Source organism: Chiloscyllium punctatum, chromosome 29 (assembly GCF_047496795.1).
Source record: "Chiloscyllium punctatum isolate Juve2018m chromosome 29, sChiPun1.3, whole genome shotgun sequence".
Lineage (NCBI taxonomy): Eukaryota > Metazoa > Chordata > Chondrichthyes > Orectolobiformes > Hemiscylliidae > Chiloscyllium > Chiloscyllium punctatum.
The window spans coordinates 48,381,880-48,449,418 of NC_092767.1; the positions used below are offsets into that span (position 1 = coordinate 48,381,880).

The 67,539-nt window shown below is 44.2% G+C and overlaps 3 non-coding genes across 3 annotated transcripts; all 3 read left to right on the forward strand.

Annotated features, from left to right (window-relative positions):
• The first annotated feature begins 29,876 nt into the window (after positions 1–29,876).
• Positions 29,877–29,958, forward strand: trnas-uga (transfer RNA serine (anticodon UGA)). The gene has a single exon. It is a non-coding gene; the product is annotated as a tRNA-Ser (tRNA).
• Positions 29,959–41,247: 11,289 nt separating this feature from the next.
• trnaf-aaa (transfer RNA phenylalanine (anticodon AAA)) lies at positions 41,248–41,329 on the forward strand. The gene has a single exon. It is a non-coding gene; the product is annotated as a tRNA-Phe (tRNA).
• Positions 41,330–43,449: 2,120 nt separating this feature from the next.
• On the forward strand, positions 43,450–43,522 carry trnar-ucg (transfer RNA arginine (anticodon UCG)). The gene has a single exon. It is a non-coding gene; the product is annotated as a tRNA-Arg (tRNA).
• Positions 43,523–67,539: the final 24,017 nt, after the last annotated feature.

Sequence of the window (67,539 nt, forward strand, 5' to 3'; positions counted from 1 at the left end):
ATTAAACTGCTCCAAGATCTCAAAAGGATAAAACTGGACAGAACACCCGGTCCCAGCCTCAGTATCAGAACGGAAAATACAGTCCTGTTGATCCTGCAGAGGCCTCCTTCCTAACATCTGAGAGCTGGTGGCAACATTTACAGAGCTTTTGCACAGACTGCACAGAAACATCAGGAGAGGAATAGGCCATTCAACACACTGGGCCTCCTTCATTGCGCAGCTTTCTTCATCAAGCGAGCTCCCGCTCACTGTGATGTGATTCCATCTCAGGCACCCGCTGAACAGCAAATTCCTGTTGCAGGATCCTCTATCTGCAAAATGCACCCTCGGTGAGTTCAGCTAAAACAGGAATGTAATCCACTCTGAAAGCCTTGAACGTGAGCCTGAACGTGGGATTTGTAGTCTACATTTAGAAGGAACTTTATTTCAAACTGGGGGAGAATCTTGGAGAGAACTGGAATTCGTGTTCAGTCAGCTCGCGCACTGTCTGGTGAAGAGCTTGATGAAAGGTACATTGCTGTAGTCAGTTACTGTAGTGTTAATTTGTTACATTTACAGTACTAATTCATTGCAATATATGTTTTAAAGATTTGTGTAGACTGTGCTATCGTTTGTGTTAGGCTGACAATTATTTTTGTTTTGATTTTTACTGATATTATTGGAGGTTTGCCGCTTTAACTCGTTTTCGAATTGGCCCCCTTATTTATCTTGCACTGTTTTCTATAATATGGTGTTCCACAGGAATGCAGTTGCCGCATAATCAGAGAACTGCCTGTAATGATCGCTGATCCTCTATCTCCACACCATACTCCTGCTCTCTTCCCATTCCTTTAGTGTCTAGAAATCCTTATTTACATTCAGCGCCTCTGCTTCCACAGCCTAATGTGGTCGAGAATTCCCCAAGTTCACCGGTCTCTGAGTTCAGACATTTATACCCATCTCAATGCACTTTGGCCTGTCTGTACCGAATAATGTGGGCCCTTGTTTTAGCCATCCCAACCAGGGGATTTATCATCCTTGCTTCCATACTGCCTCGCCCTGTCGGTGATGCACATAGTTCACCCATTTTCCTAAATCCTGTGGAACACAGGCCAAGTCAACTCAACTCTGTTCCCACAACAAGCCTGTCATCCCAGAGATCGGTCTGGTCACTCTTCGTTGCACTCCCTCAATGTCAATTTTGCCCTTTATGAGGTAAGGAGACCAATACTGCACACAATATTGCATAATGTTCGAGATTGTGACTCACTAAGTCCATGTATGGCTGTAGTAAGACGCACTTACTCCTGGACTCAAATCCCTTTGAAATGAAGGTCAACATAACATATATTTTCAAAAATGCTGTGTGTTCCCTCAGATAGCTGAGCCTGTTCTAACCTTAGCGGTCACATTGAAGCAGGTTGGTAATGTGTTGCTTCCTCTGTACAGGATGTTAGTGAGATCACATCTGGAGTAATGTGCTTAGCTTTCATCTCCTCATTGAGGAAATGACATTGGAATTAACTCAGAGATTATTACCTCAAATGATTTCTGCAACAAAGGTGTTATTCATAGAATGCCTATAGTGCAGAAACAAGCCATTTGACCCACCGACTACACACTGATACGCTGAAAACCATCCCACACAAACCCCAATCCCCCCAGCACAATCTCTGCAAACTGACATTTTCCGTCACTTAACCTGCACATCTTAGGACTGTGGGAGGAAACTGGAGTACCCGAAGGTAACCCTTGCAAGAACAGGGAGAATGTGCAAACTCCACACAGACAGTGACTGAGACTGAAATTAAACCCAGATATCTGGTGCTGGGAGGCAGCAGTGCTAACCACTGAGCTACTTCAGTGGGCAACACAGCTTGCCTGCTCAATCCAACCCTCGAAACTTGGCATAACAGCAGGGAGCTTCCATTCATCTCCAAACCTGTCATTGAGCAACAGGAGGAGGACATTGAGATCTTGAGCGATTTGGTCAGGAATAGGCGCAGAGCATGCACGCCATCGAGTTTATATTGTCGGAACACCAGGAGGACATTCAGCCCATCGGGTGTGTAAAGTAGAAACAGAATGAGTCCAATCAGCCACTCCTGCCTGTTACACAGCAATTGGAGCCAATCTTTTACAGCCTCGTTCCTGTCACGCACGAATTGTGAAAGGGACTGTCGAGGTTACAGAAACGGAATAACTTCAAATAACCAACTTCACTCAGGAATGAAAAGTTATGAGTAAACGGTTGGGACTGAAGGCAAATTGTTTATTTCTGTAATTAAGAAATTAACAGGAGACTCTCAAAGTCAAAGCACAATCCATCACAGTCGACATGGTTTTATTAAGCATAAATCGTGTTTGAATGATTTGCTTAACTTTTATCATAAAAAATGCGACAAGCAAGAAGAACAAATGGGATCCGAATGATGGATTATATCTGGACTTTCAGAAAGAAATGCATAAACTGCCTGACAAAAGATTAATATCAAATACAAGGCACATGAGGTTAGGAAAATGTATTTGCTTAGAGAAAATATTGGCTAACCAATAAAAACCATGATATGGAAGTGTTGGCTTTGGACTGGGTTGGACAAGGTCAATCATCACACAGCACCAGGTTATAGTCGAACGGGTTTATTTGTAAACACAAGCTTCCAAAGCGCTGCTCCTTCATCAGGTGTTGGAGAGAGACCTTAGAAACAGAATTTATGAGGAAAGATCAAAGGATTGTACAACTTGTGTGCATTAATTGAACACATCAAAGATAGCTCCTAAATCATTAATCGGTTCGAATGGAGATGAAGGTTTTGATTGAGTAATATGCAAATCCAAGAATTTATTTCAAACCAGTGCCTGGGGACACCTTCAGGTATTATCGATGTAAAGGAGGTGACCCCTCCACTCAGGCAATGTATTTTACAGTGAGTTCTTGTTTGGAGTCTGTCTGTGTCTTCACCTGGATTCAGTCTGGGTTCATTTCCAAAGTAGGAGTTTATAAAATACCGCATTGACTACTGTATACAAATTATACATTTTTTGACAAAATATAATATATCTGCAACTACACATCGGCAAATACAAATTCACCCCAGATTTATGTGTGCGCGTGTGTGCGTGTGTGTGTGTGTGTGTGTGTGTGTGTGTGTGCGTGTGTGTGAGCATGTGTGTTTGCGTACATGCGGATATGTGTGTTTGAAGGGAGGTGGAGTGTCTGCGTGAGGGGGAGAAAGACAGGGTGTGCATACGTGTGAGAGAGGGGAGTAGGTGCGTGTGCATGTGAGGGAGGGGGAGTGTGTTTGTGTGCAGGGAGGAGAGGGAGAGAGTGCATGGGTGTATTTATGGGGGAGAGCGAGAGGATGCACGTATCCTTGTTAAAAAATAGACAGATTTGGCAGATTCACTTCTCCACACACACTCACACCATCATATCAGAGCTTCTCCTCTCTGCAGCCTCTGCTCCATTTGTTGTTCATGTTACAGATGCTGTCATACACTCCCCTTACTCCATCCAGAGTTGGATCACAAAATCCTCAGGTCTCTCTGAATGTCTGAGGCAGCTCACAGCACAACTCCCAGCGAACCATCCGCAGCACCTCCACTAACCTTTCAGTAACAGGAGTCAGTCAGAACCACTCAGCTACAAGTTAGACGCCCAGTCCTTTACAATAATACCCGAGGGGCTTCCTCATGTTACTGACCAAACGATCATCTAGAACATAGAACATAGAACATAGAACATAGAACAATACAGCACAGAACAGGCCCTTCGGCCCACAATGTTGTGCCGAACTTCTAACCTAGATTAAGCACCCATCCATGTACCTATCCAAATGCCGCTTAAAGGTCGCCAATGATTCTGACTCTACCACTCCCACGGGCAGCGCATTCCATGCCCCCACCACTCTCTGGGTAAAGAACCCACCCCTCTCATCTCCCCTATACCTTCCACACTTGACCTTAAATTTATGTCCCCTTGTAACACTCTGTTGTACCCGGGGAAAAAGTTTCTGACTGTCTACTCTATCTATTCCTCTGATCATCTTATAAACCTCTATCAAGTCACCCCTCATCCTTCGCCGTTCCAAGGAGAAAAGGCCCAGAACTCTCAACCTATCCTCGTACGACCTACTCTCCATTCCAGGCAACATCCTGGTAAATCTTCTCTGCACACTCTTCAAAGCTTCCACATCTTTCCTAAAGTAAGGCGACCAGAACTGCACACAGTACTCCAAATGTGGCCTAACCAAAGTCCTGTACAGCTGCAACATCACTTCACGACTCTTGAATTCAATCCCTCTGCTAATGAACGATAATACTCCATGGCCTTCTTACAAACTCTATCCACCTGAGCGGCACCCTTCAAATATCTATGTACATAAACCCCAAGATCCCGCTGTTCCTCCACCTGACTAAGAGCCCTACCATTAACCCTGTATTCCGCATTCTTATTTGTTCTTCCAAAATGGACAACCTCACACTTGGTAGGGTTGAACTCCATCTGCCACTCCTCAGCCCAGCTCTGCATCATATCTAAGTCCCTCTGCAGCCGACAACAGCCCTCCTCACTGTCCACAACTCCACCTATCTTTGTATCATCTGCAAATTTACTGACCCACCCTTCGACTCCCTCATCTAAGTCATTAATAAAAATTACAAACAGCAGAGGACCCAGAACTGAACCCTGCGGAACTCCACTTGTAACTGGGCTCCAGGCTGAATATTTACCATCTACCACCACGCTCTGCCTTCGACCAGTTAGCCAGTTTTCTATCCAATTGGCCAAATTTCCCTCTATCCCATGCCTCCTGACTTTCCGCATAAGCCTACCATGGGGAACCTTACCAAATGCCTTACTAAAATCCATGTACACTACATCCACTGCTCTACCCTCATCCACATGCTTGGTCACCTCCTCGAAGAATTCAGTAAGACTTGTAAGGCAAGACCTACCCTTCACAAATCCGTGCTGGCTGTCCCTAATCAAGCAGTGTCTTTCCAGATACTCATAAATCCTATCCCTCAGTACCCTTTCCATTACTTTGCCCACCACAGAAGTAAGACTAACTGGCCTGTAATTCCCGGGGTTATCCCTATTCCCTTTTTTGAACAGGGGCACAACATTCGCTACTCTCTAGTCCCCTGGTACCACCCCCGTTGCCAGTGAAGACGAGAAGATCATTGCCAACGGTACTGCAATTTCCTCTCTTGCTTCCCACATAATCCTAGGATATATCCCGTCAGGCCCGGGGGACTTGTCTATCCTCAAGTTGTTCAAAATGTCCAACACATCTTCCTTCCTAACAGGTATCTCTTCTAGCTTAACAGTCCGTTTCACACTCTCCTCTTCAACAATACGGTCCCTCTCGTTCGTAAATACTGAAGAGAAGTACTTGTTCAAGACCTCTCCTATCTCATCCAACTCAATGCACAGTCTCCCACTACTGTCCTTAATCGGACCTACCCTCGTTCTCGTCATTCTCAGGTTTCTCACATACGCATAAAATACCTTGGGGTTATCCTTGATCCTATCCGCCAAGGATTTTTCATGCCCTCTCTTAGCTCTCCGAATCCCTTTCTTCAGGTCCCTTCTGGCTATCCTGTATCCCTCCACTGCTCTGTCTGAACCCTGTTTCCTCAACCTTATGTAAGCCTCCTTCTTCCCCTTTACTAGACATTCAACCTCCCTCGTCAACCAAGGCTCCCTCACACGACCATTTCTTTCCTGCCTTATCGGTACATACATATCAAGGACACATCGTATCTGCTCCTTGAAAAAGTCCCACATTTCCAACACATCCTTCCCTGACAGCCTATGCTCCCAACGTATGCTCCTCAAATTCTGTCTTACAGCATCGTAATTTCCCTTCCCCCAATTATAAAATCTACCTTGTTGTGCGCACCTATCTCTCTCCATAACAAGGTGAAAGTCACAGAATTGTGGTCACCATCACCAAAATGTTCACCCACTAACAAGCCCACCACTTGTCCCGGTTCATTACCGAGTACCAAATCCAATATGGCCTCCCCTCTGGTTGGACAATCTACATACTGCGTTAGAAAAGCTTCCTGGACACACTGCACAAACACCGCCCCATCCAATCTACTTGATCTAAAGAGCTTCCAATCAATATTTGGGAAGTTGAAGTCGCCCATGACTACGACCCTGTGGCTTCTGCACCTTTCCAAAATCTGTTTCCCAATCTGTTTCTCCACATCTCTGCTGCTATTGGGGGGCCTATAATAAACACCCAACAAGGTGACTGGTCCTTTCCTATTTCTGACTTCAGCCCATACTACCTCCAGAGGCAGATCCCCCTCAAACTTCCTTTCTGCAGCCGTTAAACCATTTCTAATTAGCAATGCCACCCTTCCTCCTTTTTTACCACCCTCCCTAATCTTACTGAAACATCTGTAACCAGGAACCTCCAACAGCCATTCCTGTCCCTCATCTATCCATGTTTCCGTGATGGCCACAACATCGTAGTCCCAGGTACCGATCCACGCCTTAAGTTCACCCACCTTATTTCTGATACTCCTTGCGTTGAAGTATACGCACTTGAGCCCATCTCTGTGTCCGCAAGTAGTCCCTGTCCGTGCTACCTTCTCCACAGCCTCCCTAGAGTCTTGGGCATCCTGACACACAGCTAGCTTACTTGCTGGACTACAAGTCCGGATCCCATCCCCCTGCCAAATTAGTTTAAACCCCCCCGAAGAGTGCTAGCAAACCTACCCCCCAGGATATTGGTGCCCTTCTGGTTCAGGTGCAACCCGTCCTGTTTATACAGGTCCCACCTTCCCCAGAATGCAGTCCAATTGTCCAAATATCTGAAGCCCTCCCTCCTACACCATCCTTGCAGTCTCGTGTTCAACTGCACTCTCTCCCTATTCTTTGCCTCACTGTCACGTGGCACCGGCAACAACCCAGAGATGACGACTCTGTCTGCCCTAGCTTTTAGCTTCCATCCTAACTCCTTGAGCTCTTGAATGACCTCCCCACCCCTCTTCCTGCCTATGTCGTTGGTGCCAACGACAAAGGGACAAACAGGCTTCCAGTGGACAGGCAGAGACCAAGTTTCAAAGGAATGTCTCAAAGCTGATGGATCCCATTACACAACATGGAGCAACTGCCCGACACATACTATTTCATTGTTTCTGAGCTTCACAATACCAACGCTTGATATATTCGGGAGCCAAAAAATCAACACCAGGGAAAGGTACAGAAAAACAAACAATGAATTAACTGATAACATGTTGTGAAAATATGGATAAGGAGACAGGGGAGTGGGAGTAATTAGAGAAGTGAGACAGTGGTGGGTCCAATCACAAGAATGGAAACATTCATTATTGCCAGATTCTCGCAAAATTATTGCCAGATCAGTTGAAATGGCTAATTACTTCGAATTGTGAATCTGCCTCACAGATAGTATTACAGCGGTGGAAAGGAAGATGGATGAAGATTTGCCATCTGAGGTAGTTTGGGTTGAGGTTAGGAATAGGATAGGTGAGGTCACCCTGTTAGGAGTCTTTTACAGGCCTCCTAATAGTCCTAGAATCGTTGAGGAAAGGATTGCGAAGATGATTCAGGAGAAGAGTGACAGTAATAGGGTGATTGTTATGGGAGACTTTAACTTTCCTGATATTGATTGGGAAAGCTATAGCTCAAGTTCGTTAGATGGGTCAGTGTTTGTGCAATGTGTGCAGGAGAGTTTCCTGACACAATATGTAGATAAGCCAACAAGAGGTGAGGCCATACTGGATTTGGTTCTGGGTAACGAACCAGGCCAGGTATTAGAACTAGAGGTAGGTGAGCACTTTGGGGACAGTGACCACAATTCGGTGATTTTTACTCTAGTGATGGAGAGGGATAAGTGTGTACTACAGGGCAAGAGTTATAGCTGGGGGCAGGGAAATTATGATGCGTTGAGGCATGACTTAGGATGTGTGGATTGGAAAAGTAGATTCCAAGGCAAGAGCGTAATTGATATGTGGAACTTGTTCAAGGAGCAACTATTGAGTGTCCTTGATAAGTACGTACCTATCAGGCAGGTTGGAAAGGGTCGTGTGAGGGAGCCGTGGTTTAATAAGGAGTTGGAATCCCTTGTTAAATGGAAGAGGGCGGCCTTTGTAAAGATGAGGCGTGAAGGTTCAATAGGGGCGATTGAGAGTTATAAGGTAGCCCGGAAGGACCTGAAGAGAGAGCTAAGAGCAGCAAGGAGGGGACATGAAAGGTCCTTAGTTGGTAGGATTAGGGAAAACCCTAAGGCTTTCTATAGGTATGTTAGGAATAAAAGAATGACTAGGGAAGGAATAGGTCCAATGAAGGATAGTAATGGGACGTTGCGTGTGGAGGCTGAAGAGATTGGGGAGGCGCTGAATGAATACTTTTCGTCAGTATTCACTCAGGAACAGGACATTGTTGTCGGTATGAATACTGACGCACGAATAAGTTGAATGGATGGCTTTGAGATATGTAGAGAAGAGGTGTTGGAAATTCTGGCAAGGCTGAAAATAGATAAGTCCCCTGGGCCTGATGGCATTTATCCTAGGATTCTCTGGGAAGCAAGGGAGGAGATTGCAGAGCCATTGGCCTTGATTTTTGTGTCCTCTTTGTCGACAGGAGTAGTGCCAGAGGACTGGAGGCTAGCAAATGTGGTTCCCTTGTTCAAGAAGGGGAGTAGGGATAATCCTATTAACTATAGGCCAATGAGTCTCACTTCTGTTGTGGGCAAAGTCTTAGAGAGAATTGTAAGGGATAGGATTTATGCACATCTGGATAAGAATGATGTGATCAAGGATAGTCAGCATGGTTTTGTGAAGGGCAGGTCGTGCCTCACAAACCTTATTGAATTCTTTGAGAAGGTGACGAAGGAGGTAGATGAGGGGAAAGCGGTAGATGTGGTATATATGGATTTTAGTAAGGCGTTTGATAAGGTCCCCCATGGTAGGCTACTGCAGAAAATACAGAGATATGGCATTGAGGGTGAGTTGGAGGTTTGGATTAGGAATTGGCTCTCTGGAAGAAGACAGAGGGTAGTAGTTGATGGCAAAGGTTCATCTTGGAGTGCCGTCACTAGCGGTGTTCCGCAAGGATCTGTTTTGGGACCATTGCTGTTTGTCATTTTTATAAATGACCTGGAGGAAGGGTTAGAAGGTTGGGTGAGCAAGTTTGCGGATGATACGAAAGTCGGAGGAGTTGTAGACAGTGAGGAAGGATATGGCAGGTTACAGCGGGATATAGAGAAGCTGCAGAGCTGGGCAGAAAGGTGGCAAATGGAGTTCAATGTAGCTAAGTGTGAAGTGATTCACTTTGGTAAGAGTAATAAAAAGATGGATTACTGGGCTAATGGTAGACTACTTGGTAGTGTGGAAGAGCAGAGGGATCTTGGTGTCCATGTACACAGATCTCTGAAAGTTGCCACCCAGGTAAATAGTGCAGTGAAGAAGGCATATGGCGTACTGGCTTTTATTGGTAGAGGAATTGAGTTCCGGAGTCCTGAGGTCATGCTGCAGTTGTATAAGACTCTGGTGCGGCCGCATCTGGAATATTGTGTGCAGTTTTGGTCGCCATACTATGGGAAGGATGTGGAGGCACTGGAACGGGTGCGGAGGAAGTTTACCAGGATGTTGCCTGGTATGGTAGGACGATCCTATGAGGAAAGGCTGAGGCACTTGGAGTTGTTTTCTTTGGAGAAAAGAAGGTTTAGGGGTGATTTGATAGAGGTGTACAAGATGATTAGGGGGTTAGATAGGGTTGACAGTGAGAACCTTTTTCCACGTATGGAGTCAGCTATTACGAGGGGGCATAGCTTTAAATTAAGGGGGGGTAGATATAGGACTGATGTTAGGGGTAGGTTCTTCACTCAGCGAGTCGTAAGTTCATGGAATGCCCTGCCAGGAGCAGTCGTGGACTCTCCCTCTTTATGGGTATTTAAGCGGGCATTGGATAGGTATATGGAGGATAGTGGGTTAGTGTAGGTTAGGTGGGCTTTGATCGGCGCAACATCGAGGGCCGAAGGGCCTGTACTGCGCTGTATTCTTCTATGTTCTATGTTCTATGTTCTATAACCACCCGAGACACCGTCTGCGTTTAGACACAAGCCATGGAGTGTCGGACTCCGATTTGCTTTGGCAGGTTTGAAGCTGAGAGAGTCAGCAGCAGATTATTGGCTTCATTAAGACTGTATTTCATAGCTCAAAGTTCAAATAGCAGATGGGATGAACTAGCGAAGTACATTCTGCAGGTGTTGATAGTTAAAATTAAAAATGGTCAGGATACGGTGTCTGTAATCAGCTCGTGGATAAAGGGATCATCATAGATGTGACTCATCTGTTTCAGCCTCAGTAATTGGCCAGGGGTGAGATGGAGTCAGAGGAAGGAAATGGAATTTGCAACCAGAACACAAGATAGTGTCCTCCAAGCTTTCAATATTTAAGTAGCAAGGGCAGTGATACAATGAATCCTGGTTCATAGCTGAAACTGAGTTGTTCACCCCACAAGGCGCAGTGTCAGAACTAAAGAAGTAGAGAAAGAATGAAACAAGTTCACTGTTGTTGTTCCTGGTGGTTTGGAGAGTGAATGTTTACAGAGTAGAGTAATTCAAAAGAACAGTAATGCAGTTGCACATGGTTAATGCAAATAATAAATGGACAGTGAAACTTACCGGGGACTCCAACAATAGCCAGGATAGGATATCAAAAATATTGAGGAGAAAGTGAGAACTGCAGATGCTGGAGATCAGAGCTGAAAATGCGTTGATGGAAAAGCGCAGCAGGTCAGGCAGGATCCAAGAAACAGGAAAAACGATGTTCCGGGCATAAGCCTGAAGAAGGGCTTATGCCCGAAATGTCGATTCTCCTGTTCCTTGGTTGCTGCCTGACCTGCTGCGCTTTTCCAGCAACACATTTTCAGCTCTAAAAAAAAATTGAATGATGTAAAGTGCATATTTGATCGGCAGTGATAATGGCCATCAGTAATATGTAGAAAGAGTTGAAACATAACCGGATAAACTCCTGTCCATTGTTGGAACATTGCAGTTTATTGTTTTCAGATTCTAATCCATTGTTGGAAAATTCCATTTTAATGTTCTCAGATTCTGATCTCTCTTCCCCTTCTCTCTGGAGCTGCTGATCGCTGTTGGTGCTGTCCGTGTTGCTCCCACTCATACCATGGGATGACATATTGATCTGAGCCCATTTATGATTAAAAGATGGACAGCCCCCACTGGGATAATTATAATTCACTGTGACTGACATTAATCACAATCACCAAACAAACAGATTCAGTTAACCAATTCCGTACATCATGTTATATATCATAAAGAAAGGGAGAATCTATTCAGTTTGAATACAATGGATAAGGTTTGCTGAGGGATCGATTATAAATCTTTCAATCTTATTAATCTTTCTTCCCTGTGTGTGGGAGCATTGCTGGAGCACTGCTGGGGTGGATATATTATTGGATATATATTAACTGCTCGATACTGTGACACAGAAACAGGAGGGAGTCATTCAACTGCTCGATACTGGGACACAGGAACAGGAGGCAGTGACTCAACTGTTCGAGACTGGGACACAGGAACAGGAGGCAGTCACTCAACCGCTCGAGACAGGGACACAGGAACAGGCGGCAGTCATTCAACTGTTCGAGACATGGACACAGGAAAAGGAGGCAGTCATTCAACTGCTTGAGGGTGGGACACAGGAACTGGAGGCAGTCTCTCAACCGCTCGATACTGGGACACAGGAACAGGAGGGAGTCACTCAACTGCTAGATACTGGGACAGGGGAATCAGGGGGCGAGTGAGGCCCCAGGATCCTGTTATGCAGGAACACAAGGAGGTGACTCACTCCCTTTCAGTTTGGGTCACTGGGAGAGGAGGGAAATTCTCTTGTTTCTGACAGAAATATCTGAATATGTTGAATGAGCGAGCCTTTTAATCCTGCTCCAACCTTCTCTAAGACCACGGCTGATCTGATTGTGATTTCCTCATTCCATTTTACAAAGGCCCCTCTCTCTGCAGCCTCTGTTCCATTTGTTGTTCATGTTGCAGACCCAGATGCTCTAACTGCAGCCCCCAAGACCCATCCAGAGTAGGTCACCAAAGCCTCTGGCCTTCCTAAATGTCCCACAGCAGCTTAAATTACAGTCTCCAGGAAACCGTCCCCAACATTTCCACGAACGTACCAAAAGTAGAATTAAGTCAAATGTCACTCAAATGCAAGTAGGAAGCCCGGTCTGAATCAGTAGCAGTTGAAGGAATTCCTCCTGTTACTGAGCACATGATCAGCAGAGAATGATTAACACAGGTGTTCAATGGATTGGCACAGAGCAAGTCACAAAGATGTGCCTGAAAACTGCTGAAACCCCACTGTCCAACATCGAGCACAGGGCAGGATACTGTTAAGTCAAAGAAAATGCAAGCTATGCATTTTGAACATTGTTTCTATGCTTCTTAATGTTGGAAGCTGATGCTCTCTGGTGAGCAACATTCAAAGCAAGAGGAAGATATGGGACAGTTATTCATATTAAAACTGGACAATTAAAATTGGATGTCAGGGTTTAAATACCAACAGTTTAAACAGCAACAAATGGGAGGGATTTAGGAAATAGACAGAGAGAGAGACTTAGATACAGTGCTATGGGGGATGTGTTCACAGGTTTCAGAATGCTGAAGTGAAGGCATTTGGATGGCATCTCACAACATAAACTGGTATTTCCGGGAATGAATAATTAATGGGATATTGGTGTGAGGTCAGACAGAGTCATAGAGTCTTGGATATATGCAGCACGGAAACAGACCCTTCAGACTAACTCGTCCATGCCGATCAAATATCCCAAATTAAACGAGTCCTATTTACCAAATTTGGACCATATCAATGTAAACCCTTCCAATTCATGTACCCATTCAAATTTCTTTGAAATGTTGTAAGTGTAACAGCCTCCTCCATCTCCACTGGCAGCTCATTCCACACATGCACCACCGTCTGTTGGAAATACTTGCTCCTTCGGTCATTTTTAAATCTTACCCCTCTCACTGGAAATCCATGCCCTCACGTTTTGGGGAAAAGAACTCGGCGATTCATCCTATGCATGCCCCTCACGCTCCAGGAAAAATAACCCCAACCTACTCACCCTCTCGCTTTAGCTAAATCCTGGCAACATCCTTGGAAATCTTTTCTGATAGGAGGGAAACGCGAATTGAATGCAGTACTGCAAAAGTGGCCAAAGTAGGTGTGTACAGCAACGTGACCTCCCAATTCATACAGTCAAAGAACTAGCCAGTAAAGGCAAGCAGGCCAAATGCCTTCTTCACTATCCTACCTACTTGCGATTCTACGTTCAATGAATTATGAACCTGGATTCCATGGTCTCTTTGATCAGGAACACCCCGCAGGACCTTACCATTATTGTATATGTCCTGCCCTGATTTGCATTTCCAAAATGCAGCACCTCACATTTATCTAGATTAAACACCATTTGCCATATCTCAGCCCATCAGCTCATCTGCCCATCTGATCAAGATCCCATTGTACTCTGAGATAATCCTTCTTTACTGTCCACGAAAGCATCAATTTTGGTGTCATCTGCAAACTTACCAACTATCACTGCTATGTTCACATCCAAATGGATTATTTCAATCTTGAAAAGCAGTGGACCCAGCACTGATCTTTGTAAAACACAGACGTCCTTTTGAAAAATCAAACCATCGCCACCACCTTCTCTATCCTACCTTCGAGCCAATTTGTATCCACATGGCCAGTTCTCCCTGTATCCCATGTGAACTAAACTTGTTAACCAGTCTGCCATGTGGAAATTTGTCAAATGTCTGACTAAAGTCCATATCGACAATGTGCACCTCTCAGCCTCAATGAATCCTCTTAGTCACCTCTTCAAAAAAACTCAGTCAATTTAGTGAGACACGATTCCCCATGCTTCAAGCCATGTTGCCTATCCCTTTTCAGTCCTTGCCATTCAAAATACATGCAAACCTTGTGCCTCATAATCCTCACCAACAACTTGCACTCCACTGACGTCAGGCTTACCGGCTTTTCCTTTACATCCTTCTTAAATAGTTTTAATAATTGCACCAAGTTTGCTAATCTCCTATCTTCCAGTATCTCACCTGTGAGAATTGACAATACAAATATCTCAGCAAGGGGCCCAAGAATCACTTTCCTCGTTCCCACAGAGTACAACTGCTCGGATCCTGGGGATTTTCCACCTTTATAGGCTTTGCGAAGTCCAGCATCTCCTCCTCTGTAATACAGACACTTTTCACGATATCACTGTTTATTTCCAAAGTTCTCTGGCTTCCATATCCTTCTGCACAATCAAAATGCTTGTTTAGTGCCGCCTCCATCTCCTGTGGTTTCGCACATCGGCAGCTTTGCTGATCTTTATATGTCCCAAAACTCTCCTGCGGTACTCTTTTTGTCCATAATGTACGTGTGGAGTACATTTGGATTATCCTTAACCCTATTTGCCAAAACTATCTCATGTCCCCAGTATGGTCTCGTTATGTCCCGCTTAAGTATACTCCTACTGGCTTTAGACTCACTAGACATTGACTTTAAGAGGCTAATGACGATGATGAATCCATTTTCGATTTTTGGGAAAAAAATCCATCTGGTTCGCTGATGTCCTTGAAGGAATTAAACTGCCACCCTCACCTGTCATTGGTTACATGTGACTCCAGCCTAACAATAATGTGTTTGACTCTTAACTGCCCTCTGGGCAATTAGTGATGGGCAATAAATGCAGGTGCAACCAGTGATACCCTCATCCCGTGAATGAATACTGAAAAAACCTCGATGCCTGCTCTCTCTACCTGACATATACTTCCCTATTATCCGTGACTAGAACCTCAATTTCTCCAGTCCTCCAGCATTCCTTCCACCTACCAGCCTTATCCTAAATACAAACAGTGATGTGCCTCTGTGCTCTTGATATCTCATTTTTGAAGGCTTCCCGCTTCTCAGCTGGCCCTTTATCTGCGAATATCTGTTCCAATCCTGTTTGGAAGTTCTTGCTAATATAATCAAAATTGGCCTTCCTCCAATTTAGAACATTATCTTTTAGACCCAGCTCATTCTTTTCCATCACTATTTTAAAACTAATCGAATTAGGATTATTTGTCCAAAAGTGCTTCCGCACTGATACCTCAGTCACCTGCCGTGCCTTATTTCTCAAGCGTAGGTCATGTTTAGCTCGTTCTCTGTGATGGAGAGTATTGGATAAGTAACTGCAACTTTGTAAATGAGAGTGGGGTCAGAAATGCATTCGACTCATTCGATTGAATCTAACAACAATTTGTCTCCTCACCATTTTCACTGAGTGTGACAGACGGATCGACTGCACAAAGCCGAGCTAGTTTCCTGATGCTATCTTATTGAACTCACCTCATTAACTACCCTCCCCAGCCCATGTTGTCCCTTTAATTCAATACCAGCCCGATTATCCCACCCATCATGGCTGGAGGTACTCACCATCGCCCGGATACCCCTGGATATTCCGTTATCCCTGGCACTGGTGCCATTTTTAAAAGCCCAATGTGCACACGGTTGAGCTTTCCCCGTTTGGAACTGCCCTGCACAGTTTACCCCGAGCATGGCAGATAAGGGACAATTACAGCACGGTTTGTCGACAGGGGCACGGAGGAGCTGGTGGATGGGCTAGTACAGCAGGGAACCATTCCCTTCCCAAAGGAGGCCACGCCACCAGACCCACCGAGCATGGTTTGAGCTCACCACCCGGCTCAGTGCAGTATCTGCGGTCTGAAGAAATGTCCAGCAATACAGGACAAGCATCAAAAACCTTCCCTGCTCTGTCAGGATAAGGGTCACCGTATTCTCCCAGATCCCTCACACTCACTATATCTGTTGCAGCAGTGACCCCCGAACAAGGCCCATGCTTCACGACTCTCACTGCTGCATGCAGTACCTTCCCCCGCCTCTCTCTCGTCCCCTCTCTCTCCTCCCACAATTCCCCCAACACTAATAACACTGCATGAATACAGCACTGTGGACTGACTCCCTCCAGGCACCTCACCATATCTCCCCCCACCTACACCAGCACTTACAGCAGAGCCACCCACTCTTACCCTCAGTCCCTCCCCTGCTCCATTGCAGGAGAAACAGCCTGGAATAGGACAGAAATGACCAAGTAGGGTGGTGGAGTGCCTGACATCCATTCCCCAGCACGCCCTTTCACCTGCCATGTGGGAGGTACCCTGGTACGAGCCGGAGAGGACTGGGATGCCGCGTGAGGCGATTCTGAGCCATCCACCTCCCATCAACCAAGTAAGGAGCAATGTTCAGTGAAGGGAAATTCTCACTTTAAACCCACTGTCAGTTCCGTTTCCCCCCAACACAACTTAGAAACCGTGGCCCTGATGCCATCTCCCTTTTGTGTTGAGCTGGTACAAATGGAATCCCCACGGTCATCGTGGGCAGGAGTGTGGGCTCAAAACACACCATCTCCACCACCTCCCAGAAAGAGAGCAAGGTGACTCCCTCCTCCTGTAAACAGCTCAGATACTGAAACTAATCTGTGACATTTACTGCTACTCCTACTTGTCCTGACACATTCAATAATCTGTGCTCATATACATCCAGCACCCTCTGCTCTTGCACCTCCTTTATAACGGTACAGCTTGTTTAATATTGTCTTCCTACCAAAGAGCATCACCTCACACTGTTCTGCTTTGATCGGCATCTGCCATACACCTGAACACTACACCAAAATATAACTTTCCTGTTGGAGTTCCACACCATCCTCAACGAACTTTACAATTCTTCCTGGTTTGATATCTGCAAACATTGAAATTGTCCTACAATCACACTCCGCATGGAAATACTGACACACACCAGACAGAACAACTGAAATATTGACAAGGTTACCATGGAGTGAGAGAAATACTAACACATTCTCCATGTCTGTGTTATTGTCAATGTATAGCGAGTGCCTCTATGTGTCTGTATTCGTGCGTGTATCTGTGTGGGGCGGGTCTGGCAGACTCTTTTGACACATGTTCCTTACCGTGTGTCAGTTTAGCATAGAATGGAATTAATGATCGTGTTAGAAAAGGTTTAACATTGGGGCCACACCATACCCCTTACCTCAAACTGCACTCTGCTTTTTTCCCACTCAAACGTGTCTTCAAGCCTGGACTTCGACTGTGACTCCCGTCCGTCTGATGTTGGGGTAAGGATTTTTGTCATTCCCATGTCAAACTGATCATTTATCGGCTGCTGGGCTGCCGTCCTTGCCGCTGAGTCTGCCCTTGCATTTCCCTGAGAAACGGAATCGTTATTTTTCGTGTGGGCATCATATGTAAACACAGCGATTAATTTAGGCATTAGGACCGCTTCCAAGAGGTCAGAAATCTGATCACGGTGTGTGGTGGGATTTCCGGTGAAGGTCAAGGAGTCCCTATTTTTCCACAGGATTCCAACATCATGTGGGACTCCGAATGTGTATCTGCTCTCGGTTAAATATTCGCTGTCTTTCCCTTAGCCAATTTACATGACAGTTGTGGAGGGAGTGATCCTGCTTTGAATACCTCATGGGTAGTTACTACAGCATACCGAATAAAATTCTGGCCTGTCTCCTTGCTCCTGAATGCTGACCAGTCCACAAAAAAAAACGCCATATTTGGATTCTGAAGTGGTGAATTCTGCAAGTCTTGTCAAGGCAGCACATTTCATTAATTACAGCGATACAATCATGTGGGTCTCCGTCTCCTTCTCTAGTGAGAGGCCTAGCAGCATGAAGGACGTTACATCGTTTTATTACAATGTTAGGCTTCTCCAAGAACACAGTATTGTATCTGAATGTATACGTGCTGCCGACGTATGTGCTGTCTTTTGCTCGGCAAGCAGTAAGGATACTGCATGTGCGATCAGTTTGGTTAAGTCGCCATAGCCGATTATATAGCAACCACAGCTCGCAGGCATTTACGCAATCCTGCCGCTACGAGGTCGGGCTTAGCCGAAAAATAAGTTGCCAGCCTGAATTTTCCCCCATGATCCTGCAACAACACAGATGTCATGCAGCCATGTTTTTCATCTACCCTTTGACAGAAGGCTTGTTTGGATTCGGAATCCCCAGTGTAGGTCTACTTTGAAACGTCTTTTTCAATTCAACTCGGCCGCTGTGATCCATTGCAACGGACCTTGGTCCTGCTACCCTTTTCCATGGGCCATGTCACTTCAGGGCGCCTCAAGATTTGTGTAATGTGGGATAAACGTTCTTCAGTAGGAGCGTATGCCCAAAAAGGATAGCAATTGTTTGCTCATGTGAGGCCTTGGAATTTGCTGACTTACTTGCACTCTGACTTGACCTTCCCTTGGTCTTCCCTTGTTCAGATATTAAGTGACTGAAGAACTTCACCTGTTGTTGCATAAATTTAAGATTTGCGAGACTGGCTTTGTCTCCTTCCCTCGTGCAACGCAAGGGAATCCTTCTCAAATTGTTCCTCTGTCGGTGCTACTATTAGGCAATCGTCTACAGATTGCAGAAGTGCAGACCCAGGGGTTAAAACAAAAGTCTCCAGATTCCTGCATAGAGCCTCATTATATATGGTGGGTGACTCACAGTAACATTGACAAAGTCGTGTGAACTCATAAGATTTCCCTTTGAATGAAAAAGTGAACCAGAATTGACTATCTGGATGCACCATTCCACTAAAGAATGTATTTGCGAAATCCACAGCAGGGAACCATTTACTGTCCGGTGGAAATTGAGCTAATACAGCATAGGGTTTGGGAACATTTGATGCACGCGGGACAACACTGTTATTGACTGCCTGCAGGTCTTGAACAAACCTCCATTCCTCCGGTTCACTTGGAATTTTTGCCTTTTTGATCAGAAAAATGGGAGTTCTCACCGGTGAGTTTATACAGGGGATTATCTCTCTAGCCTTTGGGAAGGACCGAAAGACTGGAGTAACTACGTCCATGGCCTCGGGTTTTAACGGGTATTGTGCTCTGCAAGGACGATACTCCGACTTCGTGGTTTCTCGTATTGGTTCAGAACATCATGTTTGCCTTTTACCCATAATTCAGTAGGGAACGTTATTAATCTTGGGTCTGAGAGGTTTATCTGAGGGAAACGCCAGGCCAGCCTTCTAGGCTCTTCAGGGCTTGAGGGGGTTACCACGACTGTTCTATTGCCTGAGTTAGACAAATTAATTTCTTCCTATATGTCGACACATCTGCATTGAACCACATACCCACATCGTACCAGAACACCCAACATTTCGTTCTTTATGCCTTTAGTCCCCATGGCCCCAAATCCTGCCACCAGTCACTGGACACCTTCGCCAGTGACACGCGAGGAGCATAGCCTTCCACATCAAAAATATAGAGCTTACTTGCCATCGCAGGTACTTTACATAAGTTCACACTGACTGCACATCTGCCATCCCTTCAATAAAATTCGCACAATAACAACTGACTTGGTTTAACCAATCTCCTGAACCAATACTTCTCTTATGGTTCCTCAGGGATATCGTGGTGTATATGTGCTGTGCAGTGCAGCATATTCCCGCAAGAAAAAGCGGTGTTAATAGGATTAACATGTTTACCTGCTTCCAGGGCGAGTGAATTGCTCACTGAACTCATTGCTCTCTGGCTTAATAGCCACTCATAGACATACACCAGGGGTGGTGGGTTGTATTTTACAGTTTACACTTATGAATCTTCCCTTTGAATTACCTGCAAGCCCGTCTGAGTACTGAGCAAATACAACCCAAGTCTCACCATGAGATTCTAAGCCATCAAATGTAAAGAACAGAATTCCACTAACAAAATTGAGAATTAGAATGGATACACATTACTGATTTCACACAATATGGGTGCGGTAAAACTCTCTCATATCACGATGCCTGATGCCTCCATTGAGTTCAGGAACATTCCACTCATCTTTATTGGCGTCAACTCTCTGAACTGTCTTGATTTGAGGAGTGAATATGCTGGCCATGTATCTACCAAAAAGGTAACTGGTGTACCTTCCACACATAACACAGAGGTAGTTGTGGTTCTGTTCGCCGAGCTGGGAATTTGTCTTGCAAACGTTTCGTCCCCTGTCTAGGTGACATTCTCAGTGCTTGGGAGCCTCCTGTGAAGCGCTTCTGTGCTGTTTCCTCTGGCATTTATAGTGGCCTGACTCTGCCGCGTCCGGTTGTCAGTTCGAGCTGTTCGCTGGAGTGGCCGTTATATTGGATCCAGGTCGATGTGTTTGTTGATAGAGTCTGTGGATGAGTGCCATGCCTCTAGGAATTCCCTGGCTGTTCTCTGTTTGGCTTGCCCTATAATGGTAGTGTTGTCCCAGGCGAATTCATGTTGCTTGTCGTCTGTGTGTGTGGCTACTAAGGATAGCTGATTGTGTCGTTTCGTGGCTCGTTGGTGTTCGTGTATACGGATCGTTAACTGTCTTCCTGTTTGTCTGATGTAGTGTTTTCTGCAGTCCTTGCATGGGATTTTGTACACTACATTAGATTTGCTCAAGTTGGGTATCGGGTCCCTTGTTCTGGTGAGTTGTTGTCTGAGCGTGGCTGTTGGTTTGTGTGCTGTTATGAGTCCTAGTGGTCGCAGTAGTCTGGCTGTCAGTTCAGAAATGCTCCTGATGTATGGTAGTGTGGCTAGTCCTTTGGGTTGCGGCATGTCCTCGTTCCGTTGTCTCTCCCTTAGGCATCTGTTGATGAAATTGCGACGGTATCCGTTTTTGGCGAATACCTTGTATAGGTGTTCCACTTCCTCTTTTTGTAGCTCTGGTGTGCTGCAGTGTGTTGTGGCCCTTTTGAATAGTGTCCTGAGGCAACTTCGTTTGTGTGTGTTGGGGTGGTTGCTTTCATAGTTCAGGACTTGGTCTGTGTGTGTGGCTTTTTGTAAACCTTTGTGGTGAAATCTCCGTTCGGTGTTCTCTGTACCATCACGTCTAGGAATAGGAGTTGGTTGTCCTTTTCTTCCTCTCTAGTGAATCGGATTCCTGTGAGTGTGGCGTTGATGATCTGGTGTGTTTTCTCTATTTCTGTGTTTTTAATTGTTACAAAGGTGTCATCCGCGTGTCTGACCCAGAGTTTGGGTTGAAGTTGTGGTAAGACTGTTTGTTCTAACCTTTGCATTACTGCTTCTGCTATGAGTCCAGAGATCGGTGAGCCCATGGGTGTGCCGTTGATTTGTTCGTATATTTGGTTATTGAATATGAAGTGTGTTGTGAGGCACAAGTCCAGTAGTTTAAGTATGCCGTCTTTGTTGATATGTTCAACGTCCTGTTGTCTGTTATGTCTGTCCAGCGGGTTGGCTATTGTTTCTTTGGCTAGTGTTTTGTCGATAGAGGTGAACAGTGCCGTTACATCGAATGAGACCATAGTTTCTTCCTTGTCTATGTGTATATTTCTAATGATGTCCAAGAATTCCTGTGTCGATTGTATAGATTGTCTGGATCCGCTGATCAGGTGTTTCAGTTTCTGCTGTAGTTCTTTGGAAAGTTTGTGTGATGGTGTCCCTGGTAGTGATACTATGGGTCTGAGTGGGATGTCTGGTTTGTGCACTTTGGGTAGTCTATAGAATGTGGAGGTGTTGTTGCTTTCAGGTTTCATTCTTTGTAGGTCAGACCTGGTTATCTGTTCGTTTTTTATAGATTCCTCAGTGTGTTGTTTATCCTCTTGGTGAGCTGTCGGGTGCCGTCAAACTCCCTCTTTTGGTAGGTGTTGGTATCTGCAAGTCGTTGTTGTGCTTTTTGCATGTACTCTGCTTTGTCCAGGATGACCGTCATTCTGCCTTTGTCTGATGGTAGTATAATTATGTTCTTATCGTTTCTTAGTGATTTTAGTGCTTCCCTCTCCTTGGTGTTGAGGTTATGTGTTTGTTTTTTTCTTGTTATCAGCGGTACGATACTTTGTCTCACAGTTTGTTGCGTCTCTTCTGTCAGTGCATTGTTCCTGAGTGTGCATTCTAGTGCTGCTAGGAAGTCTGCTGTCTTGGCATCCCTGTGGTTGTCGTTGAGTCCCTTGGCCAGTATTGTTCTTTCCATGTCTGTGAGCTGTCTGTGGGAGAGGTTTTTAACCCAGGTGTGTGTTGTGGTGTCCTCTTCTTTGTGTGTTAGTTTGGCCATTTTTTTCTTTGAAATGCCGGTTTTTTGCGGTGTGTGGTCCTGTTCTGTCCTATGATGACGGCCTGTTCTATGGTCCGGGTCCATTCCTGATTGGTGGTTTTTGAAATTAACGATTTTTGGCGCGCAATTTATTGTCTGTATTTGTGTAGTCTGTTGTGAGCGTCTGTAATCATTACCTGGATCATCCTGAATCCGTTCTGTCTGGCTGTGTCCCGGACTTGTGGATTGTTGACTGGTGGTCTGTATCTGACACATGGTGGAAGGATTCGATTCTTTTGGCATTCATGCAGGAACCGGAGTTGTTTGTATGTGGCGCTTAGGCGGTTGGCACAGGATTCCCATTTCCTAGCTTGTCTTAGCGTCTCTCGCCCGTAGGTTTCAAAGTTTGGGAGAAGATTTGTAGCTCGGGTGCTCGTTGTTGTGGTTCTGTTCGCCGAGCTGGGAATTTGTCTTGCAAACGTTTCGTCCCCTGTCTAGGTGACATCCTCAGGGCTTGGGAGCCTCCTGTGAAGCGCTTCAGTGCTGTTTCCTCCTGCATTTATAGTGGCCTGTCTCTGTTGCTTCCGCTTCCTCTTTCTCTCCTCCAATGGTGTCCTCAGCATTTGCAACTGAATATTACTAAAACTTCCTTCCTCCAGAAATACACATTCCTTGATTTACATTTTTAACTGCTATACAGAAACTGGGCCATAATTATTTAGCATATATTGTATTTTTTCTTGACCATTCCGAGTTGTCTGTCGACCCTCTTTTTGTTCGCTCTTGCTGGAGCCGATTTTCATGGATATTGGAAAAGTGTTCATTCTCTCTGTCTGTCTCTCTAACTGTCTATCTGCCTATCTCTCTCTCTCTCAGGATACCATAATCTTCTCTTTGCCAATATAACTTGCTTTTACCTCCCGGAGGTCCCTTCTCATTGGGCATGACTGCCTCATTGCCTTGGTTTTCACAAACCAAGAACCCAGGTAACTGGTACAGCTTTGGCGACTCCAACGCTGCCCATGGTGACTCCAAGTCTCAAACCACTGTTCATCTTGCTGTCACTTAAACTCTCTAGAGACGGCAATCCTTTCCCTTGAGTTTTACTCGAATACCGTGCGAGAGTTCACTGGTCCATCTTCCTGGTTCGTATATTCTCTTCGAACAAGTCTCTATGTCAGATTACTTCAGCCACAACTCTGACCCTGACCCGATTTGATTCGGAACGCGACTTTGGGGTGATCCACTTATCCCCACTCCTCTCACTCAAAGGGGCCAATTCAGCGCTCGAGATGAAGTGAAAGACCTTCAAGGCAGTGGCACGTACACCTCCTGGGAATCTTCAAAATCTTACCCAGTCGCAGGAACCCAGAAGAGCCCCCGAGTTTACTGCCGTGGAATTTCAATCGACTCGACGCAAATGCTACCAAGAGCAAAGAAAAAGTTTATTTTTGAAATTTGCAGAATGGACCCGACACATTTGCAAGACGCCTCATAAAATGGAGCCTAACGGTTTTCACATATTCCCTTTATACTATATATCGCCTTGCCTTATCACACCTCAAACCAGGAACCTGGATAAGTCGAGTTCCTTTCCACGCATGGAGTTGTTTTTTTCTAATTCATTGACTGCTGATATTATAGATTATTGGCATTGACAGTCAGCTGTAAATTAGGTTGAACTTTACATTTTTACTGTCTTTTTGCAAAGTTAGGTCCATACTTCTTTGTTTCAACCATGCTTTCACAGATTTCACAAAAAATGATACTTTTCCATTTCAGGGGATCAGGCTGACAGTGACTGATGGAGTGACCATGATAGTGACACAATGAGGGTGAGGTGTCAGTGTGGTAGTGATGCAGACTGTGTGAGTGGATCAGGCCGATAGTTACGCAGTGAAGGGGGTCAGAGTGATGGTGATGCAGTAAGTCTGAGGGATCAGACCAGTAGTGACGCAGTAAGTGTGAGGTGGTCAGGGTGATAGTGAAGCACTTCGTGTGAGGGGTCAGTGTGACAGTGACGCAGTAAGAGTGAGTGGTCAGGCTGATAGTGTACGCAGTAATTGGAAGGAGATCAGGCTGATAGTGATGCAGTAAGTGTTACTGTGTCAGGCTGATCCTGACACATAAAATGGGAGGGTGAAAGTGACGTAGTAAGTGTGATGGGGTCAGGCAGAGTCTGACGCAGTGAGTGTGAGACAGTCAGGGTGATAGTGAGGGAGTAAGTGTGTGCGTTCAGGCTGGTAGTGACACAGTCAGTTGAGAGCGTCAGGCAGATAGTGGCCAATAAAAGTGAGGTGTTCGGGGAATAGTGATGCAGTGAGTGTGAGGTGTCAGGCTGTTAGTGATTCAGTAAGTGTGAGGGGTCAGTCTGATAGTGAAGCAGTAAGTGTGAGGGGGTCAGGCTGATAGTGATGCAGCAAGTGTGGTGGGGTCAGGCTGATAGTGTCACAGTATGTGTGAGGGTTCAGGCTGATAGTGATGCAGTAAGTGTCAGTAAGTCAGAGTGATCCTAATGCAGGAAGTGAGAGGGAACAGGGTGATAGTGATGCAGTGAGTGTGAGGGGGTCAGCGTGATTCTGACAGAGTAAGTGTGAGTGTTCAGGCTGATATTGATGCAGTATGTTGAGGACGTCAGGTTAATACTGGCCAGTAAGTGTTAAGTGACAAGGTGATAGAGATCCAGGAAATGTGAGGAGTCAGACTGATAGACACGGTGAAATTGTGATGGGTCAGGCTGATAGTGATGCGGGAAGTGTGCGAGTGTCAGGCTGATAGTGACGCAGTAAGTGTGTTGGGAGCAGAGTGATAGGAACGCAATAAGTGTGAGCGGCTCTGGATGATAGTGACAGGTCACTATGAGGGGGAGGATGGTGGTGGTCCAGTGAGTGTGAGGTGTCAGGATGACAGTGAAGCAGACTGTTATTGTGATGGTGACATGGCAATGTGATGGGGTCAGGGTAACAGTGACGCAGATGCTTTCAGGAGGTCAGGTTGTAGTGATGCAGTAATTGTGAGGGGTCAGGGTGATACTGACGCAGGGAGTGTGAGATGTCAGTGTGATAGTGACGCAGAACATTTGAGGGGCCAGGCTTATAGTGACGCAGTATGGGCAAGGGGTCAGGGTGACAGTGATGTAGATGCACTCATAGGGCCAGTTGTAGTAAAGCTGTAAGTGTGAGTGTCTCAGGCTGATATTGATGAAGTAAATGCGAGGGGGTAAGGCAGTTAGGGATGTAGTAAGTGTGCAGGAGTTGTGCTCGAAGTGACGCCGTAAATGTGAGTGTTGAAGCTGATAGTAACGCATTAAGTTTGAGGGCATCAGGCTGATCTTGACGCAGTAAGTGTGACGTTGTCAGGATGATAGTTACGCTGTAAGTGTATGGGGGCACAATGCTCTTGACGCAGTAAGAGTGGGGAGTCAGGGTGATAGTGACGCAGTGAGCATGAGTGGGTCAGCCTGATAGTGACGCAGTTTCTGTGAGGGAGTTAGCCTGGTACTGGCACAGTATGTGTGAAATGGTCAGGCTGATATTGATGCAGTTAGTGTGTTGGGGTCAAAGTGATAGTGACGCAATAGGTGTAAGTGGCTCAGGATGATAGTGACACAGTGGGTGTGAGATACCAGTGTGATAGTGACGCAGTAAGTGTAAGGGATCAGGATGACAGTGACACTAAGTGTACGGCCCTCAGTGTGATAGTGCCACAGCAAGTGTGGGTTTGTCAGGGTGTAAATGATGTCGTAAGTGAGAGAGGGGCATTGCGATAGGGTTGCAGTAAGTGTGAGGTGGTCAGGCTGATAGTGACACAGTCAATGTGACCGGGCAGTGTTTTAGTGACAAGATAAGTGTGAGGCGTCAGTCTGATACTGACACAATAAATGTGATGGAGTCAGGCGGATAGTGACACAGTAAGTGTGAGGGGTCAGCCTTATAATGACACAATAAGTGTAAGGATTCAGGGTGATAGTAACATGTGAAGCGTGATGGTGTGATTGAAAGGGACGCAATAAGTGTGTGGCGGTTAGGCTGATGGGGACGCAATAAAATGGCAAAGACTGTGTGAGTGGGTCAGGGTGATAGTGACGCAATAAATGTGAGGAGGTCAGGGTGAGAGTGACGAAGTAAATGAGAGAGGATCAGAGTGAGTGTGACACAGTAAGTCTGAGGGGTCAGACTGATATTGACACAGTAAGTATGAAGGGGTCAGGCTGAGAATGACACAGTCATTGTGAGGGGGGAGAGTTTTATTTATACAGTAAGTGCGAGGCGTCAGACTGAAACTGATACAAAAAGTGTGAGTGGGTCAGGGTGATATTGACGCAATACATCTGAGGGGTCAGGCTGATAGTGACACAGTCAGTGTGATGGGGCAGAGTTTTAGTAACATGGTAAGCGTGAGGCGTCAGTCTGGTACTGACACAAAAAGTGTAATGGAGTCAGGCTGATAGTGACGCAGTAGGTTTTAGAAGTGAGGGTGATATTAACATAGGAAGTGCGAGGGCGTCACTGATAGTGATGCAATATGTGTGTGGCTGTCAGGCTGATACTGACGCAGTAAAAATGAGGATGTCAAGGTGAAACTGGTGCAGTAAGTGTGAGGATGGCAGATGGACAGTGATGCAGTGAGTGTGAGGGGTTCACGCTGATATTGAGGCATGCAAGTGTGAGGGGTTAGGTTGATAGTGACGCTGTGTGCCGGCGGGTCCGGCTGATAACGACGCAGAAAATGTGAGTGTCTCAGTGTGACAGTGACGCATTACATGTGAGAGGGTCAGGGTGATAATGACAGAAAAAGTGTTCGGGGTTCAGGTTGATAGTGATGCTGTAATTATGAGCTTGATCAGCATGATAGTGAGGGGCTTAGGCTAATAGCGACACAGCAATTGTGAGGGGGGTCAGGGTAGTGGTGACGCAAAACGTGTGAGCGGGTCAGGCTAATAGTGATGCAGTACGTGTGAGGTGTCAGGCCAATAGTGACGCAGTAATGGTAAGAGTGTTGGTGTGCTCCTGACGCAGTAAGTGTGAGCCGCTCAGGATGATAGTGATGCAATAAGCGTGAGGTTTCAGGTAGACACCCATGCAGTAAGTGTGACGTGTTCGGGTTGACAGTGACGCAGACACTTTGAGGGTGTCAGTTTGAGAGTGACACAGGAAATGTGGGGGGCAGGTTGAGAGTGACACAGTAAGTGTAAGAGGTCAGGCTGATAATGATATTGGAGTCAGGATAATAGTGGTGCAGTGAGCATGAGTTGTCAGGGTGATAGTGACACACACGGCGTGAGTGGGATAGAGTTATAGTGATGCAGCAAGAATGAGGAGGTCAGAGTGATCGTGTGCAAGGTCTGGCTGAATGTGACGCAAGGAGAGTGAAAGGTTTACTGTGATATGTTCGCACTAAGTTTGCGGGGTCAAGGTGATAGTGATGCTGTAAGTATGAGTGGGTCAGTCTGATAGTGACACAGTACATTTGAAGGGATCAGGCTGGTAGTGATGCAGTAAGCGTGAGGTGGTCAGGCTGATATTGATGCACTAAGTGAGAGAATGTCAAGGTGATGGTGATGCATTAAGTGTGAGCAGGTTAGAGAGAGAGTGACGCTGTTAGTGAGTGGGGTTTGGCTGATAGGGATGCAGTAGGTGCGCATGTGTCAGGGTGTGAGTGATGCACGAAGTATGAGGGTGCCAGAGGGATAGTGATGCATTAAGTATGAGGGGGTCAGAATGATTGTGATGCAGTAATTCTGAGGGGATCAGAGAGAGACCAACGCAGTCAGGCTGTTAGTGACGCTGTCAGTGTGAGTGTTGAAGCTCATAGTGAAGCAGTAGGTGTGAGGTGGTCAGTGTGATTGTGGCGCAGTAAATGTGAGAGGGTCAAGGTGATAGTGACATAGTAAGTTTGAGGAAGCAGTGTTGTAGTGACATGGTAAGTGTGAGACGTCAGTCTGGTACTTACATAATAAGTGTGATGGAGTCAGGCTGATAGTGACACAGTAAGTGTCAGGAGTCAGGGTAATAGTAACATAGGAAGTTTAAGGGCGTGACTGATAGTGACAAAGTAAGTGTTTGGCAGTCAGGCTGATAGTGACACAGTCAAAATTAGGGTCTCGTAGTGAAAGTGGCGCAGTAAATGTGAGGACGCCAGATGGATAGTGATGCAGTAAGTTTGAGGGGTTCACACTGATATTAAGGTGGTAAGTGTGAGGGGTCAGATCTATAGTGATGCAGGAAGTGTCGGCGGGTCAGGCTGATAGTGATGCATTCAAAGACCAAATATCCAAGGCTCACTGTGGTGCTGAATAGCGAGACTTCTCAAGGCTAAGACAAAAACCAATAGTTCTCATCCTGGTCAAAATTCACAATGCTTCATTTTAAAATTGTCCTCTCCTGCTTCTCGATTCACCAATGAGGGAACAAAATTTAATTGCACCACCCGGTTTATCTCTTCAAATATTTTGCAACTCTAAATGAGATTACCTCTCTTGTTTTGAAACTGTTAAAAAAGACCGGATTTGCCCAATTTCAATTCACAGGACTAATGTTCATCCATGATATCAAGGCTAATCGCCATTCGTGGTATTGCTCATATGGCATTAGTATCTTTCCTAAATTGAGGATTATAATTCCTCATACTGTAGTCCAAGTGCGGTCGAACTGAGCCACAATATATTGGAAATAATGCTTTGTTCTCCTGCTCTAAAATCCTTCTGCAGCTTTCACAACAGACTTCTACAACTGCTACTAGACTTCATTGACTTATTAAACAGTTCTCCAAGATGCAATTCCAAAAATCTGTACATCAGACTTTCTACTTCAAACCTTCGATAATAATCTCCACACATTTCCCTCCTGACAAGTGTGATAAAGTCAAATCGTTGCTATTTATTAAATCATGAGGGACATGGATAGGTTGACTCACCAAGGTGTTTTCCTGGTGAGGAAGTCAAAATTTAGAAAACATTGTTTTAAAATTAGTTGGTAAGGATTTAAAAGGGACGTCAGGGGCAACTTTTTCAGTCGTGTCCAGAATGAGCTGCCAGAGAAATTGTTGGAGACTGGTAAAACTGTAACATTTAATGGCATCTGGATGGATATATGAGTAACAAGGTTTAGAGGGTTGTGGGCCAAATGTTGGCAAATGGGACCTATTAATTTAGGATAACTGTCCACCATGGTCAAGTTGGAAAGAAGGGCCACTTTCCATGTTGTATTGTTCAAGGACTTGATGACTCTAGAACAATCGCAAAAACTTTGCAAATAATTCCGTCAAGACGATTTCAAGTTCCAAATCTTCGGTCAATCTTCCTCTCTTGTGCTCACAAGTTCATTACCTGATGTCAGAACTTACGGATTAGTTGCTGGATCCCTTTCTGTAAATTGGTTCTGCATTCTTTCTAATTCCGATTTTTTTTTAACGAATGTAGCTAGTGTTTATGGACTTAGCATCAATATTTCTAATACCATATTTCGATGAATATTAAAACACAACAGCATATCTACTTTGGCACCAGATGACGAGCAATTGAGTCAAAATCGATCGGACGCAGTGAGACAATAATCCTCTCTTCGTGTGGTGTACATCCGTGACTCTATAATTCAATGAAGAATCATTCCCACAACTTCAGCTGTGTCAGGATCTAGTTTTCGGTGAAAGCCTGTCAATCTGCTAAGGTAACGTTCGTCTGGGTCTCTGCAAAGGATTCGGCGAAATCTTTGTGTCTTCTCAATTTGTTCTTCAAACAAATTACGTATTTCATGAATTCAGTTCGTTTACTATGAAAATTCGTAGTGAGGATGCAGCTGTGATGGCCGAGAGGTTAAGGCGTTGGATTTGAAATCCAATGGGGTTTCCCTGCGCAGGTTCGAATCCTGCTCACAGCGTTGTCTCTTTTAAAAGTCATTAATTTCTTTGCAGAATTTGGATTTTGTGGAGCTTGAGCTTTGCATTCAATCGAAAGTAAATTTTTAACTGTGAAGAATCAGAAGTAATTTCAAGATGTCTAATTGAATAAATTATATGTCGAGACACAAAAAGCCATCAACTTCCAACACGAATCAGTTTCCAAACATTTGTCGAACTATCGTGAAATTTGGATGTTTGGGAGGCGGGCGGGGGGCGGGGGGGTGAAATTAAGCAAAACAAGAAGCAATGCAATACATTTACCTGCATGTGATGAGTTTTTTTTAGGATCAGTTGAAAGTCAAGCTGAGAAAGTTCAACCTAATTTACAGCTGACTCTCAAGGCCAATTATCTATTATATTAGCAGTCAATGAATTAGAAAAAAACAACTCCATGTGTGGAAAGGAACTCGCCTGGTCCAGGTTCCTGGCTTGATTTGTGATAAGGCAAGGCGATATCAGCGGAGTAGAATTTTCTGGAAATATGAGAAATGGAATGTTAACAGTCTTCTGCTGTCCACATTCGTAAGAAACTGTGCATTAAGAACTGAAATTGAAAATTAACGATGAAAATCAGACTTAGCCCTCTGTTTGTGGTGTAGCATTGTTCAGAACAATAGGTTGTTGCTGAGACTAAAATTGACCAAAATAATCGATGGGGATCTTATCCACGACCTCCGTTGGAGCAGTTGTTGTGGACAGCTCAGCTTGAAGAACCAAGTGCCAATTATTCATCTTGGCTGTCTGAATTGCTCATTTAGCAGACTCTCAATTTAATGAAAAAACCTTTGCTATCAGTGCTAGATGTTTTCATGTCAGCATGTTCCGATATGAGAGGACACTCCATGGAGTAGATGTGACTTATATTTTGACTCTAACGTCAGAGATGTTGACACATTTCTGCCCCAACACAGCACAACCATTGGTATCAAATCAAACTGAACAAAGGACTAGTTCCCTTAGACATTTCCTTTCTGCAGACTCTGCCAATGGACCGTTCAGGCCCGATGTAGGAATAGGGCGTGGTGACATCTGTTCGCAAGTGAATCACTTCATTCTTGCTCACGATCCATAAACCGTTATTCATTTTGAACTTCTTAGCCATCAGCATGATAAATGTTACATAATGCACAGGTTTGCTTCTCGTAAGAAAGAGCGAAATCTTATTCAATGCAGACGCAAATTGAAGTTGTCTCTGTTCGACCAGAAGACAGATATCGCGAAACAAAGTGAATACAGAAAACAATCAATGTTTTCTGGGACTCAAAAAGATGTCCTGGAAGAACGGAAACATATATTTGGAACTAAAGTCACGCACCACTTCCAGACTAAATATTCTTGAACCGTTATCTTAATTTGATCTTCATGCCCACCATTGCTGCAAAAATTATCTTAACAAATCAGAACTTTGTGTTTTTTGATATTGTCTCCTTCATGTTTCTCTTGATTTTGAAACTAAAACCGAGCAATAGTAATGCACCCTATTTCACTTGCAAAGATCAGAAGAAGATCAATTTATACGAGAACAGAAATAAAGCTACGTCTGTCTTTCAAGAGAAAACACAGTTGCCATTTCGACTCCAAAAAGTCTTCTTCAGAATTCTGCGCAATGAACTCGAAATAGATGACCAAAAACGAAAACAAAAGCCATAATGCCGCGAATACACTACCCACAAGCGCATCAAGTCCTACTCGAACATGTTGTATTACTACTGTCAACATCAGTGGAGAACGGAACAAAGCTCATTCTGCACTTTTCAACCTGTTATGACGTAGATTGTAAAGTCAGAAATAAGATTAGGTAAAAAGCGGGATGAAAGCTGAATATTAGAAGTCTGAAAAAAAGCAAGTGTGTGCTCTGCTTTGAAGAAGGTTGGCAGTGATGAAAATGGAAATTAACTACAGTGACAATTGCAAAATTAATACTCAGAATCGTTGCAACACACAGGGACAAAATTCTTTTTGTTGGGTTTCTGTTCTGCCATTTTATAATCACGATTGCTGTCGGGTTTGGTTTCCATTCCAGGCTTAGGTGACTGCCTGATGGGAGTTTGCACATTCGCCCAATGTCTGTGTGGTAGCACTGGTTTGCTGCCACATTCTGAACATTTGCAGGTTATTTGGATTCGCCATTGAACGCACACGGTTACAGAAACAGTGATGTGGAGAGTGTCTGGATAGGACGTACTTCAGAGGATTTTTGTGAACTTAAATAGACAGATTTGGGTTAGTCTGCTGTTCCCTGGGTGAGCTACATGGACAGAGAGGGGTCAGGGTATTCTTGACAGAGTTGGATTAGTTGCTCTTACCTGTGTCAGTCACGCAGATACAGTAGGGTCAGTCTGCCCTTCCCTGGGCGAATTTCTTTCATAGAGTGGTGATAGTCTGCTCTTCCCTGCCTGAGTGAAACAGAAAGAGCGGGGTCAGTATTCTCTTCCCTCGATAATTTATGTTGACAGTCTGGCTTCTGTCTGCTCTTCTCTGGCGAGTTACATTGGTAAAGTGGGGTTACTGTTCATTCATTGGGTGAGTGCCATAGACAGAATGGGATCAGTCTGCTCTTCCCTGAGTGAATTACATTTATAGAGTGGGGTCGGACGTCTCTTCAGTGAATGACTTATATTGACCGTGTGGGATCAGTCTGCTGAGTTACACTGAGAGTGTGGGGTCAGTCTGCCCTTCCCTCGGTGAGGAACACTGACTGAGGGCGTCAGTTTGCTCTTCCCTCAGTGAGTTACATTGACAGAGTGGCATCAGTCTACTCTTTCCTGTGCGAGTTACATGGACAGGGTGGCGTCAGTCTGCTTTTCAAGGAGTGAGTTATTTGGACAGTGTGAGATCAGTCTGCTTTTCCCTGGGTGAGTTGCATTGACAGAGTGGCGTCAGTCTGCAATTCCTAGTTGTGTTAAAGTGATCGTGTGAGGTCAGAGTGCTCTTCGCTGGTTGAGTCACATAGACAGATTGGGCTTCATCTGCTCTTCCCTGGGAGAGTCATATTAACAGAATGGGGTCAGTCTGCTCCTTTCTAAGTGAGTAATATCACAGAGTGCACACAGTCTGTTCTTCCCTGGGTGAGCTACGTAAAGAGAGTGGTGTCAGTCTGCTCCTCCACGGGCGTGTTACTTTCTCAGAATCGTGAGAGTCTGCTCTTCTCTGTCTGAGTTTAACAGCAAGGATGGTTTCATTACTGTCTTCGCTGGATGATTCACATAGACAGAATGGAATAAGTCTTCTCTTCTCTGAATGAGTTACTTTGACAGAGTGGGGTCAGGCTCGTCTCCCAGCTTGTGTTTCATTGACAGAATCAGATCAGCCTGCTCTTTCCTGGATGAGTGACAGAGACAGAATGGTACAGCCTGCTCTTCTCTGAGTGGTGTCAGTCTGCCATTTGCTGGGTGAGTTACATATGAAGTGTTGGTCAGTCTGCTCTTCCCTGGATGACTAACATTGACAGAGTGGCGTCAGTCTACTCTTCCCTGGGTGAGTTACATTAACAGAGTGCGGTCAGGTCATAACTTCCTCGTTGAGTTACATTGATCGTGTGATGTCAGACTCCTGTCCCCTGGTTGAGTTACATTGACAGAGTGGGGTCCATCTGCTCTTCCCTGGGTGAATTACGTTAGCAGTTTGGGGTCGGTTTGCTTTCCGCAATCCAGGAACTCCATCTCTCGTGGTTTCTTGTCAGTACCTCAATACTAAGGATTTGCGGAGTTAACAAAAGTAACCCTTCCCCTACATCTTTGAGATAATTAGGGATGGGCAGTGAATCTTATCTCATTGAAAGAAAACTATGTCCCAGAAATGCATTTCTAATAATTGCATGTTCTAATTCGACACTGGAAGCGGTCGGGAATAACTTGAGGAGAGGTGCAGGGTAGAATAATTAAAGTCAAATGCACTGATGGCTAGGAGACATGACACAAGATGTGACTGTGGAGCTGATGGTGCAAGGCTCAGTGTCAGTGCTATTTGTTCAGCATTTATTGCTCACTGTTCGCAATGACTCACCCACCACTGCTGTCAATTCACAACAATGAGCCTGTTCATCTTGGTTTGAAAATCCCTGCGTGTGTATTAACGTGGTTAATGGGACGCGGGAGGAGATGAGCACATCCTCTTTATTCTGTCAGTTTAAACAGACGAAAATATCTGTAGGCTGCCAATGCAAGAGGATACTGTCTTTTTCTGTGCCTTTTTAGTGGGGCATGCTCGGCATTGAAACGTTTGTTTTTGCACAAGCAGAGTTTGATTGCCATTCATACTGAGCAACATTAATACAGAAAACGCATTTTCGAATTCCTGTGATCAAGTGGTTCAGGCATTGCACATATGGACGAGAAATCTGGCTCTGAACGTGGCGCCATGGCTTAGCTGGTGAAAGCAGCTTCCATCACACTAGTGCCTGCTCATTGTATTGAAAGCTCGTTATTTCTCGCAAGTATTGTGTTGCTGATCGAGAAACTCAGTGTCCTGTTTGAATTGCTGTGCATTCTGATTTCGCGTTCTGGCTTCATTTTCCTGGTTTAAATCCAGTCGTGTAGGTTGCTCTTTTTAACTATTATTTAACCTGGAGATTCTTCCCGCAGTTTCACAAGCACTTCTGCTTCTCATCCTCTTATTCTCATTCCTTCATTCCCAGTTTTGTGAAATTAAGTGGTGAGGCAGGAGACACTGCAGCGTTCCCGGGAAATGTTGTGGTAATGGCACTGACACCACGACATGATCACCCTCATTCTCTGCTGTCACCATTCATTCGTTGTACACCAACAGTAAATGCATCGTTGTTCTTCTTCAGCTATCATGTAATTACTTTCTTTTACTGATGGATAAGGAATACAACTATAACTTCGAAAGGGTCTTTAGATTTTGAGGAAGAAATGTCTCCTTGCCTCAGGTCGAAGTGACAGACGCATTATCCAGAGAATGTGAGACTACTTCGACCGACTCCAGCCAGACCTCAGAAAGCCTCTCAGCAGTTCGAATCTCAAATTGTCTCTGAATGTCAGGCTTTTCAAGAGCAGAAATGGGAAATGAGGGACATGGAGATCCAGAGAGTCAGAGAATGTGAAAAGGCCCAATAGGATACAAAGACAAATATAGAAAAAACAAAGACACATATTGAGGCAGAAACTGAAAGAAACAATCCTCCATTCGGCATGACTGCTAAATAACAGGAACTAAAGGAAATGTAGCCAATAAAACATAGCCTTCCACCAGCTCAGGAAAATGAAAATAGCATGACAACTGATTAAGTCCTTTTAAGATTGTAAATTCGATGTTTGTAAGCTCAAGAGTGATTTTGATAAATATCCTGATTCGACAGGGAAGATTATCCTTTTCCCAACAGTATAATCTAGAAATCTATAACTAACCTATTTCCTGTCCATCTTAAGAAAAAAACATGTTTATCTCCACAGATGTTGCCATGTGTAGCGGGTTTCTCTATCAATTCTCGTTTTTAGTTCATATTTCCAAAACCTGTACCTTTTTGATTTTTGATAACCTGGCACAAAACCAAGCATTACCAGGTTCGGACCAGTGGTAAGAAATACTGGTACCACGATACATTTGCACAATAAAACATGCATTCCCTGTCCGAGAATAGAACCAACACTATTGCAGTTAGAGTTCCAAATCCTAACTACAAGATTACACGGAATGCAGAAGACACTCCTGCACGAATTCTCATGAAATGGATTTTCCATTTCATTTCTGATCAGTTTCACTGCAGATTGGTTTCTACTCGTCTTCAAGTTTTGCAGAATGGAAAATCCCATTTGGCCCATGGTGCAGTCTGGTTTGAAGACATTCATCTATTCTATTCCCAGTTTCCAGCTTTGATCCATAACCTTATGTGTTCTGATGTTTCCAGTGCAAATGACAGTGAGGTTCTCGCTTTGATCTTAGATGACACAACAATGGGATTGAAGTTTGACATAGTCACAATGTGTTATTACCCACATTGTGTGTCCCACAGAAAGAGACACACAGACAGATTCCCCGAGAGGGGCAGAGTTCTCAGGATTTGACCAGCTCGTTGTGCTTCACTTCAGATGTCCGCTCCAACATGCAAGTTCAACCTCCAAAAGGCAGCTTTTGGTTAAACCAAAGCCAGTTCTACAGAGAATGAGAGACGTTGATCTGAGCTAGAATTTGAATTGGACGAAAGAAACTGTAAATTCGAAAACCCAAACCCTTCCGTTCCTGACAGACAACAGGAATGGACGAGCAAGCTGCATCCTCGTGATTTTAAATGCGAACCGACAATCCCCGAATTCGACATCAGGCGTGTTACCAATTCCGTCACTCACCCAAAGACGAGGTTTGGATGTGACAGTTTGTCTATAGGTAATGTAGTCGTCCACATCAGGGAAACAGCATTCACAAGGTGAAAAATCAGCAAACATAATCACCGTCACTGTTTCACTTGGAATGCCCCACTCTGTGAAACATTTCCCTTCACTGTACTTTCATACTTGAAGTTTTTTACATTCCAGAACCTGAACTAATTCAGCGAGAAACCACTGGTCATTTCGAGCCCGTCATCCGGAATGAGGCGAGTTGAACGTTGCCTTTCTTGCTGCCAACACATCAGCGCAGCTCAAAACGAGCTCGTGTTTGCATCAGTCTTTACTTAACTTGCTGCAATATATCTGCTGAACAACAGCAGATTATCACAGCATTGCCTTCTTCACAGTGAAACCAAGGGTGATAATATGAACCGACTTGGAAACTTGGAGAGAGAAACACTGCTGACGAAGACGATTATGACGTGAAGAGCAGGCACTAGAGTTTGTTCCGGTCCCAAAGGCTACTGCAGTATCAATGGACATCCCTGCATACGAGTCTGTGTTTGCATTTCCCAGAACAGGCTTTCATTCCCTGTCAGGAAATGAAGATTTAATTATCTTCTTGTGAATTATCCGAAGGAAAACTAAATCCTGGTTGCACCCAGAACACACACACGGTTCCTGCCAGAACAATTCAGTGATCGATCAGCATCTGTGTGGAAGGACAATGGCAGCAAATATAAGCGAAAGCTATCACCGCAATTACCCCTCCAAGGTTTTCACGTTTCCCAGTCGAAAATACTTCGCTGCTTCTTCAATGTCACTATTTCTAAATCCTTGCCTCATGGCATCATGCCTCTATCCCTCTACTGAGGACATCCAGAGTTCTGCGGAGTAACTGAAAATCTCAATCTCTCGAGTAATTAGGGATTGACGGTGCATCCCATCACATTGAGCAATGACTTTGTCCCAGTAATACGTTTCCAAAAGCTGCAGTTTCTAAGGGAACACTTGCAAGCTGTCGGGAATAAATTGTGATTCGGAGATGCCGGTGTTGGACTGGGGTGTACCAAGTCAAAAATCACACAACACCAGGTTATAGTCCAACAGGTTTAATTGGAAGCACACTAGCTTTCGGAGTGATGCTCCTTCATTAGGTGTTTGTGGAGGGCTCGATCGTAACACAGAATTTATAGCAAAAATTTGCAGTGTGATGTAACTGAAATTATTCGTTGAAGAATTGATTGTCTGCTAAGCCTTTCATCTGTTGAAAGAAGTGAAAATATCACTGTATTCTATGTGTAAATCACAAAACCCTTTTTTTAAAAGTTGCATTCTCGGGTTAGCTATTAACAATGGTAATAGCTAGACAATATGTTGAATGTGTTAGCCCCTGTGTTCTCTGTCTATGACCTGATGTTTAGATTGATTCCAATCCAAAAATTGAGATAACAGAGTTTTACATAATTTCATGCAGTTTTTGAGCTCAGAGTTCTACATGAATGTATGTAGTTTCTGAGCAAAGTGTAATTTAACTCTGGAAGTACCAAAAAAATTCATCACACAAAATATATATGTGCCCCTGGGTTGTTCACGATGGCTGTTCACGATCTCCTTTTCGAATGCTCTTCAGCTGATGGCGACATCCCTGGCCTGAGCACCTGGGAGGCAATTTCACTCTCCAGAATTTCTGACACTCCACAGTGAGTCCACCCGCAGCTCCAGAGTGGCCACGCGGTCAAACAAGTGCTGCAGCTGGACAAACTTCTTGCAAGTGTCTGTTTAGAAAACCTTTACAAGGATTTGCAAGGTTTGCACTGCTTGGACATGAGAACGAAACTGAATAGGCTTCGTCAGATTCCCAGGAGCTTCAGTGCTTATGTTTGACCTCACAGAAGCTTATAAAATCATGAGGAAGACAGACAGAGTAAATAGTCAGGGAGCACTTCTTCACAAGACACGCGAGTTCAAATCTACATGGCAAACGTTTAACGTGAGAGAGGAAAAATTGAAAAGGGATGTGACGGACACATGTTTTTCACACAGAACTTTTGTGTGTGTAGAATGACTTGCCACATTTAGTGGCAGAGTCTGGTGCACTCACAACATTTCAATGGCATCTGAATGGGTGTATAGACAGGAAGACCTCGGAGAGATAAGGCACAAATATTGGCAGAAATGTATGGATTAATTTCGGTTATCTATTCAGCAAGGGCAAGTTGGATCGCGGGATTTGTTTCCATTCTGGACAAGTCTGAGATGCTCCAGTCACCGGCAACAGTTTGAATACACCATTTGCAAAAACAAAAACGCATGTTGTTTGTTACTCAGCCAGCGAGTTTGGTTATTTTGTTTGGAGGGTGGATGAGCCCAATCGATCCAGAGATGAAGGTTTTCCGGATATTTGCTGCCAATGACCATCCTTCTTGACACTTTCCCAAGTTCGCCATCAAAGATATTGGCTGAAGAAAAATACCTCACGTATCGCATTACCCACATTGCTCTCCAGCGAATCCAAAAACTGAAAGCTCTTAACGTGGAACAGAATCAAAACTGAAAAGGCAGTACCGTGATCAGACACACCGAAGCTTAAGTGCTGTCTGTGAGGCACTGTCAGTCGTCTCTGACATGAACTGCTCGCACAAATAACAGCAATGCAATTCCAAACCTACTGGAGATTTAGTGTATTGCCAAGTCCCAGAAAGTGCTCAAGTCTCATAAAACAAAACACAACAACGAACCATTAAAAGTGAACATTTCCAATTATATCTGTGATTAAATTAGGCCATCAATGTGCCGGTGCCCCCATCTGATCGAGAGAGCCAATCACCTTTCTCCCTCACCAGGACAGTAATGAAGGAAATGAAAGTATAGCAACGTTTCACATCGCGATTGCCCACCTTTTTGCCACAGCATCAAAAAACGGTGAACAGATTCAATGCAGGATCTTCTTTCGAAATAACGGTGAAATAACTATGTCTATTCACTTTCAGAGTAAACGAGGAACAAAGCAAGTTGTCTTCAATATGAATAACCAATGTAGATTACTTTGGTCCCAGGTTCTCCTGATGCACAGACTTTCATATGAAAAGGTTCCTTGGGTGATTGCCCTACACCCAGAAATCTTCTGGCTGCCTTCTGTTTGCACTGACACATTAACCTTGTGCTGCTCTAATCGAATTTGTTGTTCTTGCCATTTGTCCGTATTGCGACTAGGGATAGCTGGTTGTGGAAACTCGTGAATGCCACGCAAATTCTTTGCCAAAATTGGATAGTCCCGCAACGTGATTCGCAGTGCACGAACTTTGCAACGAGTATATGCCACACGGCAAGTTAAAACGTACGCTTCCATTTATTAAAGTAAGTTTCTAGGAACTGACAGCCAGATTCCTCCTTACACTCGGAATTATGACAACACATAAACCAACAGCCTCTCTCAGAGACAAGTGACCAATGCCCGACTTGTGCCAGACAAACGTAGTTAACAGGATTGCACGCAGGGACTGCACATTAAACGACAGAGGAGAAGCAGACAGACGACCATCGGGCTGCGTTCAGGCAGTTCAGTTACCCTGTAAACCCCATGCACAGCTGTTCCTTGTAGGTACACACAGGGATCTGAGTGTCTCTGACTCCGGGACTTGGAACTCGGATGATATGACCGTCTGCAGCACTGGTTACTTCCTCGTGTGAGGTAACTCCCGATGGAACATATGTAAAACACGATAGCTCATTGAGAAATACGTCCAAAATAGTACCCAAGAGACGTATTTCTGTTGTGTTTCTAGTCCTGTTCCTGACATGACAGACAGCATTGTACTTATTGTGTGCTTCCTGACGGTTCGGTGCATGCTTCCGTGATCGCATTGTGTGCAGTAATCTGCGTTTGAGCTGCAATTACGTGCGTTTGAAATCCAAGACCACCGCCCTCGATTTTGTTTTCCTCTTCTCGTGCGCAATTGCAACACAGTAAACGATCAATTAATATTGGGAAATAATATACACAGGCGTGTGAAAAGCTCACTTTCCGTCGCAATTATGCAATGGTTAGAGATCACTTTGATACAGGAGATAAGGATGGAAAGTGTGTTTAGGTAGAGATGAGGAACATTGAGGAAAGAGGAAACCAGCCGGTTTAGCTGACAAGAACACTAACAGTAACCACAGTGGAACAAAATACGTACAGGAAAAAATACCGCCTGTGAATGATAAAAGAAGGCAAGAATTATGGGAGACATTCATTTCCCTTCTTCCTCTCCTGTTTGAATTGTAAAGAAACTTTGAAGAAAAACAATCGAAAACTCATACATGCCCCACCGAACAACATGCGCCATACCTTGGTCATTGATTACTGTAGATTAGAATACTTACAATGTGCAAACAGGTCCTTCAGCCCAGCAACTCCACACCGACCCGCCCGAGCCCAAATGCATTCCTCTCCTTTAACCACGTCAATTTAGCACGGACATTTCAACAAACCGGTACATTTTTGGACTGTGGGAGAAAAGCAGAGCAAGCGCACGCAGACACAGGGAGATTGTGCAAACTCCACACATTCAGTTGATTGAGGCGGGAATTGACCCTGACTCCGTGGCATTGGGAAACAGCAGCGCTCACGATGGTGTCAGCGTGAGATGGGACTTATTTGCCTTCTTTAATTGGGAAAAATCTCTGTCATTGTGAGCATCTGGAAAGACCAGTTCCTTCGCCAGAAAAAGAAATGAATATGTCAATAACCTTTGTTTGTTTCAGATCCAAGAATACTCAGATCAATAGCTCCTTTCAATGAATAATTTTGACTCAATTTGGCTGCAAATATCTTGTCCTAACTTTGTGCTTTTCTTCTTTTACATTGGTGTCTCGCACCTTACAAATGACAGCAAAGGTATGAATGGAGATGGAAACATGTAACTCAAGTCAGCGGCAGCTTTCAATGAGATCACGGCTGATTTGGTCAATGCTCAGGGGGCGGCGATGTCGGTAGTCATGGCCGAGTGGTTAAGGCGACGGATTAAAAATCCCTTGGGGCTTTCCCACGTAGGTTCGAATCCTACTGCCTACGTTATAAACGCGTTCCTGCTGGAACTGTTCAAAAGGCCGGTTTTGCAAACCAGGCCTGTAATTTGATCAGACTTGAGAAACTCGAGTTCTTCATCAGAAATGCTCCACATTTAAAACATTATCTCTGTTTCTCTTTTCAGATACACTGCTCGACACATCGGGTTTCTGCAGTTGTTATTGAACGCCCTGAGCAGAAGTGCTGCTTTTCATTAGATTCCTTTCATCCCTTGTCCTCTGTTCTCTGACTCTGGTCATTGGCAACACTTCCTCCTGCTCGTCAGAGTGCTCATTCCCCACCGCTGCCTCTCCCATCATTACAAACGACCGCAGGAAATTGCCACTTCACCATCTTTGTTCCAAAGTGAAACTCACCTGCCGAGGAACTCTCTCCACCAAACGGGACTTCTCATCCCTGGACATGGTGCAAGCCAGAGGATTGTGAAGAGTTACTGTGAAAATATTGTCAGTTGGCAGTTGGAAAAATGTTTAGGAAGCAAACCATATAATTTAGGCTCCAGCTTTGGAAATCTTGAGAAACCCTTTGGGAAATGGAATCATAGGAGATTGAAGAAGTGTAAATTGTCAGTCCGAGTAGAGGAAGGGACATTGACTCTGATCTTCTCGGCACAGGAACTGATCTGAGACATTGAAAGAATTCTCGCTCCCGTACGCGAGGAATACAAACTTCATCTGGACTGTGGGACAATGAAAAACTCTGGAATACTCAAGACAATATCCAAATATTGACTGAGATCACTACAGTACGAGTACTATAGATGGGTCAGTTTTTGTCCACTGTGTGCGGGAGGGCTTCCTGACACAGTATATAGACGTGCCTTCAAGGGATGAAGTCACTTTCGATTTAGTACTGGGTAACGAGCCTGGCCAGGTTTTAGATTTGGAAGTAGGTGAGCACTGTGGAGACAGCGATCACAATTCTCTCAGGTTTACTTTCGTGATGGAAAGGGATAGGTGTACTCCACGGAGCAAGAGTTTCAGCTGGTGGAAGGGAAATCACGATGCAATGAGGTAAGATTTAGGAATCGTAGAGTGGGGTAGGAAACTGTCCGGGGTGAGCACATTAAAAATGTGGAGCTTATTCAAGGAAAAGCTGCTGTGTGTCCTAGATAAGTATGTACCTGTCAGGGAGGGAGTAAGATATAGAACGCGTGAGCCGTGCTTTACTAAGGAAGTGGAAACCCTGGTCAAGAAGAACAAGAAGTCTTATGTTAGGAGCAAACGTGAAAACTCAGTTCGAGCGCTCGAGGGTTCCAACGATATCAGGAAAGACGTAAAAAGAGAGCTGAGAAGAACCAGGAGGAGACATGAGAAGTTGTTGGCAGATAGGATCAGGGTTAACCCTAAGGCTTTCCATAGGTATGTGAGCACTAAAAGAATGACGAGAGTTAAATTTGGGACAATCAAGGATAATAGTGGGAAGTCGTATGTGGAGTCAGTGGAGATAGAGGAAACACTAAATAAATATTTTTCGACAGAGTTCGCAATAGATAATGAAAATGTTGGCGAGGAAGATAGAGAGATACTTGCGTCTAGACTAGAAGAGATTGAGGTTCACATGGAAGAGATATTAGAAATACTGCAGAGTGTGAAAATAGATAAGTCAGCTGGGCCGGACGGGATCTATCTGATGTTGTTCAGCAAATGCACGACAGGAAGGTACAAATCAAGCTGATGCTAACAACGGCTCGTTTTGAGCCGCTAATTTGCAGTGAAGTGGCGGCGCCAATAAAAGGTGTCACGCAGCTCGTCTAATTCCACATCCTGAGCTCGAAATGACCAGATGTCTCTCGCAGAGTTTCGGCAGGGTCTTGCTTAGACGACACCATGACACGTTTTCACTGGAGTGGATCATGAAATCGCGTCGGGACTGCGAATAAAACGATGGAAACTTCCAGCAGAGAAGGAGGCGACCCTGAAGCAGGCAGCTGAGGACAAATGTTTCTCCTTTGCCAGTGAAAGGCACTGCTTCACAAATTGGAAACTTCGAAGTGAAGCAGTGTTGGTGATTTTCTTCGCTGATTGTTCACCTTTTTAATTCTGATTCCGTGAAAGTCCATGGCATTACATATCGACATTCTGCCAGCGGTAAGCGTGTCTGTTGGGCCAGTGGCGTAATGGGTAACGCGTCTGACTTCGGATCCGATGTTTGTAGGTTCGAGTCCTACCTGGCTCGAAGGGAATGTCCGACTTTAGCCGTGCCCCACGTTGACGCTCCCCTGTGATGCCCTGCCGGGACGTCGCTTCTGTGCTTCCACATTTGAAACTTGCATTTGTCCTATTATCCATTTCAAATTCCAGCTCACCACAACGGAGACCTCTGTCGCTTTGGGGGTATTTTTCTGTGTGTCTCCCTTTGTGGGTGAAAATGAGCATGAGTTCCTCAAAAGGGTTACAAGTCACTGTGTAAAGGTCACTCATCTGCCCCATTATTGTGCCATTTAAGAACACAGGATAAAGTCATTGACATTTGCACTGGGAACATGAGAACACACGAGACTTTGGGCCAAAGTTGGAAACTGCGACTGGAATGATTGGCTCTCTGATTAGCCGCGATGCACACAGGTGGAATGGCCTTTTCCCACTTTGTAAATCTCCGAAGACAAGTTGAAAATAATCTGCAAGGAAAATGTTCATAAAGGGTGTTTTATTTACACCAAATACGACAGTATCTATCGCCTTGTCTTGTTATTTACTTGTGAGGATTCGATACTCTCAGAACCGTGGCCCGGATCGTATTCCGGCTCATGGAATGCTGGTATTGTTCAGCTAACATGTCGGTGTCCCAGTACTTCTGCCGATTTTCCGATGCTAGCAGGTCATTGGGTTTGTCCAAAACATGATGAATGTTAACATAATACGAATAGCTGCAGTTGCTGGAAATCTGAGCCGAAAACGAAAATTGTTTGCGGAACGCAGAAAGACTGGCAACAGAAACATCGACTTTCCTGATCCTCGGATGCTGCTGTGCTTTTCCAAAATTTTCTGATCTAAAATCAGGTTTCCAGCATCTGCAGTCCTCACTTTTGCCTAGTTCCTTCAGTGTCGCTGGTTCCCAATTCAAGAACTCCATCTCTAGCGGTTTCATGTCTGTACCTCCATGCTGTCGAGTTGAAGAGTGAAGAAAAGTAACTCACCCCCTCCATCTCTGGGGTAATTAGGGGCTGAAAGTGAATCGTATCACATTGAAGTGTATCTACAAGCGACTTAATCTCTGTCTTTTATTGGGAACCATCTCCTTCATTGTAACCATCAGGAAAGACCATTTCCTTCGCTAAAAAGAGAAATGAATATGTCACTAACGTTTGTTTGTTTCATGTCCAAGAATACTCAGATCAATAGCTCCCTTGATTACCTCTGCTGGTCATGTTCGCAAAGAGGTCTAGCAAATTGCCAAGTGTGATTTTCCTTTCAATAAATAATGTTGAATCAATTTTGCTGCAAATATCTTGTCCTAACTATGTGCTTTTCTTCTTTTACATTGGTGTCTCGCACCTTACAAATGACAGCAAAGGTATGAATCAATTACCAAGATATCCCTCGTGATGTTTTATGGGTCATGTGGGATTTTTTTTGATTTTGGTTCTCCAAACGTTTTTACAATAGAACCGAGTGTTTTAGATGGGAAGTTAAGATCACGAATGACTACTGCCTTTTTTGTCACTCACACGCATTTTTCCCCTTGTACGATTTATTTCGCTTTGTGGTTACTGCGAGTGGGCTTGTAAACTACACATGCTTGTGAGTCCATTCCTCACTGTTCCTCAACTCCAGCCAAACAGACTTTACATCCTTATTTCCTGAATCAAGGTAATTCTCTAACCATTGCATAAATGTCATTAAAACTTCGGTATTTCACATGCCTCTGTATATCATCTTTCAATATCAATTGATCTTTTACTGTATTGCAGTTGTGCATAAGAAGAGAAAAATGAAATGGAGAATGGTGGACCTTCGCTTTATACACCCGTTATTGAAGCGAAAATGCAGATTTCTGCCTGTAAAACGATCGTGGAACCATGTGCCGAACCCTCAGGAAACACAGAATAAGTGCAGTGCCACAGGGCATGTCAAGGATAGCACTAGAAGGACAACAGAAATGCTGCTCTAAGCTCCTATTTTGGGTGTATTTCTCAATGAGTAATAGAGTGTGACATGTGTTCCATCAGGAGTTACCTCACACAAGGAAGTAACCAGTGCTGCAGACTGTCATATCATCCAAATTCCAAGCCCTGGAATCAGAGACATTCAATATTCTGTGCATAACTGCAAGGAACAGCTGTCCAAGGCGTTTTTACAGTCCAGATGAAATTATGAATGCAGCTCTCTAGTTGTAAGCCTCTTTCTCCTATGTCGTGTTTCGTGCAGTCCATGCGTGGAATCTCGTCAACCACGTTTGAACTGCACATGATGGGGTATTGGGCCTTGTTTTCTCGTGAGTTGTTGTCTGAGTGAGTCCCTCGGTTTCTGTGCTGTTATAAGTCCGAGTGTTCGGAGGAATCTGGATATCATTTTCCAGAATTTGTTTTTAACACAGGGAAGCATGATTTAAAAATTACCTCATAGCAAATCCACGTTGCAAACTTTGTATGCCATGCATTTGCGAATGAAGGTGGGTGGATATTGGTTCTTGGCAAAGACTTTGTGTGGGCGTCAGTCCAGCAGTCCCTAGTAGCAATACGTACAAACGGCAGGGGCCACACATTCGGCTAGAATAGCACAACAATAATAGGACAGGGCAAGCAGAAGACAGGCAGACAATTCATGGAAGCAGGGCACTCATCCACGGATTCCATCCGTTGGACCCAATCTGCAATCCCAACAAACGGCAGCAGCAGGAATGAAACCAAATGCATTCGTACCAAAACATGAGAGCAGCGCTTCACAGAAACCTCTGCAGCGCTGAGAATGTCACCCAGAAAGGGACGAAAAGTCTGCAAACCATCTTCTTAGCGTCACCGAACTTTTCAACAAGAACTCCAGAAGCATCCGAACTTCACATCTTTCTGCTCCAAAACACTCCGCTTTTCCACAACAGAGAATTGCACACTCAACTACCGCGTGTAAGATGAGAATTGCAGCCCCTACACGACCAAGGGCGGCAGTAAGAGTGAGGGGAAAGAGCTGCCACTGTCATTCCACAGCTACAAACGCTCTCTTTGAAAGGTACATTATCGTATGAATGTCGGGGCAGCAGTAGAATATGGGAACTAAACAGCCTGCGCTGTGTATTCATATTCTGGACAATGTGACTTGTTCACAGTTTTCCCTGAAAGTGAGTGGACGTCGTTATTTCACCGCTGTTGTGAAGCCAGATCCTGCACTGAATCTGCTCCCTCGTTTTTTGTTGTTGTGGCTAAAAGGTGGGCAATCGCAACGTGAAACTTTGTTATATTTTTCTCACATTTCCTTCATTCCTGTCCTGGTGAGGGAGGCTGGAGATTGGCTCGCTCGATCAGATGGAGGCACCAGCGCATTGTTGACCTAATTTAATCGAGAATGTAATTGGTCATATTCACTTTGCATGGTACATTTTTCTGTTTTGTTTAATGTTACTTAAGCACTTTCTGTTACTTGGCAATGCACTAAATCTCCAGAATGTCGGGAAGCTCCGTTTGGAATTGCTTCGGTGTTATTTGTGTGAGCAGTTCTTGACATACACGTCTCGCACTGCCCCACAGACAGAAGTAATCAGTTTGCCTGTCTGATAATGACTCTGCCTTTTGAGTTTTGCACCTGGTCCAAGTTAAGAGCTGTCAGTTTTTGGATTCACTGGAGAGTTAAGGGGATAACACGTTTTGTGAGTTTTTTTTTAGTCAACGAAATTATTTGATGGAGAACTTGGGAATATATCAAGGAGATTGGTCATTGTCTGTAAATGTCTGGAAAACATTCCTCTCTGTGTCATTTCAAAACATTACGCCTCAAGAAAAAAATAAAATTCAAACACGCTGACTTAGTAACACAGAGCATGCGTTTTTGCAAGTGGTCTATTCGAACTGTTGCCAGGTACTGGAGTGTCACAGAATTACCGAGCACGGAAGCAAACCTTCCTATCCACCTTGCACCTGTTGAACAGATGACCGTAACTAATGTAAACATGTTTGCCAATATTTGTCCCTTATCTCTCCGAACAATTCCTGTCTGCATACCCATTTAGATGCCTTTGAAGTGTTGTGAATGCACCAAACTCTGCCACTAAATGGGGCAATTTATTCCACACGCACAAAAATGTCCGTATTAAAAACAAGTGTCGCTCACGTACCTTTCAAATTGTATGGCTCTCACATTAAACCTATGCTATCTCACTGTACATTCATGTGACTTCTGAAAAAATGTAGATTGACTATGTTCTCTGTTCGTCTACCTCATGATTTTGTAAACTTTTCCAAGAACATCCCTCAGGCCTGAAGCTCCGGTGAAAACTGTCGAAGAATATTCAGCGTCTCAATAATGTCCACACCGTGCAAACCTTTCAAGTCGTTGTAAATATTTTTTTTTAATTATGCTAAGGTATATATAGAAAGTGCCAGGGGAAATTGCCTGAAGTGAACCGATGCTGAAACATTAGTCTTGACAGGTTTGGCGCTTAGTTATCGTCAGGGAGCGTCGCCGAGTGGTTTAATGTAGGTAAAAGCAATGAATGCAGATGCTGGAGACCAGATTCAGGATTAGTGGTGCTGAAGAGCGCAGCAGTACAGGCAGCATCCGAGGAGCAGTAAAATCGACGTTTCGGGCGAAAACCTGTATTCCTGATGAAGGGCTTTTGCCTGAAACGTCGAGTTTACTGCTCGTCGGATGCTGCCTGAATTGCTGTGCTCTTCCAGCACCATTAATCCAGAGAGGTTTAATGTGCTCCGTTTAGGATCCAGTCTCTATTGCGTCGTGGGTTTGAAACCCAACTTTGCAATAGAACAACTACAGGCAGCTTTTTATGACGGAGCTACACAGGTCCTGATATTGCTTTATGGGTGTGTTTGTTACTCCTCGGGTCTCTCACCCTCTCTGCGATAAACACGGGAACATGAGCAACTGATTCTTAAAATAATGAGAACTACTGCTGTCCACATCCTCTCGATCACTGTGCGTTTGGATGTGTACACGCACAATTTTGCTGCCAGTTGCTGTGTCTGAAATGGTCAGAGCATTTGGCTGAAATGTTGGTTGTCCAAGCCCAAAAAGAGCACAGAGCCTCAAATTTTTCACATCAAGTATTGAGAGCGACCATGTGCTGACAATACAACCACGGGAACCCATCCATGATTGACCCTGAGTCCGCAATGAGTGAGACGGTCACCTGCAGCAAAATGTGACCCCACTCTCTACAAGCCCCTGCTGCCAACAGAAAGGGGCCCCTGCAGTTTCAATCAGCGGCTTCCTGCCCACCCCGGGACACAGCTCATGGAAACTCCTTCCTCAGGAACGGGTGAAAGGGTAAAAATGTGTGAAAGGGTAAAAAATTCTAATTCAAATTGGAAATGTCTTCAGAAGATTGCTCCTGCTTTTAAAACATTTTATGATCAGAATTCCTTTCTCGAATATTAGAAGTGGTAAACTTTGTAGGCAGGTAGAACAAAGAAAGTGTTGATTGTGAGGACTGTGTCTCTTCAGCAGATGGGATTCCTTCCACTCTAATCAGAAATTATTTGGTTTCCCAAGGTATTTTCCCGATTGATTTGCAGTCTGCCAGAGTGTTTGGGAATCACTTCGGTGACCTAAGGATCAGGGTCAAAATATGAAAATATTAACAGAGAATCGAAAATCCCGGGGCAAGGCCTAAATGGATTGTAATGGTCTGAAGGAATAAATCTGAGAATTGAAAGACTTGGATAATGTTATTTGCAATGGGGAGGAGTGAACGAGATCTTTGAAAATTGCCATGTCAGCTGAATTAAACTCAGTATGAAATGATAAATTAACCAACACCAATCCTGTCCTGGTATGCTCAGTCGGTAGAGTTTGAGACCTTTAATCTCAATGGTGTGGGTCGAGACCCACGCAGGGCGCTGTTGTTTGTTAATAGGTTTGCCCCTCTCCTTTAATGTTGCAAGAGCGAATTCGCTCGCTGAGGCAGGTTTTCTTGACATATGTTTTCCTCCGTTTTGATCATCTCTTGGTTTCTGAGTGAAAATTGTCTCCACTGTACTGCAGGTGCAAGAGACAAGGTTATCAGTTCAGCTGAATATGCTATAAACGATGTCCCTTCCAAAACGTGAGGTTCCATTCCAAACGTGCCCCAACCAAAGTGTTCAGAGACGTCGAATGTGAATGGCCAGATGACAGTGACAGCTGCATGTCAAATGGTGCTGCAATACAATTAACTGAATGAGAATGCCCAGATGGAAACCGAATGGAACTCTCCCTGAAATTTTCCCAATTCGCACGGTCAATGATGCTGTTGTGTACCCACATGTTTTTACGTAATGAACAGCTTATTGTCAGTAACAGGGGTGGGGTTGATGCAGGATAGTGAGGTTGCCGTGTGGGTCAGAAGTGATTTGTTCGAATAGAGAATTCAAACGTCCTCAGAGCAGACATAGCTGACTGGTCCAGGATCAGACTTTTCCCTTCTGTTTCAGTACCAACAAAAGAAATTGCAGGAAAATCTCAGCAGGTCTGGTAGAATCTTGGAATGGAAAACCGAGTTAAGTCTTCAAGGCCAGTGTCACTTATTATTCCATGTCTACCTATTTTATTGAATATCTCCTGACTCTCAACTTTATACACAGTTTCTCTTTTATTACTCCGTCTCCAAACATTCTGCCAGTCTCAAAATTTAATAGCAGAACTGTTCCATCTCTCACCTCGACGAGTTATGAGAGGAGGACTTCGAAATTCACGATTAACTCTGTTTCTATTTCCTTAGATACTGGACGGTCAGAGACCAGAAGGCATCGGAGGACAGTTAGAGCTTTCAGCCCATCTGGTCTGCGCGCCATTCGGTCATGACTCATATCGTTCCCAAACCAATTTTCAGCCGTCTATCTGTGACACTTATCTCCCCTGATTTTAGGATCCAGTCTTTTTCCCAGAGTGCGAATGAAACTGTCCCAACCGTCTCCACATCTGCTGGCAGCTGTTACACCGTATCTGTGTGTGATCGAGCTCAATTTCAGTCCCACACAGCAAACACGTCTGTTCTGAGCAATGCAATCCCCGCTGCATGACAGATCGATCGGGTCTCTGACCCCACGGTTTTTCTGCGATGCAGTAGTTAGCTCCTTCACCACCCACGGCAAGGACCGGTGCTTCAAAATGTGGGGACAAAGAACGATAGGCACAAGAGTTTGTACAGGTTAGGTCGAAAGGGTTATTGTCAACTTCAGTGGAGTCCCTGCTTCAGAGTCTGGGTTTGAATCGCCCAGGCTTGGATAAAATTCCAAGTCAGGAAATGAAGATTTATTTCTCTTCTTGTGGCTACTCTGAATGAAAACCATTTTCTGCTTCAACAGAGAGCACAGACCCGGTTCTGCCAGAAGGAATCCAGTGATTGATTGCAAACAACTGGAATCATAGAGTCAAAGAGATGTACTGCAGGGAAACAGACCCTTCGTTCAAACCTGTCCATGCTGACAGGAAATCCCAACCCAATTTGGTCCCTCTTGCCAGCACACGGCCCATATCCCTCCAAACCCTTCCTACTCATATACATTTCAAATGCCTCTTAAATGTTGCAATTGTACGAGCCTCCACCACATCCTCTGGCAGCCATGGCAGCACATACACGAATAAATTGTCACTGCAAATCCCCTCTAAGGATCTCGCCTTTCTGAACTGAAACTATCTCGTTGTTCATTCAATGTCGCTATGTCTAATTCTTGGAACTCCCTCCCTATCGACATCATGGCTGTATCACTGTGTTGAGCACTTCGAGGACGAAGTAAAGTAACTTACCATCTCAATCTCTTGAGTAATTATGGTTGGGCAGTGAAACCTATCCCAAAGAGTGACGTGCATTCTCCAGAATTTCGTTTGAAAAAAACTGCAGTTTCCAAGTGGACATCCGAAAGTGGTCCAGAAAAAAAGTAAAGTTTCGAAGGGAAAGTAGGATAAACTGAAAGTCAATGATGACTGAGATGAATGACGCAGAAAGTGAGTGAGGAGCTGTTGGTACAAGGATCAATGTCAGTGCTCATGGTTTAGCCCTTACTGCCCACTGTTAACACCAACTCACACACCACTCCTGGTAAATTCACCACAATTACCCTGGTCTCTTGGTATGAGTTTCCCTCTGCGCACATTCAGGCTGTAAATCGTCCCCGAGAGGATGAACGCATACTGTTTATCCTGTCAGGTTAAAGAGGTGAAAGCATCAGTTTGAAATCAAAGCAAGAAGAGATTGCCTCTTCCCGTACATTTTCAGTGGACAGTCACCAACTGTGAACTTCTTTCCTGCACAAGCGGACGTTGATATAAATTCTAATCGAGCAGCTTTATTCTCATCGAAAGCCACGGAACAGCCTCCGATTTTAACACTTTTCCAAGAGTAGAAATGAAAAATGAGGGATATTGACAGACAGAGAGTGGGAGAATGTAGAAGAGAGAGAGATGGTACAGAGAGACAAAGGGACACAAACAGAAATTCTCCATTCACCATGGCTGCTCATCGACATAAAGGAGAAGAAAAAGGTAATGTAGGCCAGCCTTTCACCAACTCAGGGCAACAGCAACAGCATTACAGCGGATAAAGGAATGTTGCATTTTTACAGATGACGTCTGTCAGCTAATGAGAGATTCTGGTAAGTATGCTGTTTTGCGAAGTGAAATTGACAAACACCCAGGCAATAAAACAATAAAAAGCATAAGTAGCCTGAATCTGTGATATGAAACATTAAATCTCTTTCTCTCCACAGATGCTGTCAGGCCTGCAGAGTTTCTCTGTCAATTCCTGTTGTTGATTCAGATTTCCATGATTCACACTTCTTTGTTTTATGCTAGTCTGAATCCTGTTTGTGACAATACTGGATTAATTGCCAGTTCCATACAAATTCCCCGCTTTGGGAAGGTTGTCAACAACATAAACGGTCAGAGGAAATCCCCCATTGCGACAGCAGTGAGACCACTGAGTCCTTAACAGTAGACTTCCACGGAAAGTGAAATATGGCGCTGTATGTTTTCTCAATGAATCCACTGTTATTTTTTCCATTTGTGACCATTTTAGCTGCACATTCAGTTTATTTATTTCTTCCATTTCTATCAGCTTGGAAAAGGCCTTTCCGCCCATCTGCAGTGCGGGTCATTGGACATTCATCTTTTCGAGTCCAGGAGCTACTATTTCTTGGAGGACCTTCTGCACTGCATCTCGGGTCGGGTGGGTGCGAGGCTGTACCACTATATTCACCTGTCTATAGATATCGGAGAAGGGTCTATCTATTCCACACCACCAGGCTTCCTCATCGCTCTTCTGAATCTTGGTTATTATTACCCTTGCCATGGCACCTCCTTCTTTCATAACAAGAAACCGATATCCCGTGTCAGGCGTACCTGTCGCCGTGATGGATACTACTCAGTGCCAGTAACTGGGTACACAAGGATCTCTGTGTAAATATTTATTGCCTTGTTTATAGTCGTCCTGGTTACCAAACGGGCATGGGTGGCATGTAAAGGTCAACTTAACATCCTTGGTTAAGATTACCGTCTGCTGTTGTATCCCAGACACCCCTGCCTTCACGACTCGTCGTGCAATGCAGCCCCATATTTCTATGAGTCTTCTAATCATTACTTACACTTATTTGGATCCAGTGTTGTCCGATGTTTCCTCAAGGTCAACTACACGCTTGCAACAGCTGGCGTGTATCAACGTGGCTCTTTCGGCGATCTTAACAGCTGTCTGTGTTGTAGGGAGCCCTTGGAACGGTCCCAACCAGCTCTTCGCCTTCATGCTTTTGCTCCTGAAGTCTTTCACCACTATCCAGGCTTCAGGTTCTAGATTGTGCATCTTCCCTTCTGCTGATTGGGGTAGTGCTGCCCTTCTTTTGATTCTGTATTTGAGACAGAAGCGTGGTGAGATTTACACCGTAACATAATATCTCGTCCTCACAGTAGTCTGTTATCTGTTTTACAATCGGTCTTGGCCAATTCCTGCATTGGGCCACCTTCCAAACAAAATCTCAAACGTCCTAATATTTCCTCTTCCTCTCCTTCATATATATTAGCACAATTGGAAATGTCTTTGTCCATGTCACCTCTAGTTCCTCACAACATTTTGCCAATTTATTTTTAAGGATAGTTTTCTCTCTTTCCACGGCCCCACCGCTCGCTCGGTGGTAAGCACAATGTTGCCTCACCTTTATTCCCAAGTAATCAATGATCTGCTGTAGGGAAATATTTATAAATGGCTTTCCAATGTCGCTGCTTAGCCTTTCAGGGATGCCCCATCTCGGAATTATTTCAGTTAGCAAAGCCTTGACTACTGCACTGGCATCCTGTTTAGACATGGGAGCACTTCCACCCCATGGGAAAACATCAACTATTACCAGACAATGCCTTTTCCCTTCCCTGGGTGTTAGTTGGGATTGGGGGTGTTCTGCCTGATTCATTTGTATTCACCTCCCCACATTATTAGTGTCACAAATAACACATTATTCACCTTATTGTTATGAGTAATGAGTAAATTCCTTTCTGTACCAGCATGCTGAAATATTGTCGTACATCCCCACTTTTGACACATGGTCCTTACCGTGTGTTACTTTGGCATAGAAAGGGAATAAAGATCGTGGTAGACAGGGTTTCCCACTGGGGCCACACCACACCCATTCCCCCATTCTGCACCCTGCCCTTGTCCATTCACGCTTCTCCTTCGATGTGGCCTGAGACTGTAACTCCCATAAGTCTGCTTTGGATTACAAATATGTGACATACACATGTCAAACTCATCACTTGGCGGCTGATTGGCTGCTGTCCTTGCCGCTCAGTCTGCATTTTCATTGCCTTGAGAACTTGAATCATAATTTTTCCTGTGGGCTTCACATTTACATACAGTGATTGATTTAGGCAATCGGACTGCTTTCAGGAGGTCAGAGATCAGGCCATATTATGTGATTGGCTTTTCAGTGGAGGTCAAGAAGCCCTTGTTTTTCCACAGGGATCCAATATTATGTACAACCCCGAATGCATATCTGTTGTCGATGTAAATATTCACTGTTCTTCCTTCGGCCAATTTACATGCCTCAATCAAGGCAATCAGCTCTGCTGCTTGCGCTAACAGATGAGAAGGAAGTGATCCCGCTTTGACTACCTCGTGGGTAGTTGCTACAACATACCAGACACTGGCCTATCTCTTTGCTTCTGAATGCTGACCTATCCACAATAAAACCCCATATTCAGATTCTAAATTGGTGAATCCTACACGTCTGCTCTCGGGGTTCAAATGTCATTAATTACAGCGACACAGTCATGTGGGTCTCCGTCTCCTTCTGTGGGGAGAAGTCAAGCAGCATTAAGGACGTTACATCGCTTTATTGTCAGGTTCGGCTTCTCCAATATCATAGCATTGTATGTGAGCCAACGTGCAGCCGACATGTGTGCTGTGTTTTGCTCAGAAAGCAGTAAGGATACTGCATGTGGGACCAGTCGGTTTAATTCAACAAAGCCGACTATGTCCCTGGAAGCTACAACAGCCTTTTCAAATGCAGGCACGACACAGAGGCATTTATGCAATCCTGTCGTTACGGGATCGAAGTTGAGGTGAAAAATAAGCTACTGGCCTCAATTTTCTACACACAATTCTGCATCAGCACAAATGTCATGCAGGCACGCTTCTCATCCACTGTTTGTACAAAAGGCTTGTTTGGATTTGGAATCCCAGCGTCGTAGTAGTTTGGAGTGCCATTTCAATTCAACAAAGGCACTCTAGGCCTCAGGGGTCACTGCAATGGACTCGAGCTCTGCAAACCTGAACCATGAACTATGACACTTTTCGGCGCCTAAAGGTTTGCGTAATGCGGGTTAAACATTCTAAGTACGATCACATGACCAAAAAGGAGAACAATTGTTTCTTCATGTGAGGATTTGAATTTTGCTGGTTTGCTTGAACTCTGTCTTGACCAATGGCCTTTCCTTGTTCAGATATCAAGTGACCTAAGAACTTCAACCGTTGTTCCACAAGTTGTAGTTTAACGAGACTAGATGGCAGAGCATCGCAAGCCTACGTTTCTCACATTGTTTCTCTGTTGATGCTGCGATTAAGCATTCGTTTACATACTGCAGAAGCGCTGACATCCCCCCTCACCCCCCCCCCCGCCCCGGTTAAAACAAGAGTCTCCAGTCTCCTGTGGAGAGCCTCGTTAATTATGGTGGGGACTCACAGTAATCTTCAAAATGTCACGTGAAATTATACCATTTGCCTTTGAATGGAAAAGTGAACCAGAATTGACTGTCGGCGTGTAACGGTACACAAAACAAGGCATTTGCTAAATCCACAATAGACAGCCATTTACATCCAGCGGAATTTGAGCCAATATAATATAGGGGTTGGGAACATTTGGGGTGTGCGGAACAACAGCGTTCTTGATAACCTGCAGGTCATGAACAAACCTCTCGATTCCCCCGATTCACCTGGAATGTTTGCCTGTTTGAACGATAAAAATGGGTGTTCTCACCAGTGACTATTCACGGGGGATAATCACTCCAGCCTGTAAGAGAGATTCAAAGACTGGAGTAATTCCTTGCACAGCCTCGGGCTTTAAAGGCTCTTTTGCTTTGCCAGGACTATACTCAGACTTCGGGGTTATTCTTAAGGATTCGTTTGATCCCCACATCGTGTTTGCCTTTTGCCGTGAAATCAGTTGGGACTCTTCTTAATCTTGGGTCCGAGACATCTACCATAGGTAAACGCCAGACGACACTCCTGCCGGGGATTACCTGGACTGCCCTGTCTGCCTGAGTTAGCCAATTTAGTTTCTTCCTATACGTCCTTATAACTGCATTGAATCAGATACCCACACCGATCCTGAAGATACAACCTTGCGTTTTTTTGTGCCTGTCGTACCCATGGTCCCAAATTCTGACACCTGTCGCTGGATGCCTTCGCCAATGATCCGTGAGGAAAAGAGCCTTCCACATGAAAAAAAGGGTCTACTTAACGTCACAGATACTTAAAAAAGTTGAAAGTGACAGCACATCTGTGATGATTCCAATAAAATTCGCACAATAACAACTGATCTGGTTTCACCAATCTCCTGAACCAATCCTTCTCTTATGATTTGTCAGGACCATCGCGGTGTATGAGTGCTGTGCAGTGCAGTATATCTCCAGCAAAGAAATCGGTGTTAATGGGATCAACATGGCTACTTGCTTCCTGGGTGAGTGAATCGCTCACGGAAACTATCGCTCTCTGACATGCACCAGGGGTCGTGATTCGTATTTTCCAGCCTGCACTGTTAAATCTTCTTTTTGTATTACCTGCAAGCCTGTCGGGCTACTGCGCAAATCGGACCCCAGTCTCACTATGAGATCCCGAGACATCAGATTTAAAGTACAGAATTCCGATCACAGAAATGAGAATTGGAATGTTTCCCCATTACTGGTTTTGCACAACAGGGGTGAGGTAAATCTCTCACGTGCCACGACTCCTGATGCGCCCCTTAAGTTCAGGAAGCTTCCGTTCATCTTTATTTGCGTCGACTCTCTGAACTGCCTTGATTTATGAACTGAATATGTTGCCCTTGTATCTTCCAAAAAAGTAAGAGGTGCACCTTCCACATATCACATAGATGTAAGCATTGACTTATATGCATCATCGTTGTACTGAAAATATAGTTCATGCTTCGCAAACTCAGTGCTCAGTATAGAGGTGGGACATGTTTCAGTGCCCATAAGGTTAGTAGTAGAGATGAGCATAAGCGAGTATTCGTTGCCAAACATAAAGCAAAGAGGTTTACCTGTAACTTTGGGCCTGCCCACCACCTCAGCCTTTCTCCATTAGTCACCCTGCTGCCCAGCCTCCAGGGCAAATTGAGGCTGTCTGGGCGTGCGCTGCCTCACTCAGTGATCCAATGCTCTGCAAACAAAGCACCCGCCAGATTTACCTCTGCCAGCCCTTCTTTTCACGCAGCACCTCCTTCCAGCGGCTGGGCGACCATTTGCATCATAGTAAAATGAGCTTTAAATGTTTGCTGTTCCATCTTTCATTTCCGTTTTTCCTTCTCTTGGACCAGAAAGTTTTCAGCATGTAGCGCGTGGAGTTCCATCAAATTCAGGTTTTCCGTGTCCCAGGTAATACATTGGCAAGACGCCTCATGTAATGGGCGCCTGATAGCTTTTACATATTCCCTTTAAAGTTCAATTCGCTTCTTCTTATCAACACTTCAAGGTCAGTGGCCTGAAACATTCGAGTTCCTTTCCAGATATGGAGTTGTTTTTTTCTAATTCCTTGGCTGTTGATATGGTAGTTTGCTGGCCTTGTAAGTCTGCTATCAGTTCGGTTTAAATATACATAGAATTTCTTTCTGTCTGCAACACTTGCCCTCTGCAAAGTCAGGCCCTTACTTTTTTTGTTTCCCTGTGCTTTTATTGGTTTCAAAAGAAATGTTAATTTTCCATTACAATGGACATCACATTATTTTCACAGGTCGGTGCAACATCGAGGGCCGAAGTGCCTGTACTCCACTGTAACGTTCTATGTTGTGACATACATTTCCTGCTGGTTTCCGATGTCTCTCCTCACTGTGGAAACTTCCAGACACATCTTCCAGTGATTTGTGTGCACTTCATTCAATCCACAAAACTGTAGTTCCTGCTGAGAATGTGATCTCTCTACAATGGAGAGAGGAAAACAGAGTCGGTGACAAAGCTGAGATCACTTTAGTTCTGTCCAGAATCAACAAAAATTACCCCAGTCTTCCAGTGTCCTGCCACTTTAAGATTGCATTGTGTACCCAAACCATCACACCAGTCTCTGGTCTGCTGCAGATCTTCTTCAAGGCACAGCGCAAGCTGGAAGATCGGGCAACTCATTTTCTACTGAAAGACCATGCAGATTTCAGGACCCAACATCGAGTTCAATCATTTTGGATCCTGTCCGCCCTCTTCCACATTTTTCACCCACCCATACATCCCATCAGTTCCGAACACGAATCATTGGACTCAAAGCGTTCACTGTCCTTTCTCATCATAGATGGACAAGAGCTGCTGATTTTGTTCGGACATTTTGGCATTTCTTCAAAGAGCATTTCTTTTTCCGATGTAATCGCAAGACTGCAGGAACCGTCTGATTGCAGGAGGAGAAGTTCACAGGGGCTGAAAATAATGCCAAAGGCTGGACCATTCCCATTGTGAAGGTAGACGATCTAAGCTGGGGCTGTGTAAATAAGCACAGAGAAGGCTGAGTGAGAAACTGATTAACATGCACATATTATGAAGAGGATAGATATGTATGACAGGAAAAAGGCTTTTCGGGAAGGAATAATAACCAGTGACATAGATGAAAAGCAGGAGAAAAGTGGTTTAGAGGAGATTTAGGGAGAACGCTTTCACCCATAGAGTGTTGTTCATCTGGAATTTCTTATTTGAACGTGTGGTCATGCTAAGTGTGATGAGGACATTTCAGCGGTATGTAGCCGAACACTTAAAGATCCAGAGCACACGTGGATAAGGACCAGATACTGGAAAGTGTGACGAGGTCAGACAGACGTGAGATGGGTGTCCCAAACGAAATGGTTCTAAGGCAAACTATTGTCGTGAAACCTGGGTGAGGCCGCGACTCTGTGGTGCTTTGGAAAGCGCGTTGAATTTCTAAGTCTTTCTTAAGACTGCCATTCAAAAGTTGTGGATGCAAATCTCATCAGAGTCGAGTTTTAGTTTATGGTTTAAAAGGTGTTCAGACCAGACTTGGCTGCTCATCTGCAAAACCTATAACATTCATGCAGAAACCCAACTGTCTCGAAATGCAACATTTTCCTCACAGCGCTGAATAACTTCGATGTCTATTTATGGTAGAGATCGATAAATATGTGTTAGCCACTTGGCAAAACGATGATATTGATACGCTGAAAAAAGACATAAAAGTGCTGTGTGAGCTATGATGGTACAGAATGGTGTGGCGGGGCAGGAGCGGTGTTAAGAATGGTCTACTTCTGCTCCTTTCTGCTTGAGTCTTTTCAGGTTTTTAAACAACCACAATGAGAATAATGTGAATCTACACCAAGTAATATTTTCTGTCTCACCTCCAGTCTGGAATAGATAGCTCCTGTTTCAGCTTTAGGTCAGACAGTGGAGGATTCTCACAAGTTCTCTGTCAGGCTGAACATCCCTTCATATAGGTTTCCAAGTGGACACATGGAGCAAACGATTGCATGGATGCTGGGAATTGAAGGACAGATTTCCCTCTTGCTCGGCTAGAATTCTGGCCAAGGTAATGAACGTGAATTTCTGACATTTTGAAACTGACTCTGGATTCTTGCGACTTTACTAATTAAACTAAAATTCAATTTGCCCTTGCATAACATGATTAATTTTTCACTATTTATAAAAAAAACCATGCCACATGCCCTTGGATGTAGTGATGTAGAAGATTGTTGACGTTGTGTACAGTGTGGGTCATTGTGCCGTATGAACATTTCAAAGGATGCTGGTGCAGTACCGGTGAATCGAATTCTCTGATGAATTGATACCGATAGAAGGAAAATCCCAGCACAGTAGCGACATAACATTGCCTGTGATCAACGCAGGAAGCCACGGTAAACGAACACAGAATTCAATTATGCCTATTTTCACCACATTTTACTATTCATTTTCCTGAACCAGATGCTCCATAATCGATGATCCATCATCTCTATAACCTCCTCTGCGCTGTGTTTCATTTCAGATCTTCAGTAAAAAAGGAGTAATTGGTTTGAGAGGCCCAGTGGTAAGATCAGTAGCCATTGGTCATCAGGACACGGCAGCTCCAGTGGTGCAATTCGTCAGTTTGATGTAATTGCACGACAGACTGGAAGTGCGTAAGGTGCCAAAGTTGCACATTTGGTTCTCGCCAGGTGTTGGTTTTACTGATAGTGACCACAGATGATTGCAACTTCAAGCTGAAGAACAGTTCAAACACCGAATATTACACCGCAATAAAGTTCATTTTGGCCCTAACGTTGCATTGACCTGTGATACCAATCTGACTAGTATTTTACCATCATAATCCGCAAGTTTATACAATGACCATTTCATTGCCCTGAAAGTTGTTGAGTCTACGAGTGTTGAAGGCAAGGTGTTCAGCACCCTTACTATTCACTGATAAAGGAACCTACCTCGGTATCTATCACCCTCAATTTACATCGATGTGCCCTTGTGCCAAAATTACCATTTGAAGAAAAATGCCTTCACTGTCCACCTTATGGCAACCTCTGATTATCTTCTCTCTAAATTCACCCCTCAAACTTCTTATCGCTATCAAAAATCGCCTCAAGTCCCTCAAACCTTCCTCGTAAGACCATCTGCCCATAGAAGGCAACATTTTAGAAAACGTCCTTTGCACCCTTTCCAATGCTTTCACATCCATCGTATAATGTGGTGACCAGAAATGCTCGCAACTCTACGAGTGCGGCCACCCCAGTTAATTTCTGGAGCTGCAAAGTGATAATTTCACTCTGAAACTGAATCACTCTCCCAAGAAAAACTAACACACAATACTCCTTGCAAACGAACCTGTCTACGTGGGTGGTAACTTTCCGAATTTTATATACATGGGCACTGAGATCGCTCTGCACGTCTACACTTCCAAGAATATAACAATTAGTCAAGAAATCTTTATTCTTGTTGCTCCTTCCGAAGTAAATTATCTCACACTTTTCCACATTAAAATCCATTTGCCACTTCTGAGGTCAGCTCGGCAGATTGTCCATGTCCCTCTGTGACCGTGAGCAGATATTGGCACTATTGACAACATCGTTAATCTTAATGTCATCTGCAAACTTATGAATCCATCATTCCATGCCCTAATCCAGGTCATTTATAAAAACGACAAACAACAGCGGACACAAAATGGAACCTTGTAGTACACCATCAGTTACTGAACTCCAGGATTATCATTTCCGAAGAACTGCCACACTCTTTCTTCTTTCAGCCAGCCAATTTCTGATCCAAACTGCTAAACCATCCTCAATCCCATGACTCTGTATTTCATGCAACAGCCGACAGTGCGTTACTGAAAACCATATCCACCACATCAACCACTTTACTCTCATCCACCTGTTTGCTCACCTTCTCAAAGACCTCAATAAGGTTTGTGAGGCACAACCTGCTATTCATAAAATCGTACTCACTATCCCGAATCAACGTCTTCCTTTTTCGATGATCATAAATCCTGTCTCTCATAATCATTTCCAAAACGTTAGCTGCAAGAAAGCTAAGGATCACTGTTCTATAATTACCAGCATTCTCCCTACTCCACTTCCTGAAGAAGGGGACAATATTTGCTAAACTCGGGTCTTCTAGCACAAATGACATAAACACTGACGAAATAAAGCTTATAGTCAAAAGTTCTGCAATCTGCTCCCACGATTCACAGAGAATCCTCGGACACATCCCATCAAGTCCAGGGGACAAACCTATTTTTGACTTTCATGAATTGCTAAAAACTCCTCTTTATAAATGTCAATTTCGTTTATTCTAATAGGTTGCATCGCAATACTCTCTTCGACAACATTGTCTTTTTCATTTTTGATATGATAAAAAAAATACATTCAGCGTCTCTGCTATCCTTGAACTCCGCTGACAACTTTGTACTTCTGTTCTTGACAGCCCATAATCATATGCTCGACACTCTTTCATTCTTGAACTATCAATTGAAAGTTTCAGGATTGTTCCTGCCAGACAAAGACTTCTCCTGCCTCCTTTTCGCTCGAAGTAGCTCTCTCTTTAGGCCCTTCCTGGTTAGCTTTTAATTTCGAAGCGTCCTACCTCTGCCTTCATATCTCATGTTTACATACGCCTCCTTCTCCTTCTTCTCAAGAGATTCAACTTCTTCAGTAAGCCCAGCTCCCTGTGTCGACCTCATATTTCCTGCATGACGCATACATACTTTCCAAGGACATGCAGTAGCTTTTCCCTGAACAAGCTCCATATTTCAGGTGTGCACAATCCTTGAAGTTACTTTCCACAGGCGGTGCATCTTAACTCTTGCCTAATCGCATCATAATGGCCTTTCTCCCCGCGATACCTCATGTCTGCAATAAATACCTATGCCTATCCATCACTAAATAAACAGAACCGAATTGTGGTCACTATCAACAAAGTGCTCACTTACCTCCAAAGAGAACAGCTTTCTGATTTCATTACACATAAGCAAATCCAATGTAGCTTTGCATCTTGTAGGCCTGTCGACATGCTGCGTCAGGAAACCCTCCTACACACATTGGACAAAAACTGACCGATCTGAGGTGCTGAACCGATAACATTTCCAATCAATATTTGGAAAGTTAAAGCTACCCATAACAACTACCCTGTCACTTTTGTTCCTATCCAGAATCATCTTTGCAATCTTTTCCTCCATAAATCTAGAACATTTTTGTGGTGATCTCTCCATTACTGCTTCTAATCTCAGTACATTCTACCTCAGCAGATTCAGTCGCGTCCTCACCAATATCCTTTTTGCTACCATATTACTGTCCTTGACGAATAATGCCACATCTCCCCCTTTGAAACGACCCTCCTGTTCTGACTGAAAAATCGAAACTGTGGTACCAGGAACAACCATTCTCTTCAGTCCTCCATTCATGTCTCTGAAATGGCCACAACATCGAAGTCCCAGGTAACAACCCATGACACCTCCCTTATCCCAGATGCTTCTGCTGTTGAAGCAAACACACTTCAACCCACCTTCATCCTTGCCAGTACATACACTCTTGTAAACCTGAAACGCTATTTATGACAAAACCACTCACAACCACCTGCAAACTGGAGGTACAATTCAGCTTCCCACTTCGCGGCTGAATTCGTTCAAACTGTCATGAAGAGCTTTGGCAAATTATCCCCTCAGGGTATTGTTACTGTTCTAGTTCAGGTGAAGACCATCCTGTTTGTAAAGGTTCATCGACTCCAGTCTGAGCCCCAACTATCCAGGTATCGGAATCTCTCCCTCCCGCACCATCCTTCCAACAACATTTTCAAATGCTCTCTCCCCACACTTCACCTCACTACGACGTAGAATGGGCAACAAATCAGAGAGAACAAATCTGTTTGTTCTAGATTTAAGATGTCACACTCGATCCCTGAAATTCTGCCATACATTCACATCACTTTTATTACCGATGTTGGTGCATATGTGGACAATGACTTGGCGTTGCCCACCCTCTCCCTTAAGGATCCTGAAAACACGATGTGAGATATCACAAACCCTGGTAGCTGGGAGACAACACACCAATCATGAGTCTGCCCGATTTCCACAGAATCTCAATCTGTTCCCATCGATATGGAGTCCCATTAGCAAATGCTCTCCTCCTCTCTTCCTGACCCTTCTGAGAAAAAGGGCAAACTCTGTCCCAAACACCTATACCCAATGGCTTTCCCCTCGGAAGTCATCCCACCCAAAAATAACAAATATGGTATACATGTTACTGAGGGCCACGACCACAGCAGATGCCTGCACTGTCTGCCTGTTCGCGTTTCGGTTCCCAACTGTATCCTATCTATCTATTTCTTGTACCTGAAGTGTTACTGCCTCCCTATAACTTCGCTCAATTCCACTCAGACTCCAAATGATCTGACATCAAGCTGCAGTTCACAAACGCAGTTGCCGAGGAGAAGGAGTTGGGTACACTTCCAGCAGATGTGGATATCTGGGACATTATTGAAGACCCTTACCTCTCACATTCTACAGAATGAAATTTCAATGGTCCGGCAATCCATTCCTAATATTGCGAACATATATACATGTATATAAAAATTTGTGTGCACTTGCATGTATGCGTGGGCACATATATAAAAGTTGCAAAAGGAAGTTGATTGAAATGGCATTTGTTTTTAAAAAAATGCTTTTGTGGAGTGTTCTGTCCTTAGGAAATACCTCAGTTACTTACAACCAGCAGAAATGCTCCCTGAGTGAATATCCATCTCTCAATAGAGATACAGAGGTGAGGTTTGAAGATGTTGACGTTTCTAATATCGCTGATCCTGTGCTGTGTTAACTTCTGGAAAGGACGTTTGTTTGGTTCATGTTACTTATTTTGTTGCAACCTTGCACAGGCCATTAAAACAATCCAAAAATTATTAGATTTATCTCCTTGGACAATGTTGTCGGCAAAACTGGAACAGAAATGATAAAGATTTTTGAAGTACTGCTTTAAAGATAATAAGATTCAAAGAGGAACATTTTTCGAGTCTTGTCACTGGACACTTTGGGGGAGATGGGTGAGCAGCAAATGGTCTCACTCCCTTCTCTGTGATTGCAGCCAAATGTCCAAGGCAATAGATGAAAAAAAAAGGTGCATTCCATCGACAGGTCAGTTCCCACTCACTATAGTATAATTTCGCTTTGATTGTCGCCATCGTATAAAGGGTTAGGTGAGTGGGGAGCTCGTGATTCTGATGGTAAACTGAGACATTGCGATAATTAATCCCACACTGTTGGCATCACTTTATATCATAAACCAATTATGCAGCAGACTGAGCTTACCGAATTCCCTTTAATGCTGAGCTAACAGAAACAGCTCAGTTCTTTTACAATTTATGGAAGTTCACGTAGAACAAGCTTTTAAAACCTTTCTTCAAAACCAGCACTTTCTACACTTAGTCGTACTCAGTTGGAGGTGATATGTGGTATATTTCCAATTAACGTTAACCAATTAGAAATTGTGCACCTAACGCTTACCCGACCCAGCCGACCAGACTCCATGTCTTGGTGAAATTCACTCATTATGTTTCTGCACGCACTTTTACAAATACTTTAGAATCAGCTTCTGACACATTTTTCCTGAAAAATAATCATTTTCGATTTCAATTACTGTAGAATGAAAGAAAAGTGTTCCAAACTTTTCCTTTTCATTCATCGCTGGTTTTGAAGTTCGAAAGTTTAGTTATAGATCCATCTGAATGAAGGATTTTCCCTCCTGTTTGCTCTCAGCAAATTCACATCATCAGGGAAACTTCCATATGGACGCAACTCAGTTTTACCTGGTTTCATGCCACATGATCTATTCATCTGTTCCACCATCCCATGAAACCCCGCCTTGTCTTTTCTAATGGCGTTATGCCCCAGTACTTCGTTGGCTTCCTTTCCATTCTTTTTTGTTTCTCAGCAGACGCTGTCCATTCTTCCTAACTTCTTTTGATTCCAGTCATCGGCATCCATGTCTTTTATCATCTATTTTTTATCCCAGGGAAGTCCATCTTGAGAAAGAATGCTGTTCTGATGCAACACATGAAAACCCGCTTGAATGGTGTATACTGTCATTACCAGTGTAGGGAAGATGGGAGCTAGTTCAGTTAAAGGTGAACCGGTTGGTTGTCACACAATGGATCAACCACTGACTGGGAAATGGCTGTTTTTCTTCACTTTTCTCCCCTCTCTGAACATGTGCTAAAACAACACAGTAAGTTATCATAGAATGCCGACAGTTAAGAAACTGGCCATTTGATGCAACAAATTCACACCGATCCTCCAGGTATTAACCCCCACAGAACAATTCCTTACCCTATTACTCTTCATTTGTTCCTGAATAAGGCACCTTACTGACAGTCGACCCATTTGGATTCATGCCATGTCTCAGGCTCTGTGAGGCAGCAGTGCTAACCAGTGAGCCACCTTGCGGCCCTGCAGCAATATTTCAATGCACATGCGGAAGCGTGTAAAATGTGTTTCCTGTCAAAGGTGGTACGCTTTTGTTGTTGTCCTTATCAGGAACAATAATCCTGATTCCCTGACCAGGCAATGAAACCAAACCACAGCGGTGATAGTGCTGAATTGTAACCACTAGCTGACATTTAGGACGGCAAGTGCAATTGCATCTTCTCTTAATAGCAGAGTTTTTTTTTCCTGCGATGAGACGTTTCTTCCAAAATACTATTCGTGACACCGAGCTTTACAGCACAGAATAATGCATTATGTCAATGCCAGTCCATCAAACATCCAAGAAATTCTCATTTCCAGATTCCAGTCGCCCGCAGCCTGACTTCTGAAGTGTTCATCTTAAAGAGACGTTCCCTGCAAAGGTTTAATCTCAAGTGAAGAAGGAATGAGACTATTAAATTTGATCATGAGCTGCGGGAGAACTGAACCGCATTTTGAACCAAAGAGGGAAATATACAGACACATTTGTGAGAATGACAAAGGCCTTAGGAGAGGCCAACATTCAGAAAATGAGGAATTGAACTGTTTGCCTCTTCTTTCTTCACTTCGGGCTTTAAACCCCGATTCTGTTTGCATAAGCAAAGGGGTAAACAGGCAGGCGACTGTCCTTCGAGGACTGGCACAGTCGTGAATAATTGGTACATGCTAATCGTTGAATTCTCCACCTGTTGAGGTAGCCTGGCTAGCCGTGCTCTTCCAGCCTCCTACCTGTTTCATTTGGATTCCAGCAGATTCCTGCCTCTACATAAGGAATGGAAGCATTCAGCCGCTTTGCTGTATGTTTTCCTTCCCCACTATTTCACCGTTACTTTACTGAATCACGTTGTTCTTCCGGCTAAACGAGAGCATTCTTGGCATCAGACGCTTGTCATCCTTATGTTCCTCGAAGTAGTAACACAGAGGGGGATTTCGAAAGTCAAGCAGATGAGGCCTGGTCCGTGGGGAAAATCACTTCACGATGTTCCCTCAGAAATAATTCCAAGCAGCACCGAAAATGCTTCTGTGAATGTTTGTTGCAACAGTTGTAAACAAATTCAGGAAGGCCCAAGCGAGAGTCGAATACACGACCAATGGTTGATAAGACCTCTGAGCTATGGAGCCACCGGCAAGGAAAGCATTTTCTCCGACTAACAGAAAATGATGAACTCTTGCACAGCAAATTCCGTCGTCCGAGGTTCGTGATGCAAGCTTCGTTTTCTGTTTTAAAACACAACTTGAAACCCATTTCTTTGCTCACTTGTTTCATATAACACTTTGTCAGCTTCCCAATATCTCATAATGTGACTGGGATCAAAATTTGTTTAAACTCCCTCCAGAGGAACAGCTTTGAAGTTTCCATTATGTGAAAGGCACGAGGTAGTATTGATAGCAATTAATTGCCCTTCATTTCAACAAAGATTACAGTTTTTCTTCTTCCGTTG